Raw genomic sequence first — 72,089 nt, forward strand, 5'->3', positions numbered from 1 at the left:
CATGCGTTTTCTGGGGAGACCATGCAGCGCCCCCTACCTGTAACAGGGGTCACTGCATCACAATACTTATAGAATTTAGTTTTTTGGGGAGTGAGCAATGAACCCCCAGTGCTAATTGAGGTGTATAAGAGATTGGTAACTCAGATGAGAGTTTTCCAAAACTTTGTTTTTTTTATTGATTGTGACAATTAATCACTTCTGCTATTGAGTGGACACAGATGTGGATGAAGTATAGCCTAAGGACTGCAAGCACGGACTATAATGTGACCATGCAGTTTAGCAGCTGAAGTACACCTATTGTCTATGGTTTAACCCCTTTACCCCCAAGGATGGTTTGCACGTTAATGACCAGTCCAATTTTTACAATTCTGACCACTGTCCCTTTATGAGGTTATAACTCTGGAACGCTTCAACGGATCCCGGTAATTCTGACACTGCTTTCTCGTGACATATTGTGCTTCATGATAGTGGTAAAATTTATTTGATATGACTTGTGTTTATTTGTGCAAAAACTGAAATTTGGCGAAAATTTTGTAAATTTCGCTATTTTCCAACTTTGAATTGTCATGCCCTTAAATCACACAAATATGTCACACAAAATACTTAATAAGTAACATTTCCCACATGTCTACTTTACATCAGCACAATTTTGGAACCAAATTTTTTTTTTGTCAGGAAGTTATAAGGGTTAAAATTGACCATCCATTTCTAATTTTTACAACACCATTTCTTTTTTAGGGACCACATCACATTTGAAGGCACTTTGAGGGGTCTATATGATAGAAAATACCCAAAAGTGACACCATTCTAAAAACTGCACCCATCAAGGTGCTCAAAATCACATTCAAGAAGTTTACTAACCCTTCAGGTACTTCACAGGAATTTTTGGAATGTTTAAAAAAATTAACAATTACCTTTTTTTCACAAAAAATGTACTTCAGATCCAATTTGTTTTATTTTACCAAGGGTAACAGGAAAAATTGGACCCCAAAAGTTGTTGTACAATTTGTTCTGAGTACGCCGATACCCCATATGTGGGAGTAAACCACTGTTTGGACGCATGGCAGAGCTCGGAAGGGAAGGAGCGCCATTTGACTTTTCTTGTTCAAATAATTTTTATTATAACTTTGAAATTTAATATTAGCATGTGGAAATAATCATATAGTCAGCTCGCAAGGGAATAGGGGTAAGGAGAGGGAGGGGGGTAGGGGGGATGGGTTTGGGGAAAGGTAACCTGTGATCATACTTATTCAAATAATTTTATTATATCTTTGAAATTTAATATTAGCATGTGGGGTCAGCTCACAAGGGAATAGGGGAAGGAGAGGGAGGTAGGGGAGGGTGATTTTGGGGAAAGGTAAGAACAACATTGTGGACACGCTGTGCATTTTAAACAAAATTTGATAATGATTAACAATTTTTTAACAGATTAACATATAGTAACATATAATAGCATGTAATAATAGCATATAGTATTAGCATATAATAAATCGTAATACCCTCACAGGTATGTAGAAGCCATCATCTTTCCTTTTAATGCGATAGGTTGGAGTTTACCTCGACCCATTTCTTCCATTTCCTATCATGTTTCGTATAGTAATTATTTGCTATTGCGAAGTTTTCTTCGTATGTCTTGTGTAAGTTAATTTGGTCTATAATTTCAGTAAAAGCCGGTAAAATCGGATTCTTCCAATGGAAAGCTATGATTTGTTTGACCACAAGGCAGATATGGATGATAAGAGATCTCACATTTGTGTCTATTTTTTCCCAGTTCAGGGACAACAAGGCCATTGCAGGGGTAACTATAATATTACCTGTTAATAATTTGTTAATTAATTTTATGGCTTGCCTCCATAAGGGTTTTACCCGGGGGCATGACCAAAACACATGTAGCAAACTTCCACGCTCTCCACATTCTCTCCAGCAGAATGGAGATCCTCCTGACGGCAGATGAGAAAGGCGAGCCGGAGTATAGTACCATCTTGTTATTATTTTATAGTAGGCCTCTTTCAGTATCATGCAGATGTTTGATGCATAAGTAAAGTGGATTGCATTTTCCCACTGTTCTGGAGTGAACGTTACATTCAGATCCCCTTCCCATTTTATCATATGAGCTAACTTATTAAATTGTGTGTCATTGTTAAACCACCGATATATTTGCTTGTTACTCCAAAATAAATTGTGTGTGGATTTTTTTAGTAAATTAATAGTTGCTTCAGATATTTTTGGTTTGTTTGTAATGAATTTTTGAGCTTGGTCCTTTAGTACCATGTAAGGGAAAAAGGCTGAGGAGGGTATTTTAAATTTTTGTTTAATAGAGCTGAAGGTGAGAAATTTAACCCCATCATGGATATCATTTAATTTTTGAATCCCATTGTCTCTCCATATGGGGGAGGGGTTAATATTTTGGGAAAGCATGATTATCTCTATAGGGGTATTTTGGAGGAGGATTTTCCTGTTGGAGCCTCTCTTTTGTTTGGACAATTTATTCCAGGCATATATAATGGGAGAAAAGATAGGATGATGGGCGTAGAAATGTTCAGCTTTCAGCTCAGAATCCTGAACTGTTACACACCTCTTAGGGTAGATAAATTACGGCAGCCAGAAGAGTTTAACCCAATATTAAAACATAACCTTTACTTGTAAATTTAAAATGGACAAACTAAATACACATAACAAAAAAAAGTGCTCATGACGAAAACTGTGCTCTAGTAAAAAACTGGTATGGTCTCACCAATTGCAGACGGGAGGATCCCCACAATAGTTATGCAGGGTCCAGGGAGGGTCCACGATAGCAAACTGAGGTAGGGGACGTGGGGACCTTTTCCCTAAACCCCTGTCGTGCCCCAGCAATAGCTCCTGTCCTTACAAGGACAGGCCCAAGTAAGCCTAGCTATGGACACCCCCAACTTCAAAATATCTCAAAAACGCCTCCCTACGCGTTTCCTCTCCAATCCCGGAGATTCATCAGGGGAGTTTTCAATGGCCAACAGGCCCAGATATAGGCTCAAATGTCCATAAAAGTTGGGCACCAGCAGTGGCTAAGTGCTCCCAGAAATGAGTGATCCTCTGTGAGCATGTGTCACAATATGTGAGTCATTCGTATATGGCCCCCACCACCTACATAAGTACCCGGTCCCGCCTCCCGGCGTGTGATGTAATCACTGCCAGCCCCGGCTCATCTGTCATTACCAAAGTCCTCAGACAGGCCCCATGTTGCGTTCCTCCACTGGAACGCACGCCGAAGGATATCCAGCCCTCAGAAAACACCGCGAGTACGAAACCGGAAGTATCGGCGCCATCTTGAAAACGTCATTTCCGGTTCGCCGTTGTTACTGTGGTGCGCTCCACTGATGGAACGCAAACAGAGTGCCGGTACCCTCAGTGCAGCGCGCTCACTGATGACGCGCTTAGTCAGTTCCAAGTGCTGCTATGATGATGCGCACATAAGTAGCGTTTCATGCCCAGAGCATCCCTCGTAATAAAACAAAGGGGATGGACACACACCCCTGTCCCTGATCCTATTCACGCAGCATTGTCCCCAACATAAGAAGGGGAGGGGAAAACTTGCTTGTGGCTGGAAGTGTCCATGCCACACATAAACTCATAGATCCACAGATGATACCCCTGTGGCTGGAAGTGTCCACACCACATATAGACAGTGTATTCAATATCATCATGAGTTAGAAACTGGATTTGAGAAGGGGGGAGGAGACATATGATGGTGGAAACTGATATTGGAAGAAAATTCACAGCAGTTAGATAGAAAAGGGGACCCTATGTATATGAGACTGATCAAGTCTCCTTGTCCATACATAAAAACACACTCCTCATTTTCGGAAGATACATCAGTGGTATTACCCCTACTGAAACCGAAAATATAGTGAAGAGGAGAGTAACGGGACAGGATATTGACCCCGTACCCAAAATAGTAAAGCAATAACGTTTTGTTTAATTTGGCTGATTCTCAGTGGCAGGACAAAATAACAGACCAAAGCTAGTAAAGCTAAGAAATATGGGAGAGGAAGAGGGGAACGGAAACCCCTATTTGGAGATGGAAACAGGCTTATAGGAAGCAGCTAAAACTCAGTTGATCATTGAGTCCATGGGGATGACAGGTATCCAACAAGAAGATCCATCTTGCTTCTCTCTGCAAAAGGATCCTATCAAAATCTCCTCCCCTATCTGGTAGAGTAACCTTGTCAATTCCCATGAATCTCATGACTTTAACATTGCCACCATGATTGACGTTAACATGTCTGGCAATGGGGGTATCTCGTTGATTTCTGATATCCCCCAGGTGTTCTCCCACCCGTCTCCTGAGTTCTCTGATAGTCTTGCCGATATACGTAATACCACAAATACAGCTGGCTCTGTAGATAACTCCTTTTGATTTACAATTAATAAATTCCTTTATAGTGTATGTACGCTGCGTGTGAGTGTTACAGAATTATTTGCCCACCTGTATAAATTCACATGCCACACAAGTACTACATCTATAGCATCCTCTTGGCCTTTTGGGTAGCCAGGTGTCTCTTACAGGTGTACTCAGATGACTATGTACTAGTCGGTCACCTAACGTTTTACATTTTCTGTATGTGATCTGTGGCCGTTCTCCTACAGCCTCTCTGAGATCATCATCCATAGCAAGAATGCTCCAGTATTTTTTGAGTATAGCCCTAACAGAAGGGGCTTCGTTATCAAAGGCACAAATCATTCTGATAGTTCTTAAATCGTCCCCCTCTCTTTCTCGTGGTGTCAGTAAGGTATTTCTGACCTTCCCCCTCGCAAATTGGTATGCCTCCCTCAGCACCCGGTCAGGGTACCCCCTCGCAAGAAATCTATGCCTCAGATCTTTGGCTTTTAGTTTGAAGTCAGTATCATTAGAACAATTTCGTCTCAAGCGTAGATACTGCCCCTTTGGGATACTTTTTTTGAGTGGGTAGGGATGATGGCTATCCCATCTCAGCATGGAATTCGTGGAGGTAGGTTTCCTAAAGATGGTTGTCTCGAGGAAGTCACTACCAATCGACTTTGAGATTGTGATATCCAAGAATGGTAAACTCCTCTCTTCCATTTCTGAGGTAAACCTAAGGCCCACGTTGTTAGTATTTAGAGACGACATGAACCTCTGAAAAGTCTCTCTGGTACCCTTCCACAAGACGAAAATGTCGTCTATATAACGAACCCATAGGTCAATATAGACGGTAAATTCCTCATTAGTCTCTGAGAAGACGATACTGTCCTCCCACCAGCCCAGGAACAGATTTGCGTAACTTGGCGCACAGGGACTCCCCATAGCGGTGCCCCTGAGCTGGTGGAGGATCCTGCCGTCAAAGCAGAAATAGTTATTGTTGAGAACAAAATCAAGAAGATTTAACACAAAGTCATTATGGGGGGCAAACTGTGTACCTCTCATTCCCAGAAAGTGCCTCACTCCTTGCATACCACAGGAGTGCGGAATTGAGGAATATAATGACTCTACGTCGATACTTGCCAAAAAGGTCCCTGATTCCAGGGAAATACCTTCCAATCTCCGAAGTATGTCCATAGTATCCCTAATGTATGACGGGAGGGAGATGACAAAGGGTCTCAGTATCTGATCAATGTAGGTTCCCACATTTTGACAAATACTACCTACCCCAGAGACAATAGGTCTCCCCTTCAGAGGTACTGTGCCCTTGTGGATCTTTGGCAGAGCGTAGAAGGTAGCCATGACCGGGTGCCGAGGGAGGAGGAAAAAATATTCCTCCTGACTGATAAGGTTGTCCATTTTAGCCCTTGCCAGTATCCCCTCCAGATTCCTAACACAACATACCGTTGGATTCTGCATTACTCGAGTATACGTGGTCTGATCATTAAGCAGGGCCAAGCACATATTTTTATATTTATCAACATCCATGACTACCACATTTCCCCCTTTATCCGAGGGTTTAAATATGACAGTTTTATCCATTTCTAAGTCATGGAGTGCTGTAACCTGTTCCCTGCTAAGATTGTATCTGGACTGTACCTGAGTAAGTTGTTTAATGTCCCTTGTGGCAAGATTGAGAAAGACATCAATTGCTGAGATATCACCCCCTACCGGTGCCATCTTTCTACTAGGATTTCTTAACTGGGTAAATGGACCACATCCTCTATCAGTTTGTGGGATGTTCTCCAGGTCTGCTAGCAGTCTGACATCCTGTATCATATCTATGGGGATTCCCAAGTCAGCAGCAGTCTTTCTATCCTTTTGTTTATACAATTTATGCCACCTTAGTTTTCTGACAAAAAGATTTAGGTCTTTAATCATATCGAACAATGCAAAATCAGTGGTAGGTATGAAGGAGAGTCCTTTAGATAGGACCGACATTTCTACTGGGTTTAGATTCCTTCTTGATAAATTGATAACCTGTAGATCTACTCCCTGCTGAAGGTATTGCGGCTCCTTAGTTGGTAGGGGCGATCTAAAAAACCAGGTCTAGGGGTTGTGGGCTGAAATCTTCCTCCTTGCTGATAACCCCTGTTCCTGCCCCTTTGTCGCCCTCTAGAGGGACCACTTCTTATTTCCGTATCAGACAGATCCGTCTCTGTGGAGGAGAGATCTATATCCCTATCCCCTCTTTCCTGGCGTTCTCCCACCACCTGATATATCTTGTTATCTTTAAAATCCTGTAGATCCCTTAGATACTGCTTGTGTTTCCTTTCTTTTAAATTATACTGGAATTTTTCAATAGTGTTTTGTAACTGGCTTTCTTTACTAGCAAAATCACTCTCAGTACTAAATTTCTTTGTGATGTCTATTTGTTCTTTAAGTTTTGTGTTTAGTCTCTCAAGATTGGCTTTTTCTTCATTCACCAAAATCTGCATTAGATTCAAGGAGCTGCGCGTTGCTTCCTTTTCCCACAGATTCATCAGTTGTGGTGTTCTACAGCGTGTGGCTGGTAGTAAAGAAATGCGCAGACCCCTGGGAACAATGCCATTTGTTAAATAGTTTTCCAAACTCTGTAGTTCCCACCACGACACTATTTGCTCTTTATAAATTCTAGTAAGGTCCTTGAAAACTGTATTATAAGTTGGAGTATACTTTTTTTGTGCAAAAGTTTTTTCAGAAAAAATATCTTTTGCTTCCGTAAGCCATAGGTCTGTATCCGGACCCGCCGACAGGAAACCAGCCATACCAAAAACCGTGTATATAAATGTTCAGCTTTCAGCTCAGAATCCTGAACTGTTACACATCTCTTAGGGTAGATAAATTACGGCAGCCAGAAGAGTTTAACCCAATATTAAAACATAACCTTTACTTGTAAATTTAAAATGGACAAACTAAATACACATAACAAAAAAAAGTGCTCATGGCGAAAACTGTGCTCTAGTAAAAAACTGGTATGGTCTCACCAATTGCAGACGGGAGGATCCCCACAATAGTTATGCAGGGTCCAGGGAGGGTCCACGATAGCAAACTGAGGTAGGGGACGTGGGGACCTTTTCCCTAAATCCCTGTCGTGCCCCAGCAATAGCTCCTGTCCTTACAAGGACAGGCCCAAGTAAGCCTAGCTATGGACACCCCCAACTTCAAAATATCTCAAAAACGCCTCCCTACGCGTTTCCTCTCCAATCCCGGAGATTCATCAGGGGAGTTTTCAATGGCCAACAGGCCCAGATATAGGCTCAAATGTCCATAAAAGTTGTGTGTGGGGTTTTTTAGTAAATTAATAGTTGCTTCAGATATTTTTGGTTTGTTTGTAATGAATTTTTGAGCTTGGTCCTTTAGTACCATGTAAGGGAAAAAGGCTGAGGAGGGTATTTTAAATTTTTGTTTAATAGAGCTGAAGGTGAGAAATTTAACCCCATCATGGATATCATTTAATTTTTGAATCCCATTGTCTCTCCATATGGGGGAGGGGTTAATATTTTGGGAAAGCATGATTATCTCTATAGGGGTATTTTGGAGGAGGATTTTCCTGTTGGAGCCTCTCTTTTGTTTGGACAATTTATTCCAGGCATATATAATGGGAGAAAAGATAGGATGATGGGCGTAGGCCTTATAAGGTCTGTTGAGAATATGGTCAAAAACCAATTCTTTGGGAGATTTCCTATGGTTAAGTTCAATTTCAAGGTCAAGCCAATTCGGAGGATCTTCTTTCATGAACCAATACTGACTTTGTTTTATTAAATTCGATAGATATAAAGCTGTAATGTTTGGTAAGCCTATGCCCCCAAATTCCTTGCATTTATATAGAATCTTTGTGGAAATGCAGGCCCTTTTTTTATTCCAAATAAACGTATTTATTGTTGATTGGAAGCTAGTCAGGTAGGAAGTGTTGATTTTTAGGGGAAGTGTTCTCAGTATATAAGAGATTTTTGGGACAATAAAAATTTTAGTTGCCAATACTCTGCCCCACCATGAGAGGTCTTTAGTACCGAGAAAACCCAGGTCTTTGTTTATATTTTCCAAGAGTTTGTTCAAGTTTTTCTTCATTAATGTGTCTAAGTTTTTTGAAATGATTGTACCTAGATAGTCTAGGTCTCCTTCCGACCAACTGAATGAAACTATATCTTTTATTTTCTTTGTTTCTAATTCCGTCAAGTAAAATGGCAATATTTTGGATTTATTTTCGTTTATCTTAAAAAAGGTAATAGTTGAAAAAAATTGAAGAGTTTTTTGTAGCTCCGAAACTGATTCATAGGGGTCCGTCAGGGTAAACATCATGTCGTCGGCAAAGAGCCCTATCTTTTAATGGCGTGTTCGCGTTTGTAGACCTTTTATGGAATTATTTTGCCTAATTGATTGCGCCAGTGGTTCCATTGATAAAATAAAAAGCAGCGGAGATAAAGGGCACCCTTGTCGTGTACCATTTGAAATGTTAAATGGTGTAGAGGAGTAATTGTTTGCATAAATTTTGGCTGTTGGTTTTGAATAGAGTGCCATTACGCTGTTGATATATTTGTCATTAAACCCAAATTTTTTAAGTACTGATGTTAAATAAAGCCAATTTAATCGGTCAAAAGCCTTTTCGGCATCTAGAGTAATAATTACAGATGGCACTTTAGAGGAATGAATCAATTTAATTGAGTTGATAAGTCTTCTAGTACCATCTGGCGCTTGACGACCTGTTATAAAACCCATTTGGTCCCCCTAAATCAATAACGGCAAATAGGATTTGAGCCTATTTGCAATTAGCTTGGAGTAAATTTTCAGATCTGTATTGATTAAGGAAATTGGCCTGTAATTATTAACAAGGGTTAAGTCCGAATTGTGTTTGGGAATTAAAATAATTGTCGATTCTAACATTTCTGCTGGGAATTTACCTGAGGAACTAGCTATATTAAAAAGGTTTTGTAGATGTGGGGAGAGTAATTTGGTGAAGGTTTTATAATATTCGTTTCCGAAACCATCTGGGCCTGGCAATTTAAAGTCCTTGAGTTGAAGAATGGTTCTTTCTATTTCTTCTAGGGAAAAAGGGGAGGTTAGGTTTTCTAAATCATCAAGGGTCAATTTTGGAAGGCTAATTGAGGTCAAGAATTTTTCAATGTCAGAAATATTGGGAAGTGGGGTGGAGGGTTGGGAATGTAAATTATACAATTTGCTGTAATAATCTGCGAAGGAGTTGGCTATATCTTGGGGATGAGATATCGTTGTACCATTTTTTGTTTGTATTTTGGTGATCCTGTTTGCTTGTCTTATTTTTTTCATTCTATTAATCATGTAACGCGTTGGTTTATTAATTGAGGAATATTGCTTCATTTTGGAAATTTTGACCATGGTGTGATATGATGAAAATATGATTTTCTTAAGCTCCTGCCTGAGGTTCAGTAGCTCTATTTTAATTTGAGTAGACGGGGGGTTTAAACTTAGTTGTTCGCTTTCTTTGTGTTTTATTTTATTTTGAATGTCTTCAATCTGAATTCTAAGCAACCTTTTCCTTTTTGCAGAGATTTGGATCATGATACCCCTCAGGACTGCCTTATGGGCACATCAATGGGTGAAAGATGATGTTTCAGTAGGTGAGTTCTCTGTGAAATAATATGTTAGTGATTTTTCTAATATTGATCTATGGTCAGGGTGGTGTAGTAGGTTAGCGTCACATTTCCATAGTGGATTTTTATTAACCGTGTGGCCAATTTGGATTTCTGCTGAAACTGGGGAGTGGTCCGAGAAAGTTTTCCTTTCTATTGTGATTCTATAGATTTTAGGGAGCGTAAAAATATCCGATAAGATTAAATCGATTCGTGACGCTGATTGATGAGGGTCAGAGAAATGGGTGTATTCAATTGAAGTGGTGTTTAGACACCGAAAGATGTCAAATAATTCATTTTGATATATCCAATTGTCTAAAGTATGTGGTCGGTATCTATTTGGGGTGGAGGAATCCATATTTGCATTTGGTACCAAATTAAAGTCTCCCAACCAAATCATGGCACCTCTCTTGATTGACATTACTTTTTTATTTACTTTGTTCAGGAAACCTATTTGACCTGTGTTGGGGGCGTAAATATTGATGATTGTGCAAATCTGGTTATTCAAGGAACAAACAAGAATATGAAACCTCCCTTTAGCATCTTTGATCTCCTCTAGAAATTCAAATGAGATAGTTCCTTTAACGATTGTGACCACACCGACTTTCTTTTTTGTGTTGTCCGACTTGTAAATATGTGGGAAATTTTTATGCGAAAATTTTGGGTTGTCTGAGTGTTTAAATTTGGATTCCTGTAAACAAATTATATCGGCATGGCTTTTGGATAGTTCTCTCCAAAGGGTGTGTCTTTTGTGTGGACTATTTAAGCCTCTAACATTGTAAGATAATATCTTTAAACTCATTGTGTAGCAGCAAACCTGTGAGGATTAAGAAATCTATATTCGTTAAGTAAGAGTAAGAACAATAAACAATAAACTATAATGTCCACTTGAAGTGGTCCACTACGGTGAACCTGACTTCACCTGTTGGGGGAAAAGTTCGTGTTACTAGCTCCCAAGCGACACCTTCTTGGTTGTTGAACTTATACCCATGTAACATTAGCAAGAATGACCAAAGATAGGTATTAGCTTCTTATCGGGATAGTTTCCCATTTAAGTAAACAATAAACTTGATCAAAAACTCTTCATGTTTTACCATCAGAGTCAAGGCGATCCTTATGTCGTGGTTGAAGAGGAATACTGATGGAGTGCAAGAAGTCTCTGCCTTCTTTTGGAGAATTAACGATAAAGTTGCCTTTGTAGTTGACTATTAACTTGAGTGGGAATCCCCACTTATAGGAGATCTCATTGTCCCTGAGAGGTATGGTAATGCTTTGAAAAGTTTTCCTCCCTTCAATCGTTTCTTTGGAGAGGTCAGCATATATTTTTAGTTTTTCAAATGGCTCAGGGAAATGTTTATTTTCTCTAAAGTAATTTTGGATTCTTTATTTTGTTTTGAAGAAGTGCACTCTCATGAGTGTGTCTCTGGGTATTTCTTTAGGGATGGTGGGCGGTTTTCGCAGCCTATGTATTCTGTCAATTTCTAGCTCTTGCTCCGTTAGGGAGGGAATAATTTTCCTGAATAATTTTTTGGTAAATTCCTCTAGTTTGTTTGGGCCTATGGTCTCGGGGATGCCCCTAATTTTAATATTGTTTCTGCGATTTCGATCTTCTAAATCCGCTACCTTGAGCTTCAGCTTGTGCAACTCTTTTGTGATGTCTTTGTTTATGTTAGAGGTTAGATCTGGACTCTCTTCTATTTTTTTAATTCTGTCCTCAAACCTCTCCATCCTTTTGCTGAGGAGGGATAATGAGTCTTCTAGTAATTTATTTTGTTTATCAAATTTTTCATTCATACTATTTTCGAATTTGTCCATTTTCCCTGTCAATTTTGATATAAGAATCCCCACAGAATTCAGGTCAAATCCCTGGGTATCGTCTATGTTTGGGTTACTTATTTTTTGCTTGGATTTAGCTGGGCTCAAGTTAGGAGAGGTTTCTGAGACCTTGTCAGATGAGTCCTGTGGAGTAGTGTATTTTTCGGTTATAACCTCTGGAATTTTCCTCTTTAAAGAGGTAGATGAATCCATCTCTATAGTAGTAGTGGGGGAGGATTGTTTTACTTCATTGCGGTTAGAGAGTTTTTCGTGGTCTGATTCTTCCTCATCTTTTAGTGGGGACCTGGACCTATTGGGACTTGTTTTAGTTATCAAGTCTTTTGATGTATTTCGCCCTACCCCTTTAAATTTTTGGGCTTTTTGAGAATTTGATGAGGCCATGTTTGAGAATTGGGGTTTGGACAAGGATTTACTCATAATTATCCCCGTTCCGTGCTCTAGAGTTCAGATAGTAGTAACTAAGACAGTCACAGAATAGGGTAGGAGGGTTGCCCACACTCTAAATCTCCCAGTAAAGTTGGAGTTATATAGAATGATTTATATGTTGTCGTGGAAGAATTTCAGGGAGGATTAGTCAGAATTCTCTACTGGTAACTTTTAAGTAAGAGACAAAGGGTTGCTTATTAGAATAACCCTAAGAATATAGTTAGGAGAGAGAAGGTACTATATAGGCAGGCAGTAGTTATGACTATGCAGAGATACAGAGGGGTGTGTAAACTAATACTATTCACCTGGGTGTCACGCTCACGCCCTGACTGGAAAGGCGTGAGCTCGGGGGGTTTGTGGCCCACTGTGCCACAAACCAGACTACCCTGGAAGGGGCATGACTATGACAGCTGCCTGGGTTTTCACTGGAGCCTCTGATGGTGAGGTCAGGCTTGTGCAGCAGGCAGCTGCCAGGTGCTACTCCAGGGTGGTGTCTGGCTGTGGCTGCTGATCCCACTTGGGAGACAGGAATACCAGGATTGGTGCGGGCATCAGGCAGGACTGGCAGAAGAGCACGGCTGAAACTCAGATGAGTAGGCTGGCACGGCTGAGACAGGGCTGGCAGAGACACAGCAGAGATCACAGGGCTGGCAGAGACACGGCAGAGAACACAGGGCTGGCAGAGACACGGCAGAGAACACAGGGCTGGCAGAGACACGGCAGAGAACACAGGGCTGGCAGAGACACAGCAGAGAACACAGGACTGGCAGGAACACAGGACTGGCAGGGATGGCAGGAAACACAGGACTGGAAGGCACGGCAGGAACAGTAGGATTGGCAGGAACACGGGATTGGCAGGAACACTGGATTGGCAGGCACGGCAGAGAACACAGGACTGGTTGATGTGGTGTAAGAAGGAACAGGTAGGGACCTGTTCACACTAAAGGTGCAGGTACGGATATGTAGTGAGGAGGAACAGGTAGGGGCCTGTTCACACAGGTGGTGCGGGAACGGATATGAAATATGAAGGAACAGGAAGGACCTGTTCACACAGGAGATGTAGGTATGGAAATAAACCAGAAGGAAGGGAGAATGAAGGAACAGGTTGAGACCTGTTCACACAGGAAGAGAACCGCAAGGCTGCGGATAGGAAAGGTAGAGCAGCAAGAGATAGCACAGCAATAAAAGCAAAGCAGAGCAGAACCACAAGGAATGTGGAGAAGAGTTGCAGCAAGAGATTCTTACAGCAACGGGAGCGGAGCAGAGATGAACGGAGCAGAACCGCAAGGAATGCGGAGAGGAGCTGCAGAAAGAGATTCTTACAGCAACGGGAGCGGAGCAGAGATGAATGGAGCAGAACCGCAAGGAATGCGGAGAGGAGCTGCAGAAAGAGATTCTTACAGCAACGGGAGCGAAGCAGAGAAGAACGGAGCAGAACCGCAGGAGTGCGGATCAGAGGTAAAAGCCACAAAGGTACAGAGCAGGCAGAGCTGCAAGAGTGCAGAGCATAAGCAGACTGAGAACACAAGGAAAGACACAGCAGGGAAGGAAGCCACAGACAAGGAGACGGAGATAAGGGTACCGTCACACAGTGCCATTTTCATCGCTACGACGGTACGATTCATGACGTTCTAGCGATATCGTTACGATATCGCAGTGTCTGACACGCAGCAGCGATCAGGGACCCTGCTGAGAATCGTACGTCGTAGCAGATCGTTTGGAACTTTCTTTCGTCGCTTGATCACCCGCTGACATCGCTGGATCGTTGTGTGTGACACCGATCCAGCAATGTGTTCGCTTGTAACCAGGGTAAACATCGGGTAACTAAGCGCAGGGCCGCGCTTAGTAACCCGATGTTTACCCTGGTTACCAGCGTAAACGTAAAAAAAACAAACAGTACATACTCACATTCCGGTGTCTGTCCCCCGGCGTTCTGCTTCTCTGCACTGTGAGCGCCTGCCGGCCGGAAAGCGAGCACAGCGGTGCGGATAATCATACGACGCTGCGACGTCACGGATCGTGCCGTCGTAGCGATGAAAATGGCATTGTGTGACGGTACCCTAAGACTAAGTACAGACAAGGCCATGGAACAAGACACAAGGACAAAGACACAGGGACCAGGATATTCTGCCTCCTGGAGGGCGGACAACAAGAACAAGGCAAAAACACAGAGTAGAGCCTCCAGCGAGGGAGTAACATAGAGCAAGGCCTGGCAAACTCAGCAGCTAGACACTAACTGAGCAAACACATTACACAGGCCCAGAACACTGGGTGGAGCTGCACTATATACTGGAGGCCTCTTGGTAATTGGTCAGGAACAGATTAGACAGATGCACCTGATTGCTATAAGAACCAGAGAGTTCAGGCGCCGCCCCCCTATACACAAAGCCATGAAGCTTGCAGAGAGCAGAGACACAGAACATGGAGCTGGCATAAAACAGAAACCACATCATGGCCTGGAGCAGTGGGTAAGATAGTGTGAGAGATGTGAGGCCATTCCGTGATGCCAGCAGAGTTGTTACAGTGGGGTTGATTCTGCCAGAGAAATTAGGTTATAGCTCTTTTGCATTAAAAGCCCTTCAGGCTCCTAACTAGTCGTCAGCAGGATTAGTTGTGTTGTAGTCTCTTCTTCTTGCTAGTGGATCTGGCAGGGTCTTCAGAGCCAACGGCGTTCCAGACCGTCGGACTCCGTTAATCTCTCTACCCCCTGTGATGCAGCATCCAGCATAAGCTGGAACTCACCACCTCCAGAAATGGCGCTGAAGCAGTCCGGCCGGCTGTCTGAGTCCTCAGCTTGTGTTGCCGCATTGTCGTCTTCCGGTGCAGGGACTTTCCCAGCCAGGAGCTGGAACTTACCGCCGATTAGATTTGCAGCTGATCGGGTCCAGCTTGAGTTGTCCGGCGCAGCTTTAACAGGAGCCGGTCGTGCGTGTCGCCTGGTCCGCTGCTGACCACCAATAAAATGGCGTCTTCTGTTTTCTCCTATGATGCGAAGTCCAGGGGAGTGTCGGAGGTGGCGTGAAGCGCTGTCCGTCACTTCACCGGATCCTCCCCGAATCCTTAATTGTTCTTTTTCTGCCTCCGCCTTTCAGTCCGGGGAGGCTTGGTGCTGTATAGAGATGGGCAGGGCGGTAAATACTCCTATTGTGTCAGATGACGATTTTCTAAGATGGCACCCGGAGAGCTGGTACTTCTCTAATTAGCCGGGCCGGTGTCGGGGTGAAGGTAATAAACACTGTAACCCGTTAATTCCAGGGGTTCCTCTGTTGTCAGGTGGGTTGTCACAGTACTGGGTGGACAAGCTGAGGAATCACAGTCAATTTAACGGGGAGAAAACTGGCAGGAAAAATGGCTGAGGATTCCTGTCACAAAGATTGACAGGCCTCAAAATGCTGACAGGGATTTCTCTCAGAAGAGACAATTAAGTCACAAATTTAGGCTCTCTGTTATCCTAGAGAGATACTGGGAACATATCCTCGATTATTTTTATCAAAGGATGCTGTTTTTCCACGGTTTGAGTTGATTTCAGACGATGTCACTCAGGAGCTTAGGCACCGCACACCTTACACCATTGCTGCCTAGGCCACGCCCCCGCCATTTGACTTTTCAATACAAAATTGGGTGGAATTGAGATCAAACGCCATGGAGAGCCCCTGATGTGCCTAAACAGTGGAAGCCCCCCACAAGTGACACCGTTTTGGAAAGTAGAACCCCTATGTAACTTATCTAGATGTGTGGTGAGCACACACCACCCATAAGCGCGGACGATCGGCTATGACGTACTTTCCCGTCCATGATCAGGCGGCCCAGCAAACTTGGACGGGATAGTACGTCGGATGTCAGAAAGATGTCAAAAAATGCAGAGTTCTACTATCCCAGCAAAGGGAATTAAATTTCTGAGATGTCATGCATTTGTTGCTTATTTTTTCCTTGTAGATTTAAAATCTGCAGCATGTCAGTTGTTTTAGTATTTTGGCAGTGGTTTAAAATAATAAAAATAATAAAAATAAAAACGCACTCAAAAAGGCATTTTTTTCATGAAGCATTTTCCTCCCAAGAGATGTGTTTAATTCAGAAATGTCTGCAACAAATACATAACGTGAGCACATACCCTAATAAATATAATTTCCTATCTCCAGTCTATATTAAATAAGTGTCCTGGTATGTGGTATCCTCTGAGATTAGTATAGAATTTATTTATTGAAGTCTCTTTTCCTTCCAGTAGGGTGCAGTGTTGCTCTCTGTACAGTTGTGAAATCGTATTCTTAACGATATTGCTGGATGTGATTTTAGTATTTTATATATCTTGGAAATCCATATTAATATCTTAATAAATCCCTGTACTGTGTTATCTCACAATAGATTTCTTGCTGAGTGCATTTGTAATGTTCTTGGATATTTGTGAAAATCATAGCGCAAATGGTTTAAATAATTTGGAAACTAATATTACAAGGAAAAAGATCTTATAATAAACCTGTATTGCATTTTCCACTGTACAGATTAACTTCTTGCAGCGTTTCGACAATACTATTTGTTTCAATGGGGATGTAGTAGGCCTTTTTTCTGCAGCATTTCAGAGACACACATACCTTGTTAGGGCTAGTGGAATGCACCAAATAATATAAAAGGAGATATGAGGTGTGTTCGAAGCCCGGGGTCCACCGTGCAGAGATGGAACCTGCTGCTGAGTAATGGCGGATGAATACTTGCTCACACGTGGGTTAGACCTCACCCAGTGCGAATGGCAGCGAACTCTGTTGCTTCACAGTCGCTTAAATGAACTCTGTGCCCTGTTAATAGTGACAGGGTGCAGCTGGTGGATGCTGGGGGGATCCCTATGATTCACCCCCTCTCTGCTGGTGATTGGACTCGCTCTGACCCTCGGTAGCTTTTGAGCCCGCGCCTGAGGACACCCTGAGTCAGATGCTGAGTCCAAGCAGGAGTTCCCACCCTACACTGACCGGTTGTCAGGAATTATTAAAGATTTACTGCACAGAGTGCGTACAGTGCCGCTCTGGCGGATGCCATTAACCACTCTAACTAGGGCCAGGAAAGCACGCTGGTTGCGCATGGCACCGCACTGGCAGTGGCTGCTAATTGACGCAGTAATTCGTGTCTAGTGCTCGATGGCACAATCTGGTGCTAGATAGCTCAATCACCCAATTACTTTCAACAACACTAGGGATGGGAATGATTAAGGACCTTTCACCAGTTTCAGTCATACATCCACCCACACACACGCGATTTAAGTTCTATACTAGCGCATGGCCGAGCGGCCATGAGAGCCTTTTATAGATGTAGCCTTCCGGGACCTTCCTAGTGGTCCAATCAGAGCCGCTACAGGACCTGAGCATGTGACCTCTGACCTCCAATGAGAGGTCGTCCCACGGGCATGCTCAGTAGATGAAAAGCAGGACTTAGTCCCTGGAACGTCTGCTCGCCGCTGATCAATGCTGGTTACAAAGGCTGAACCTGGGGCAGCAGCCATAACCAGCCGCATAGTATCAGGTTGAGCCAGACGCTGGGACCGACGTCTCTGCTGAGCAGACTCCACCACGGCTGGGGAAGAATGGGAGACCGCAGAGGACATGGTTCAAGATTCCCCCAGTGCAGCAGCGGGAACTCGACACCTAACATTACCCCCCTCCATGGGCCTCGCTACGGTCAAAGGCAGCAATGAGCTGAGGAGCCCGAAAGTGCTCAATAGGCTCCCATGTCCTGTCCTCTGGGCCATGAACCTTCCAGTCCACCAGATAATACGTTTTGTAATGTACCACCTTACACCCAACAATAGCATTCACCTTGTAATCATCCGTGGATGAGCCCGATGTCCTAGCAGATGACTCAGAAAACCGGGACATGTGAACGGGTTTTAGGTGATACACATGAAAGGTGTCGGTGATACCTAGGCGTGGAGGAAGGGCCAACCGATAGACCACAGGGTTAACTTGTTCCAGGACCTTGAAGGGACCAATGTAGCGAGGCACAAACTTAGTGGACTCAACTCGCAGCCTGATGTTATGGGCGGAGAGCCACACTAAGTCGCCAGGAGCAAAGGTCGCAGCGGCGCGCTGATGTGCATAGGCGGAAACCCTCATTCTCTCCTTGGAGGCCCGGATGGCGTCCTGTGTGCAGTCCCAAATGTCATGTGCCTCCACCGCCCATTCTGCCACCATAGAATCGGTAGACGACACGGGCATGGGCACAGGGACACGCGGATGCTGGCCATAGTTAAGGAGGAATGGAGTCTGACCAGTGGAGTCGGCTATGGCTTTGTTCAGTGCAAACTCTGCCCACGGTAGCAAGGATGCCCAGTCATCCTGCCTGGCCGAAACAAAATGTCGCAGGTATGTGACCAGAGTCTGGTTGGCCCTCTCTACCAACCCATTCGTCTCGGGATGATACGCTGAAGAGAGATTCAGCTCAATGCTGAGTAGACGACAGAGCTCTCTCCAGAACCGACATGCAAACTGCGGAACCCGATCACTGACAATTTTGTCTGGCATACTGTGTAGGCAGAAAACATGCTTAATAAACAACCCCGCCAAGGCCCGTGCAGAAGGTAGCCGTGAAAGAGGCACCAAGTACACCATTTTGGAAAAATGGTCGGTGACTACCCAGATAACGGTAAGCCCACCACAAAGTCCATCCCGACCATTTCCCAGGGCCTACCTGCCACAGGCAGGGGGTAAAGAAGCCCAGCAGGCCGTTGCCAAGGAGACCGATTCTTGGCACAGGACCACACACACCCGAATGTAGTCTTTGACATCACGGGATATATGTGGTCACCAGTACGTCCTCGCCAGGAGCTCAGATGTCCTCTTGGTCCTAAAATGTCCACCCACCCTGGAGGAGTGGGCCCAAGAGAGAACCTCCGGTTGCAAATTAGGTGGAACAAAAGTCTTGCCTGGAGGCACAGACTCTAGCGAAAGCGGGGCCACAGTTCTCAGGCTCTCTGAAGGGATAATAAGCCAAGGCTCCTCCTCCTCTAATGACACTAAGGAGCGGGAGATTGCGTCGGCATAAGTGTTCTTCTCCCCGGAGAGAAAATGGAGGGTGAAGTGGAACCGGGAGAAGAACAGGGACCATCTGGCCTGGCGAGAGTTTAGCCACTGGGCGATTTGTAAATATACCAAATTTTTGTGGTCGGTGAATACTTGGAAGGGATAGCGAGCCCCCTCCAGGAGGTGTCTCCAGGGTCGGACTGGCCCACCGGAGAACCGGAGGATTCTCCAGTGGGCCCAGGCACTGACACCTGCTGGCATATTGGCCAGCAGCTGCCTAGGGCCCCCCACTGCTCCAGGGGCCCCCCAGCCAGTGAGTGTCGCTAATAGCGGCACACCCAGCTGCTATGGGGCCCCTGAGTCAAGGGGGGCCCTCCTGGTGCCAGAGAGCAGCAGATGGACAGGAGCCTGTCCCCGCTGCTAAAGAGAAATGAATATTCACGCTTCCCCATGCCCCCATGGGTGTGGAGAGGCGTGAATACCATTTCACTTCAATGGTGGGCAGCATTAGCCGCAGGCTAAGGCTAATACTGCCCGCCGCTGCTCCTGAATGGGGAGCCCCGGAAGTGGGCCCCTAAAGGGCTGCGATCCTTGACTGCGATCCCTGCAGCTTGGGACCAGAGTGGAGCTGCAGGGATCAACGCCGTCCTTCCTGCCCAGCATTTCCTGTCTGAATCAGCACAGCTGGATGACGTCATCAATCAGCCTGGCTGTTTCAGAGAAAGTTGCTGGGATGTGCAGCGGCTGCTGGGAATGTGCGGAGAGGTGAGGGGGTGCTGTGTGTGTGTGCCTGCGTGTATGTGAGGCTGTGTGTGTGATTGTGTGTGCATCTCTGCCTGCCTGTGTGTGTGTCCCTGCCTTCCCCTGATGAAGCCCTATCGGTGAGGGTGATACGCGTGGGGCCGCGCTTCCTTGATCCATCTACCTTCGTGCTTGGGTACTTTGCTCGCTGCATGTGCTTATACTTGGGGTAAACCAGCCACTTGGGCTCGTGGTATTTTAGGGGCTATCTTTTCAGTTTTTCATGGTTATATGATCAATGTTTATCATGACTTAAGGCTCTTGGCACAAATATCCTGGGAATGTATTCCTGTTCTTTATTTAACTGTGCACTTCATATGTCATCATTAGCCCCATGAGCCATTATCTAGAGTAATATAAGCTACTTTGGGTCTGGTATTGTACCATTCTCTACATATACTTAAATTTGGGGTAATCCAGCCTCTGGGCTCATGAAATTTTAGGGGCTATATGTACATTTTTGCATTTCCTATCATCAATGCCTATCATGATTTGATTGTACCCCTGTTTTCTACATATTTGTACATTTGATATGTTACTATCAGCCCCATGAGCCAGTATTTGTATGAGTAAAAGCTCTTGAATCAGGCATTACACCATTATTGAGCTGTTATATGCTTATTACCGCCTATGGACAAGGTTTATGTGTTGGTTTTCTGTTTTTAAATATGTTTTAAAGCTGTGTGGTGTGCTAATAGAAACCTTTTTTCATATATGGTATATTGTAACTTATATATTCATGTGGTGTGCATTATTGAAGTGGTGCTTTTCTTCCCTTTGTGCAATTCTGGTATTTACCGCTTTTTTGCACCCCTAAGTCGTATCTGTTATGCTATGATAGTGCGTCTGTTTTTTCATTTTTTTCTGTTTCTATAATCCTGTGTCCCTGCCTCCATGTGTGCAGCTGTGTGTGTGAGGGGAGGCAATGATGATGATGGTGCAGGAGGCATTGATGATGGTGCTGGAGGCAATGATGATTGTGCTGGAGGCAATGATGATGGTGCTGGAGGCAATGATGATGGTGGGGGCAATGATAAAGGTGCTGGAGGCAATGATGATGGTGGTGGGGCAATGATGATGATGGTGGTGGTGGCAATGATGATGATGGTGCTGGAGGCAATGATGATGGTGGTGGGGGCAATAATCATGATGGTGGTGGAGGTAATAATGATAATGGTGGTGGGGGCAATGATGATGATGGTGCTGGAGGCAATGATGATGGTGGTGGAGGCAATGATGATGGTGCTGGAGGCAATGGTGATGATGATGGTGGTGGGGGAAGCAATGCTGATGATGGTGCTGGAGGCAATGATGATGGTGGTGGGATCAATGATGATGATGGTGGTGGGGGCAATGATGATGGTGGTGGGGCAATGATGATAGTGGTGGGGCAATGATGATGATGGTGGCGGGGGCAATGATGATAGTGGTGGGGCAATGATGATGATGGTGGTGAGGGAAGCAATGCTGATGATGGTGCTGGAGGCAATGATGATGGTGGTGGGAGTAATGATGATGATGGTGGTGGGGGCAATGATGATGATGGTGCCGGAGGCAATGATGATGGTGGTGAAGGCAATGATGATGGTGGTGGGGCAATGATGATGATGGTGGTGGTGTGGGAAGCAATGATGATGATGGTGCTGGAGGCAATGATGATGGTGGTGGGGGCAATGATGATGGTGGTGGGGGCAATGATGATGGTGGTTGGGGCAATGATGGTGGTGGAGGCAATGATGGTGGTGAGGGAAGCAATGATGATGGTGGTGGGGGAGGCAATGATGATGGTGGAGGGGGAGGCAATGATTATGGTGGTGGTGGGGGAGGCAATGATGATGGTGGTGGGGAAGAAAGCAATGATGGTTGTGGTGTAAAGGACAAAGATGGTAGTGGCGGAAAGGACAATGGTGGTGGGGGAGGAGGCAATGATGGAGGTGGTAATGAGTACAATGGTGGAGGGGGAGAACAATGATGATGGTGGAGGGTGCTGCATTATACCCTATGAGGGGGCTACATTATAATTCTGTGGGGGGCTGCATTATTCTCTGAGGGGGCTACATCATACTGTGATAGAAATATATATATCATGTAGATCTCACTTGCATGTATACTCCTTTAATCATATATACTCACATAAAAGCAAATATATATCTATATACTCAGCTAGTTTATAATCAATTGCTCAACTTGACCACATGAGGTAGGCCAGATGGATCCTTGGTACTTTCCAGACACCATAAAATAGGAACTTAGGCCAGATGTCCTAGATGCAGAAAGCTACACTTTAGTTGCTTAATCAGCATTCATATGTGCATTAATCACAAAATTCCATATATATTTAGATAACCAATAACAGAGGAGCTAGACAATATGGTAATTAGCTAACCACCCCTAAGCACTCCTTTCTATATGCAATTATAAAACTATGTATGTACAATAAATCATCAGTATTGGTGGAATTATTGTCACAATGTTGTGCAGTCTCATTCCTCGAGCGCTCAAAATACTCAGTCTTATTGGGAACGGCCGCAGCACACACAGGGATAGATTTATCCAAACCAAATTTCCATAACAATACTATATGAGAGGAGCTGCATTATGCCCTATGAGGGGCTACAGTATATTCTATGGGGGGCTGCCTTATGAGGGGTTGGCATTATACTCTGAGGGGGCTACATTATATTCTGTGGAGGGGCTGCATTATATTATATGTGGGGGCTGCATTATTCTCTCAGGTGGCTACATCATACTATATGAGGGGAGTTGCATTATGCCCTATGAGGAGGCTACAGTATATTCTATAGGGGGCTGCCTTAAGAGGGGGTTGCATTATACTCTGAGGGGCTACATTATATTCTGTGGAAGGGCTGCATTATGCCATATGAGGGAGTTACATTATATTCTATGGGGGGCTGCATTTTACCTTATGAGGGGGTTGCATTATATTTTGTGGGGTGCTGTGTTATACCCTATGAGGGAGGCTGCATTATATTCCATGATGGAGGCTACATTATATTCTATGAGGGAGCTGCATTATATTCTATGGGGGCTGCATTATAGTCTGTGGGAGGCTACATTATATTCTATGAGTGGGGCTACTTTATATTCTATGAGGGGGGCTACTTTATATTCTATGAGGGGGCTACCCCAACCACCTGCTGCATAATTAAGATGTGTACTACCTTAAATTATGTCCTGATGTTAGCCTGTTTTACTACACAATTGATGGTCTTGAATTTATTTCTATGTAGCTACGTAGTGGGCCCCAAGAATGATTTTCTCTGGGGGGCCCAAGGTGCTCCTGTCCGACGCTGGGTGTCTCCACTCCGAAAAGGCCAACTTAATGGCTAGTAACTCCCTGTCCCCGATGTAATAATTCCTCTCCGCCGGTGAGAAGGTCTTGGAGAAGAAAAAGCAAGGATGCTTCCGACCTTGAGCATCCTTCTGGAAGAAGACTACTCCAGCACCAACAGAAGAGGCATCCACCTCCATGATAAATGTTTATCAACATTGGGGCGATGTAAAATGGGAGCGCTAGCGAAGTGTGACTTGATAGAGAGAAAAGCCTTGGAGACCTCCTTTGACCACAATTTGGGATTAGCTCCCGTCTTGGTGAGGGCAACCAGGGGAGCTACCAAGGTTGAGAAGTGGAGAATGAACTGGCGATAACAGTTGATGAACCCCATAAAGCCCTGCACCGCTTTGAGAGAATGGGGTTCCTGCCAGTCCATCACAGCCTGTAGCTTGGCAGGATCCATGGCCAACCCTGGGCAGAGATGATATAGCCCAAGAAAGGTAAGGACTCCTGCTCAAACACACACTTCTCCAACTTGGCATAGAGGGAGTTTGCCCGTAAGAGGTCGAAGACTTTGCAAACATCTCTCCGGTGGGAGTCTATATCTGGAGAGTGGATGAGAATATCATCCAGATAGACTACGACCAAGGTGGTGAGCATTTCCCAGAATATATCTTTCACATAGTCTTGGAAAACGGCAGGAGCATTACAGAGCCCGAAGGGCATCACCAGGTATTCATAGTGCCCGTCCCTGATAATAAATGCCATCTTCCATTCGTCCCCCTCACGGATGCGAATCAGGTTGTAAGCACCCTGCAGATCAAGCTTAGTAAATACCCTCGCCCCCGCAACCTATCGAAGAGCTCAGATATAAGTGGCAGAGGGTACTTATTCTTAACGGCTATGGCATTAAGACCCCTGTAGTCTATGCAGGGAAGTAATTTTCCGTTCTTCTGCACGAAGAAGAACAAAGGCCCCGGCGGGTGACACTAACTACCTAATGAATCCTCTTGAAAAATTATCCTCGATGTACTGAGACATTGCCTCCGTCTCCGGGAGAGATAATGGGTAGACTTGACCCCGGGGAGGCTCAGCACCAGGCAAAAGGTCAATAGGACAGTCATAGGGGCAGTGAGGCGGAAGGGTCTCTCCGCAGCCCTAGGGCCAATAGTGCTTGGGGAGAGAGGAAAGATCTGCGGGTACCTCAGTAGTAGCAACCTAACCCACTCCCTCTGACATCTACCCTCACAAGATTCACTCCATCCCCAAATTCTGCCTGTGGACCACTCAATATGATGGAAGTGGTACCGTAGCCAAGGTATCCCTAACAGGACCTCATCAATTCCCTCGAGAATGACAAGTAAAGAGATAATCTCCTGATGGGATGGCGACATAGAAATAGTAAATGGGATTGTCTGGTGTGTTATCTGTGAGGGCAGTGTCGACCCATTCACCACTTGTACTGTCACTGGTTTGGCGAGCATCACCAGGGGTATTGCATGCCAATGGGCGAAGGCAGAAGACATGAAGTTGCCCTCTGCCCCACAATTCACGCAAAGCTCTACCGTATGAGTGGATGGGCCTATGGTAATTGTCCCCTTGAGGGACAATTTGGAGGATAACGTCGCCATGTCTAGTGTACCTCCTCCTACAACCACTAGATGCTGATGTTTTCCCGACCGCTGGGGACATTTTCTGGCATAATGTCTCAACTGCTGGCAGACAGGACAGACCTTGAGTGTACGAGCAGTCCGGGACTTAGACCCCGCTCGTGTCACCTCCATGGTCTCATGTGGCTCAGATGCCTGGACCGGAGATTTCAGAGGTTTGGTGAAGTTGGGAGCCAGCCGAAACCTCTGCCTTCACTGGGCTCGCTCCAACCTTCGCTCGTTAAAACGAAGGTCGATGCGGGTAGATACTGCTATTAGCTCCTCCAGTGTGGCAGAAATCTCCCTAGTGGCCAAGGCGTCTTTCACATGGTCAGCTAGTCCCATCCAGAATACAGGGATGAGGACTTTGTCTGGCCACTCCGGCTCAGACGCCAAAGTTCGGAAGTGGATAGCAAAATGACTGACCATGGATGAACCCTGTGTCAATGCCAGCAGTTGGAGCGCTGTATCATGGGTGACATGAGGTCCCAAAAAGACCTGTTTCAGAGTGCTCAAGAACCGCAGAGCACTCTGCACCACATGATCGTCGCTCTCCCACAGCGGCCGTAGCCCACTCCACTCCAACGCCCTGTCTGACAGGAGGGATATAATAAATCCCACCTTAGCTTACTCGGTGGGAAAACGTACAATCAGGAGCTCAAGATATATAGCACACTGCTTCACGAATCCGTGACACAGCTTACTGTCACCAGCAAACTTGTCTGGCAACGGGAGATGGGATAATGTCGGAGCAGGGGTGGCAGTGGACAAACTAGCTGCAGCCATGCTAGCAGCCCGAACAGCAACTGCGGTAACATCCACGGCACGCCAACCTGCCCTCCAGCTGCTGGATGTACTGCTGCAGTCGCTGTTCGTCCGCCATTACAAGCAAGACCCTGGCACTAGTATAATGTTGGGGCTAGTGGAATGCACCACTACACCACCATAGAGTCGCTTAAATGAACGCTTTGCCCTGTTAATAGTCACAGGGTGCAGCTGGTGGATGCTTGTGGGATCCCTATGATTCACCCCCTCTATGTTGGTGATTGGACTCGCTCTGACCCTCAATGGCTTTTGAGCCCACGCCTGAGGACGCCCTGAGTCAGATGCTGAGTCCAAGCGGGAGTTCCCACCCTACACTGACCGGTTCTTAGGACTTATTAAAGATTTACCGCACAGAGTGCGTACAGCGCCGCTCTGGCGGATGCCACTAACCACCCTAACTAGGGCCAGGAGAGTGCACTGGTTGCGCACGGCGCCGCACTGGCAGTGGCTGCTAATTGATGCAGTAATTCGTGTCTATTGCTGGATGGCACAATCTGGCGCTAGATAGCTCAATCACCCAATTACTTTCAACAACACTAGGGATGGGAATGATCAAGGACCTTTCACCAGTTTCAGTCATACATCCACACACACACGATTTCAGTTCTATACTAGCGCATGGCCGAGCGGCCATGAGAGCATTTTATAGATGAAGCCTTCTAGAACCTTCCTAGTGGTCCAATCAGAGCCACTACTGGACCTGAGCATGTGACCTCCGACCTCCAATGAGAGGTCGTCCCACGGGCATGCTCAGTAGATGAAAAGCAGGACTTAGTCCCTGAAACATCTGCTCGATGCTGATCAATGCTGGTTACAAAGGCTGAACCTGGGGCAGCAGCCATAACCAGCCGCATAGTATCCGCTTGAGCCAGACGCTGGGACCGACGTCTCTGCTGAGCAGACTTCACTGCGGCTGGGGAAGAATAGGAGACCGCAGAGGACATGGTTCGAGATTCCCCCTGTGCAGCGGTGGGAACTCGACATCTAACATACCTGACTGTGACTGTAAAGTCAGTGGCTGATGCATGCTGCCCTTTAAAGCACACTACCAGTATGACCTACAGTTACACAACACAGCGCAATTGACATTCAAATAGTCCCCAACTGTCTTCACTTAATTAATTAATCAGCACACCGATGTCCTCATCGGAGCTTAGCATAAAAAGAGTTACTCACCAAAATGTCGGACATCCTCATTAATGGTCACCTGAAACACATCGATGTCGCATATCATGTAACTGTCTACGCTGATGTTGTTTTACCCTCTGCTGAGCACTTTTGGTGAATAAAGAAAGAAGTTTGTTCACAAGTTCGTTGAGCTGGACTTCTCTTGCTTTTGATTGCTCCACGCTTAGACACAGCGTTTCCTGTGCTTCGAACACCTTACTATGTCCATTACGGTGAGCTGAACTTTTTTCTACTCTATTTTAAACTGAAACATTGCAGCGAAAGAGAGTAAGCTATAAATGCCTGCATTGTCTGATTCTTTTTGGGCAGCATAACTTCCCTGAAACAATCCCTTTCATTGGTAGTATAACACTATAATGATTGTAATTGCATAATTCATATTATGACCCTGTGTACACTCATTAATTTGTAGTCTCCTTTTTATGTACATAGACTACTATATTAGTAATTGCCCACAAGAAAAAAGGGGGGGATAGGATTTAAATTAAGGGCAAGACTTACCAAAGGTGTGCACAAAACCGAAAGAGTGGCAGTTAGCCCTACAGGATGGCAGATAGCCCCTATCTGCCATCCTGTGGGGCTAACTGCCACTCTTTCGGTTTTGTGCACACCTTTGGTAAGTCTTGCCCTTAATTTAAATCCTATCCCCCCCTTTTTTCTTGTGGGCAATTAGACTACTATATTCTATTAGGCTACACTTACCTCTTACCATATTTGCATCTAGTTAAACTTCTAGGCAGATGCATTACTATTAATGATTTACTACTGTGTGCACATTACTATTATATACATTCCTATGTGTTTGTCCTGATTGACATTTTTATGGTGTGTTTTTCAATTATCTTTAATACATTTTGTACCTTTTTACTCTTTAATTGGCTACTCCAATCTTTCTCCTATTTATTAAATCCTTTTTATGTATACTCTACAGCGTCCTCTCTTTTCTCAGTCTTAGAATGACAGGTGATATAATTCTCATGACCTCTCTGCTATGTTAATAATCACTTATCAGCATGAGTATCTGGCTGACTACAAAACAATTGTATATGACAGATGATGACTTTTCTAGCTTATTAAATACCCGTAACTCTGTTCAGCTTTTTTGCACAGTAAGCTTTCATAGCTTTTAGCCATTTATTTCTCAAATATCTGATCGAAGATATAGAGGCAACAAAATAAACTCACAAAAAAATGTATATAAAAATAAGGAATTTTAAAATTATTTTTAATGAAAAGGAGGAAAAATAACATGCACCAACAGGGGTTGGCAAATTTTAGCCTGGGGAACAAGCACGATGCACTGGCCCATGAGTGGCGTGGCCCATCCTTAGGCTTGGTTCTGATGTAGCACTTAATGCTTAAAGCACGTGTATAGCTGCCAACAATCCATTTCTTAAAAAACAACCCTTTTCTGCTGTACTGTTAAAAATTAATCACAAATTTTTTTTCTCATTGTTAATGACTGCACTCTTTTTGAAAATCATGCGGCCATTACCAATAAACAAGTAATTTGCACTTTATATCAAATTATGAAGTGAAAAAACACAGATTAATTCAGGTTCTTAGCAGTCACGTCTCAAACAATTTCTACACCAGAACCCAGCCATAACTGGCTTATGTTTACCTGTCAAATAAGGCTGTCAGTGGTAAATCATTTTTTAAGCTGAAAAGATGGTGGCTGGTGATGTTTTCATGTTCGCAAAAGCTCAATTATTTAGAGGGAAGAAAAATTAAGAATTATTGGTTCCTGATTCTATGATTCTCGTAATATGAGCATAATAATCACTTTCATCTATCTATTTGAATTTATGGTGAAGGTGATTCTGGCAGTTAAAAGGTGGTTTGGGACCAATAAATAATAATCAATAAAAAAAAGGGTGTTAGTGTTTAACTTTTAACAATTGATCCATACTTTATCTGTGTGAATTAGGAAAATAACTCTGCAGCAACAATAATACACATCAATATCACACATAAATGACAAATTTCAAACCACCTCTAAATAAATGCACGTAATGCAAATTATTTCCTTGAACATACAACATATTCAAATGTTAGTGTGTTTTTTAAACGGCAGATAGCACCATTAGAAAAGTCCTACTCAATGCTGAAATAAAATCAAAAAAACCAAACACTGAGCAAGAAGCAGCCGCCTAACAATCAGTCTTCAAGCCGAACTGTTGGATCTCTAGATGTGTCTGTTTTAGAAAATAATTGTATTTACTAAAAAATATTTTGAATCATCTATTCTTAAAATTCTACATTGCGCTGTTCCTCTGGTTTTCGCCCCTAAAAATATATGAATACATTGACAACTGGGGGGTTAAAATTGCCATCGGCAAATATATACAGTGAGTATGGAAAGTATTCAGACCCTTTAAATTTTTCACTCTTTGTTTCATTGCAGCCACAAACACAATTGAGCATCTCTGGAGAGACCTGAAAATGGCTGTCCACCAACGTTCACCATCTAACCTGATGGAGGATCTGCAAGGGACAATGGCAGAGGATCCCCAAATTCAGGTGTGAAAAACTTGTTGCATTATTCCCAAGAAGACTTATGGCTGTACTAGCTCAAAAGGTGCTTCTACTCAATACTGAGCAAAGGGTCTGAATACCTATGACCATGTGATCTTTCAGTTTTTCTTTTTTATTAAGTTTGCAAACATTTCTACATTTCTGTTTTTTTCAGTCAAGATGGGGTTCAGAGTGTACATTAATGAGAAAAAAATGAACATTTTTAAATTTACCAAATGGCTGCAATGAAACAAAGAGTGAAAAATTTAAAGTGGCCCGAATACTTTCCGTACCCGCTGTATGTCCCTACGGTGACATTGTCAGTGATGATTGGGCAGTGCGCATGTGTAAGGGGGCACATCCCAAACTGGTAAAAGCCACCTGTCAATTTATTTAGAAATATTAAGGGGAAATAAGAGAGAAATTGCGCAAAGCAGAGTTCTAAGAAAATATACTCCAGTATTGGCTTATTTTGGGGAACAAAAACATGTACAAAAGTACACATGACAGGAGATGTTGCAGGAATTTCTTTAAACATTGAGAATTGTCACACAGTTAGCAAAGATCTCATCAGAGATGAACTTTCATGAACAAATTCCAACACATCATTAAACTAAACTAGTTCCAAAAGATCTCGCTCCACAGACATGATCATAAGTACTTCAAGCAGTCTCGTCTTTATGAGTTTCAGCATGCTGAATAGTCTTTCACATGTAACTTGTGTGAAAGATAGTCAGTAAATACTTATATGCCACAGACAGATTCTCATAAGCAGCTGAACAAAGATTGTACCACAAGAGTGATCAATGACAGCAGAGGAAGCAATTTTTACATGACTTGCATTTCAATTTTCCCAAATTCTATATTTGCAGGTACACCCCATTCATCTTCATCTCCTACATCTTCTTCTGTAGGTGCAGTTGGTTTTCTGATTCATCCAAGGGTCTCGTTAACTTAGGAAAGAGGTTTGCAAAACTTCTGAGTTCACTAATAAAAGACTCTTCATTAAGTTTTTCTAATTCTGAAATTCTTGTTAAGGTGCTCTCCTTGAGTTGGTTTAGGGTCATTTTGAATATTTCCAAAAAACTGAGGATGCAAAAATGATCAATTATCAGTTGTTTATTTTCTGAAAATTTTTCTGTTATGCTTGTTAAAATTTGATCAAAAATTGGCCTGTAAACTTCCACATGAAAATGTTGTATTTCATCAGCTGCCTGCCATTCTTTTTTCTGGCAATCCTTCTCACTGTGATCTCTGTTTTCATCTTCAGGAATTAAATATGCAAATTGTCTCTTCAAAGAAGAAGAATACTTGAACTCTAGTGCCATCTATTGGAAGTAGGAATCCTAAGAGTCAATATCGAGCCTTGCGATATTAATTAGGATAAAAGCCAAATCAGAATCCCAACTTATAGGATTGGTACTTCCAATAATGTAGATACTGGGGAGCATAACAAGTGCAAAATGGTGCCTTAACTTGTTAAAAATAGTGCAAAAGCAATGGAAGAATGTTTTGCTTACCAAATGGAGTTGTAAAATTGCAACATAAAAAATGCATAAGACAGCTGCGGCAGGACACAGGTAAGAAGACGGAAGGAAAGTTTGATCAAGGAGGATAGTGTCTATATCTGCACTGCTGGATTCCAGGATATCAAGAAGTTCCAGAAAAAGTTTTATTTATACAGGTTTTAAAGTCAATGCATATGGAAGTCACACAGGATCTCTTCCTCAGGACAAAACTAATGGATGTCATGCCAGGTTTAAACAGTTTTATAAAACCACTTATACAACTGTTTAAACCTGACAAACAACCAATAGGTTTTGTCCTGAGGACGAGGTCCTGTGTGACTTCAAAACACATTGACTTTAAAACCTGTATAAACAAAACTTTTTCGGGAACTTTTCAATATCCTGGAATCTTTCACCAGCAGCGCAGTTATAGAGTTATAGACATTATCCATTTTGATCGTATTTCCAATAGGTGGCTCTAAAGTTCAAGTCCTCTTTCTCTCGGAAGAGACAATTTGCATATTTAATTTCTCCACAGCGAGAAACCTTACCCCTTAGATCCCAATCTTCAGGAATGAAGTTATATCACTACTTAATATTAGATTTTTTTTAATGTAAACTGTGCAGCACTTTCTTTAATATGTTCGAATATTGATCCCAATCTTCAGGAATGAAGTTATATCACTACTCAATATTAGATTTTTTTTTAATGTAAACTGTGCAGCACTTTCTTTAATATGTTCGAATATTATTTTCTTAAACTGGTCAATCAAATTTTCAATCATTGCCCATGCTACCATAAAGTCAAGGCTATTTTTTCTGCAAATATTTTGAAACAGGGAAATAACATAAAAAATAGGAAGAAACACGTTTGCTGTCTTGAACTCGCACAGCTTTTCATATAGTGATGTGGCTTCAGATGCATTTCTTGAATCACAGTTATGCATTTATGAAATTAAAAATAGAACCTCAATGGCATCCAGAAAAATAGATTGCTTCTCCTCAAACTGCCAATTAGGAGCTCTCTTTTTTGCCCACCATCTTATTTCTCCAATTTACTGCAATCTTAAAAGTTTTTGAAGTTGTTACGCTTAAATGTTCATTCCCTTGTGGGAATCTCCAATAAAGGATGTCATGCAATTACACATCCCCCAAAAAAGTTTTTCACCTCAAGGACATTACAACAATTGGAGGTACAGAGATTGAAGATGTGACTGTAGATGTAAACAGTATCTGTGCTCGTAAGTCTACATATTAATGCCACATATTTGCTTTACCATCCAATGACTCACCAATGATTTTATGATAGTCAAGTCCAAATACTTTGAAATTAGGCATCAACAATTAATTAAATCCTCGGCCAGATGCATCTTTAACTAGAAGAACAGAGATGAGTCATTCCAGAATTTTTTCATTTTTCACCTACAGTATCTTGAGTGGAATCAACTTGGATGTTGGTCTCCTTTCACCAATTGCAGAAATGATGCCTTGCTTTAATCAATTAACAAGTGTCAATACAACTTTATTAACCATCTTGTATGATAAAAAGTTCCACAACCAACTGCCATTTTAACAGCTTTTACTGTTTTTTTTCTGTAAATGTGTTTTTCTTTTTTCACTCTTTTAAATACATTTTTCAAGGTGATCTTTTTAATGGGACATCATAGTGGGATAAAAGTAAGATCATTTCTAAAAAAAAAAATATCATGGTTAATTGTACTATTGTTAAGGTATAGAGTGACTCATTGGTACCATGGGCATAAAATGGCAAGCATTGTGACATGACTTTGTTGTCGGGTGTCCTGGGATCAGGGCTCTTTCCTTGTCCCTAAAGCTAGGGGCACCCTAGCTCACCTGTTGTGAATTTACCTTTTGGCTCCCTCTAGTGGCTACTAGTGATTTGACTCTGGGTATGTCATTCATCCCTTGTATGCTCACCTGGGTCGTTAGGTCAGGGGTGTTGCTATATAAGCTCCCTGGACCTTCAGTTCAATGCCTGGCAACGTTGATATCAGAGCTAATCTGTAGTGCTCTTGTCTACTGATCCTGGTTCCTGCTTGATTAAGCTTAGTCTGCTTTCTTGCTTTTTGCTATTTGTTTTTGTTTGCATTTTTGTCCAGCTTGCATATTATCTGTTTCCTGACCTTGCTGGAAGCTCTGGGGTGGCTGGTGTTCTCCCCCCGGGCCGTTAGACGGTTCGGGGGTTCTTGAATCTCCAGCGTGGATTTTGATAGGGTTTTTGTTGACCATATAAGTTATCTTACTACATTCTGCTATTAGTAAAGTGGGCCTCTCTTTGCTAAAATCTAGTTCATCTCTGTGTTTGTCATTTCCTCTTACCTCACCGTTATTATTTGTGGGGGGCTACTATCCTACTTTTGGGGTCTATTCTCTGGAGGCAAGAGAGGTCTTTGTTTTCCTCTTCTAGGGGTAGTTAGTCCTCCGGCTGGCGCGAGACATCTAGCGACCAACATAGGCATGTTCCCCGGCTACTGCTAGTGTTGGCGTTAGGAGTAGATATATGGTCAACCCAGTTACCACTGCCCTATGAGCTGGATTTTTGTACGTCGCAGACTTACTTGTTTCTCTGAGACCCTCGCCATTGGGGTCATAACAGTTTGCCAGGCCAGTATTAAATGTTAAATGCATTGCAGAAGCGGGATTATAAGAAAGAAAGTTCTGAGTTTTTTTTTCTCTCTCTCATTTTTTTTTCTTTTCCCCTTTACCTCTGAGTGGCTTGTGTTTGCTGCAGACATGAATGTCCAGACCTTGATTACAAGTGTGGACCAGCTTGCTGCTCGTGTGCAGGGCATACAAGATTATGTTATCAGAAGTCCTATGTCAGAACCTAAGATACCGATTCCTGAACCGTTTTCCGGAGACCGATTTAAATTTAGAAATTTCAGGAATAATTGTAAATTGTTTTTGTCCCTGAAACCCTGTTCATCTGGAGACTCCGCTCAGCAAGTAAAAATTGTTATTTCTTTTTTACGGGGCGACCCTCAGGATTGGGCCTTCTCGCTGGCGCCAGGAGATCCGGCATTGGCTGACATTGATGCGTTTTTTCTGGCGCTCGGTTTGCTTTATGAGGAACCTAATCTTGAGATTCAGGCAGAAAAGGCCTTGCTGGCAAAGTCTCAGGGCCAGGACGAGGCTGAAGTGTATTGCCAAAAATTTCGGAAATGGTCCGTGCTGACCCAGTGGAACGAGTGTGCATTGGCTGCTAATTTTAGAAATGGCCTTTCTGAAGCCATTAAGAATGTGATGGTGGGTTTTCCCATTCCCACAGGTCTGAATGATTCTATGGCCCTGGCTATTCAAATCGACCGGCGGTTGCGGGAGCGCAAAACCGCTAATTCCCTCATGGTGTTGTCTGAACAGACACCTGATTTAATGCAATGTGATAGAATCCTGACTAGAAATGAGCGGAAAATTCATAGACGCCAGAATGGCTTGTGTTACTACTGTGGTGATTCTACACATGTTATCTCAGCATGCTCTAAACGTCTTACTAAGGTTGTTAGTCCGGTCGCCATTGGTAATTTGCAACCTAAATTTATTCTATCTGTAACTTTGATTTGCTCACTGTCATCGTATCCTGTCATGGCGTTTGTGGACTCGGGTGCTGCCCTGAGCCTTATGGATCTGTCATTTGCCAAGCGCTGCGGATTTGTTCTTGAGCCATTGGAAAATCCTATCCCTCTTAGGGGTATTGATTCTACGCCATTGGCAAAAAATAAACCGCAGTTTTGGACACAGGTTACCATGTGCATGACTCCCGAACATCGGGAGGTAATACGTTTTCTTGTTCTGCATAAAATGCATGATTTGGTTGTTTTGGGGTTGCCATGGTTACAGACCCATAATCCAGTCTTGGACTGGAAGGCTATGTCAGTGTCAAGTTGGGGCTGCCATGGAATTCATGAAGATTCCCTGCCCTTGTCTATTGCTTCTTCTACGCCTTCGGAAGTTCCGGCGTATTTGTCTGATTATCAGGATGTCTTCAGCGAGTCTAAGTCCAGTGCACTGCCTCCTCATAGGGAATGTGACTGTGCAATAGATTTGATTCCTGGCAGTAAGTTTCCTAAGGGGAGACTGTTTAATCTGTCGGTACCTGAACATACCGCGATGCGTTCATATATCAAGGAGTCTCTTGAGAAGGGGCATATCCGTCCTTCTTCTTCCCCTCTTGGTGCGGGATTCTTTTTTGTGGCCAAAAAGGACGGATCTTTGAGGCCTTGTATTGACTATCGGCTTTTAAATAAGATCACTGTCAAATTTCAGTATCCTTTGCCGCTGTTGTCAGATTTGTTTGCCCGGATTAAAGGTGCCAAGTGGTTCACCAAGATAGACCTTCGTGGTGCGTACAACCTTGTGCGCATTAGGCAGGGCGATGAATGGAAAACCGCATTCAATACGCCCGAAGGTCATTTTGAGTACTTGGTGATGCCATTCGGTCTCTCTAATGCACCTTCAGTTTTTCAGTCCTTCATGCATGACATTTTCCGGAAGTATCTGGATAAATTTTTGATTGTTTATCTGGATGATATTCTGGTTTTTTCTGATGATTGGGACTCGCATGTGGAGCAGGTCAGGATGGTTTTTGAGATTCTGCGTGAAAATTCTTTGTTTGTAAAAGGCTCAAAGTGTCTCTTTGGTGTACAGAAGGTTCCCTTTTTGGGGTTCATTTTTTCCCCTTCTGCTGTGGAGATGGATCCAGTCAAGGTCCGAGCTATTCATGATTGGACTCAACCCTCGTCAGTTAAGAGTCTTCAGAAGTTCTTGGGTTTTGCTAACTTCTACCGTCGTTTTATCGCAAATTTCTCTAGTGTTGTTAAACCGCTGACGGATATGACCAAGAAAGGCTCTGATGTAGCTAACTGGGCTCCTGCTGCCGTGGAGGCTTTCCAGGAGTTAAAACGCCGGTTTACTTCGGCGCCTGTTTTGTGCCAGCCTGACATCTCACTTCCTTTTCAGGTTGAGGTGGATGCTTCGGAGATTGGGGCAGGGGCCGTTTTGTCACAGAGAGGCCCTGGTTGTTCTACTATGAGACCTTGTGCCTTTTTCTCTAGGAAGTTTTCGCCGGCAGAGCGAAATTATGATGTGGGCAATCGGGAGTTGTTGGCCATGAAGTGGGCATTTGAGGAGTGGCGTCATTGGCTCGAGGGTGCTAAGCATCGTGTGGTGGTCTTGACTGATCACAAAAATCTGATGTATCTCGAGTCTGCTAAACGCCTGAATCCTAGACAGGCCCGCTGGTCATTGTTTTTCTCCCGTTTTGACTTTGTGGTCTCGTATTTGCCAGGGTCTAAGAATGTGAAAGCCGACGCTCTGTCTAGGAGCTTTGTGCCTGATGCTCCTGGAGTCGCTGAACCTGTGGGTATTCTTAAGGAAGGAGTTATCGTGTCTGCTATTTCTCCAGATCTGCGACGTGTGTTGCAGAGATTTCAGGCTGGTAGGCCTGACTCTTGTCCACCTGACAGATTGTTTGTGCCTGCTAGATGGACCAGCAGAGTCATTTCCGAGGTTCATTCCTCGGTGTTGGCAGGGCACCCGGGAATTTTTGGCACCAGAGATCTGGTGGCCAGGTCCTTTTGGTGGCCTTCCTTGTCAAGGGATGTGCGGTTATTTGTACAGTCCTGTGGTACTTGTGCTCGAGCTAAGCCTTGCTGCTCTCGTGCCAGCGGGTTGCTCTTGCCCTTGCCTGTCCTGAAGAGACCTTGGACACACATCTCTATGGATTTCATTTCTGATCTTCCGGTGTCTCAGGGCATGTCTGTCATCTGGGTGATATGTGATCGTTTCTCCAAGATGGTCCATTTGGTTCCTTTGCCTAAGCTGCCCTCTTCTTCTGATCTGGTTCCTGTGTTCTTCCAGAACGTGGTTCATTTGCACGGCATTCCTGAGAATATTGTGTCGGACAGAGGATCCCAGTTTGTTTCCAGGTTCTGGCGATCCTTTTGTGGTAGGATGGGCATTGAGTTGTCGTTTTCATCCGCTTTCCATCCCCAGACTAACGGACAAACGGAGCGAACTAATCAGACTCTGGAGGCTTATTTGAGGTGTTTTGTCTCTTCTGATCAGGATGATTGGGTGACCTTCTTGCCGTTGGCTGAATTTGCCCTTAATAATCGGGCTAGTTCCGCCACCTTGGTTTCGCCATTTTTCTGTAACTCTGGTTTCCATCCTCGTTTTTCCTCGGGACATGTGGAGCCTTCTGACTGTCCTGGGGTGGGTTCCGTGGTGGATAGGTTGCAGCGGATCTGGGGGCATGTGGTGGACAACTTGAAGTTGTCACAGGAGAAGGCTCAGCGTTTTGCCAACCGCCGCCGCGGTGTGGGTCCCTGACTTCGCGTTGGGGATTTGGTATGGCTGTCTTCTCGATTTGTTCCTATGAAGGTCTCCTCTCCCAAATTTAAGCCTCGCTTCATTGGTCCTTACAAGATATTGGAAATCATTAATCCTGTATCCTTTCGCTTGGATCTTCCGGTGTCGTTTGCCATCCACAACGTATTTCATAGGTCCTTGTTGCGGCGGTACGTTGTGCCTGTGGTTCCTTCTGCTGAGCCTCCTGCTCCGGTGTTGGTTGAGGGCGAGTTGGAGTACGTGGTGGAGAAGATCTTAGATTCTCGTCTCTCCAGGCGGAGGCTTCAGTACCTGGTCAAGTGGAAGGGATATGGTCAGGAGGATAATTCCTGGGTGGTCGCCTCTGATGTGCATGCGGCCGATTTAGTTCGTGCCTTTCACGCCGCTCATCCTGATCGCCCTGGTGGTCTTGGTGAGGGTTCGGTGACCCCTCACTAAGGGGGGGGTACTGTTGTGAATTTACCTTTTGGCTCCCTCTAGTGGCTACTAGTGATTTGACTCTGGGTATGTCATTCATCCCTTGTATGCTCACCTGGGTCGTTAGGTCAGGGGTGTTGCTATATAAGCTCCCTGGACCTTCAGTTCAATGCCTGGCAACGTTGATATCAGAGCTAATCTGTAGTGCTCTTGTCTACTGATCCTGGTTCCTGCTTGATTAAGCTTAGTCTGCTTTCTTGCTTTTTGCTATTTGTTTTTGTTTGCATTTTTGTCCAGCTTGCATATTATCTGTTTCCTGACCTTGCTGGAAGCTCTGGGGTGGCTGGTGTTCTCCCCCCGGGCCGTTAGACGGTTCGGGGGTTCTTGAATCTCCAGCGTGGATTTTGATAGGGTTTTTGTTGACCATATAAGTTATCTTACTACATTCTGCTATTAGTAAAGTGGGCCTCTCTTTGCTAAAATCTAGTTCATCTCTGTGTTTGTCATTTCCTCTTACCTCACCGTTATTATTTGTGGGGGGCTACTATCCTACTTTTGGGGTCTATTCTTTTGAGGTCTTTGTTTTCCTCTTCTAGGGGTAGTTAGTCCTCCGGCTGGCGCGAGACATCTAGCGACCAACGTAGGCATGTTCCCCGGCTACTGCTAGTGTTGGCGTTAGGAGTAGATATATGGTCAACCCAGTTACCACTGCCCTATGAGCTGGATTTTTGTACGTCGCAGACTTACTTGTTTCTCTGAGACCCTCGCCATTGGGGTCATAACACTCACCCTGTTCCCTGGATTATTTATGGTGGGCCATGTACCTTGCTTTAGCTCATGAATCTTCCCTCAGTCTATACCCTTCCAACACCCAGGGAAGAGGGGCATAATAGCGTAATACACCAACCAGACTAACAAGGTAACACAAACAGGGATAAAGGAAAATGCCAAACATACAAATATACTCACACAGACACAGTCACAGATAAATACAGCAAATGCCTTGCTCAATAACAACCACCAACAACTTCCAGCCATGCAGCAAAAGCTAACTCTGACAATAAGTTCTAGCCAGGGCCAAGATTACATAGGAGATGGGAGTGGCTAACAGTGCATAGCTGAGCCTAAACGCAGGAAAGCTTCCAGGAGCTCTCACCTGAGCAGATTAACCTGCACCATTTAATATGAAGGTGAAGTCCTTCTAAACAGTGCAGGAATAGGAAAAATAAGATACTGCGGTCTTCTGGCTTCTCTCTGCCATGGTAAACCTGTGAAAAAGCCCCCCTTCTATGAGGGACCTCCGGGACCTCAGAACCAGATTTAACAGGGTGTGTCACGTGAAAAAACTGGATAAGAATGGCCACATGGATGTCACATGCTAACCCACATCCTCTCTTCAGGACCGTATCCCTTGCAGTGTACCAGATACTGAAGAGAGCGACGAGCTAAATGAGATTCAATTATCTTAGCCATCTGAAATTCCAAATTTCCATCCTCAATGACTGGAAAGGGCAGTAACTGATGGTACAGAGGATGCAACATATTTTTTAAGCGGAGATCAATGAAGCACATTATGGATCTTAAAAGTAGGCTACAAAGCAAGGCGGAATGCTACAGGATTGACGCGGTCACAATCTTTTAAGGACCGATGAACCTGCTACTTAACTTAATGTTCCTTGAGGAGAACCACACCAAGTAACCAACACACAGGTCAGGTCAGGACCCACCAAACGTCTCCGATCAGCCACACTCTGATATGTGGACCCCATCTTCCTCAAATTATCAAGAACCCCTTGCCACATAGATGTAATTGATGATGAAAAACATTTTTTTCCGATATTCCCAAACCAATTCCTATTTAATAAAGATGGGCGAACCTGAATAGTAAAGTTCGGCATCCGTACTGAACACCTACTGCTCGGGCATGGACACAGAACACAGACTTCACCAGAAAGTCTTTGTTACTGTTTGGGTTCAGCCATCCAAACACCGGGTGTTTGTTGTCACAAGTGGGAAGAGCCGAGCAAAACGCCAAAATTGGCTCATCTAATAGATGCCCCTTTTCTGGGTGAATGTGGGCCATTGTTTTTAGGCTATGAGGCCAATATCAATGGCCCCTTACCAGCCTGAGAATACTAGCCGCCAGCTGTCTGCTTTAGAAAGGCTGGTTGTGTAAAATTAGCGGGACCCCACGTTGTTTTTTTAAATTATTTATTTAATTTAAAAAAACTGTGGGGATCCAGTTATTCTTGATAATCAGCCTTTCTAAGGCTGACAGCTGAGGGTTACCTGTCAGGTTATCAAAAATACAGCGGAACCCACGCCATTTTTTTAATAAAGAGCACAGGTGCCAGCTGAATACTCCGCCGCCTCCTGCTCTTGCTGTTATTAGCAGCAGCAGGCGTAGGCTGATGGGACCAGTAGTCCCATCAACCGACCCCAGTGACTGGAGGTAAACTTTTTACCTCCGATCACAGCTGCGGGCTCACGCTGTCATTTGACAGCATGGGAACTGTGGCTTTCTGACTGGTGGTAATAATTGTACTGCCAATCAGAAGCAGTGTTTGCTGCTCTGTCATGCAAATTACAGAGTTGCAAACACTGGATGTTCACCCCCCCCATTCAAGTGAATGGCATTTGGGTCCTGGTACTGTTCTGGTGCCCGAACCATAACTTTTTTTTAACTCCCATCTCTACTATTAGATTAGCTGAACTGAGGATGAAACCCGTGTGCCCCAAAAAATGGCGATTTACCAGTAGACTCATGACAATGATTACTAGAGGTAGTAGGTAACCCAATCCTCCTGATTCTCAGACACAAAATGCCTAAGATAAGTCTCAAGAATCTGGTTAACCCTTTCAGTTTGCCCACTAGACTGTGCTTGAAATGATGATGAGAATGACAGATTTCCAAATGAGTGCTATACACCCCTCAAAATTTGAAAATAAATTGTACCCCCCGGTCTAAAACCATATCGATAAGGATCCCATGTAATAATACAACCTTTCTGATGAAAATTTTCACCAAGGTGTTGGCGTTAGGTAAAGCGGGTAGCACAATAAAATGTGACATTTTACTGAATTTGTCACACCACATCAAAAATTACAGTATTACCTGCATATACAGTTAGATCATTGACAAATTGGACCAATAAATGAGTCCAAGGTCTAATGGGAATCACAAACCAGAGCATTTTTACCGAGATCCCCAGGGGGTCCTTTTCAGGTCTAAAAACGTGTGAAAATGATGGAAACACTGCTCAAATGACACGGGAACATCATGGGGATCGCACTTCGGACTCATAGGTCACAGCTGTAATCAATGTTGTCTGAGTTTAATGCCATTTTTACAAGTGCACCAAAAAACATACAAAAACGAAAGCTAAATGGACTTTGCTGGGAAATATGTTAAGGAACATCTTTTCCAGGGTAAGGAATTATATAAAGCAAAATAATTAACCTCAACCAAAAATGTTCCTCCACCACTTGGGCTATGTTCACACGCAGTGTTTTTTTTCATGCGTTTTTCAACTTTAGCATTGCTGTCAACCAATACAAATGCATTCACTGTCATTGTAAAATGTAACAACCCAAGCTCTTAAAAGGACATTAAAGAGTGGGTCTCCTATACTGTTATTGCCTATGCAGTGAGTGGCTGGGCTGCCAAAAATTATGATGCACTCCAATACCCCTTTCACGAAAGGTACAGGAGGGCCTCATGAAAAAATGTTGCATTGAATGCAAGGCCTGCCACACCCCAAAGTTGCATGCACCCCAATAACCATTTCTGCAGACGTACTTGAGGGCCTCATGACAAAATTGTTCCCATTAGATGAAAGAGTGTCTCCCTTACTGTTTTCTAATGCATTGAATGCAAGGCCTGGCCTGCCCCAAAGTTACATACACCCCAGTAAGCCTTTCAGCAGATGTACTTTACTGCCTCATGACAAAATTGTTCCCATTAGAAGAAAGTGTTTCTCCCATACTGTTTGCTTGTGCATTGAATGCAAGGCCTGTCCTGCACCAATGTTACATGCACCCCAAGGACTGTTTCAGCAGACGTACTTTACCGCCTCATGACAAAATTGTTCCCATTAGAAGAAAGTGTGTGTCCCATACTGTTTTCTTATGCATTGAATGCAAGGCCTGGCCTGTCCCAAAGTTGCATACACCCCAATAAGCCTTTCAGCAGACATATTTTACTGCCTCATGACAAAATTGTTCCCATTAGAAGAAAGTGTGTTTCCGATACTGTTTTCTTATGCATTGAATGCAAGGCCTGCCCTGCACCAACATTACATGCACCCGAATAACCGTTTCAGCAGACATACTTTACTGCTTCATGACAAAATTGTTCCCATTAGAAGAAAGTACTGTATCTCTCCCATACTGTTTTCTTATGCACTGAATACAAGGCCTGGCCTGCACCAATGTTACATGCACTCCAAGGACTGTTTCAGCAGACGTACTTTACAGCCTCTTGACAAAATTGTTCCCATTAGAAGAAAGTGTGTGTCCCATACTGTTTTCTTATGCATTAAATGCAAGGCCTGGCCTGTCCCAAAGTTGCATGCACCCCAATAAGCCTTTCAGCAGACGTATTTTACTGCTTCATGACAAAATTGCTCCCATTAGAAGAAAGTGTTTCTCCCATACTGTTTGCTTATGCATTGAATGCAAGACCTGCCCTGCTGTCACGGGAGTACTGGGTAGACTAAGGCTGGTTACCTGGGCCCCTGCGATATCCCTCAGGCTAGGGAAACCCTGTCTGTCCCTTTCCCAGAAGTTACACTAAAGGTGTGCATGTTTGGGCTGCCAGGCCTGACCCTGTCTCCTGTTTCATCCCTAAGCTGAAACCACCACCCGCCACCCAGTGAAGAGACCAAACACCAATCCCCACAGAAAGCACAGTCAGGGAAAACAGAAAAACACACCACGCCGCAGACACACAGGAATACACTATAATGTGCACAGGGCAAAACAAATACAAATATAGGAAGGAGGAATATGACAAAGGATAATACACCACCAGCTACGATATTCCTACAACAAGACCACCGCTCCAGACCGGAATCACTAGGCACAAAGCACAAGCTATAATCGGCAACGCCCAAAGTCCAGCACGACTATTTAAAGGCCGTGGGCGTGACCCAGCCTCCAACCAAATAACCAGCTAGATTAACCCTGAGCAAGCTGGATAAAGTCTAGCAGACGCCACTGAGCGTGTAGTGGACGTAAGTGGAATTACCACTGTCTGTCGGATGCCCTAGTGTGAACAGCGTCCGACATGACACCTGCACCAACATTACATGGACCCCAAGGACTGTTTCAGCAGATGTACTTTACCGCCTCATGATAAAAATTGTTCCCATTAGAAGAAAGTGTGTGTCCCATACTGTTTGCTTATGCAGTGAATGCAAGGCCTGGCCTGTCCCAAAGTTGCATGCACCCCAATAAGCCTTTCAGCAGACGTACTTTACCATCTCATAACAAAATTGTTCTCATTAGAAGAAAGTGTGTCTGTCATACTGTTTTCTTATGCATTGAATGCAAGGCCTGCCCTGCACCAATGTTACATGCACCCCAATAAGTCTTTCAGCAGATATACTTTACCGCCTCATGACAAAATTGTTCCCATTAGAAGAAAGTGTGTCTCCCATACTGTTTTCTTATGCATTGAATGCAAGGCCTGGCCTGTCCCAAAGTTGCATGCACCTCAATAAGCCTTTCAGCTGACGTACTTTACCGCCTCATGACAAAATTGTTCCCAATAGAAGAGAGTTTGTGTCCCATACTGTTTGCTTATGAATTGAATGCAAGGCCTGGCCTGTCCCAAAGTTACATGCTCCCCAATAAGCCTTTCAGCAGACGTACTTCACCGCCTCATGACAAAATTGTTCCCATTAGAAGAAAGTGTGTGTCCCATAATGTTTTCTTATGCATTGAATGCAAGGCCTGCCCTGCAGCAAAGTTACATGCACCTCAATAACCCTTTCAGCAGACGTACTTTACCGCCTCATGACAAAAATGTTCCCATTAGAAAAAGGTGTGTCTTCCATACTGTTTGCTTATGCATTGAATGCAAGGCCTGCTCTGCATCAAAGTTACATGAACCCCAATAAGGCTTTCAGCAGACGTACATTACCACCTCATGGCAAAATAGTTTCCATTGGAAGAAAGTGTGTCTCCCATACTGTTTGCTTATGCATTGAATGCAAGGCCTGTCCTGCACCAATGTTACATGCACTCCAATTACCCTTTGAAACTACGTTTTGGATGGCCATATGAAACAAAAGTTGACTTTTTTTTTTTACTGCCATAAATTTTGTCCATGAAGTGAATGCAAGGCCTGGCCGTAATTTGCATGCACCACAATCCCCCTTGGAAGAAACGTGGAGGAGGGTCTCATAAAAAAAATTGTCACTTTTAAAAGGAGCGCTTCACCTATACTTGGAATGCCCAAGTAATGGGGGTACACCTTTGTTTATTACTATTTACGGGCATCATAAACATCATTTCCAAAAAGTAGAGTGACTTGCATCACGGAATCCGTTCAACCTCGTTTTCTAGTGGTGGTGCCTGAAGAGACGTGGAGAATGTCCTCATTTGTCTCTATTCCCAATTGTCTCTATTCCCAATTTAAACGAGCGGGTCTCCTACATTTTGAATGCCCATACACTAAGTCTATGGGCTGACAAACATTTCCCCCTGGGTGGTACAAAATTTTTATTTTTGGTAAATATTTATGGGCATCATAACAACACCCTTGCCCAAAAATTGAGTGACTGTTACATCACGGAATACCTTCATCCTCGTGTTCTAGTGGTGGTGCCTGAAGAGACGTGGAGGATGTCCTCATATGTCTCTATTCCCAATTTAAAGGAGCGGGTCTCCTACATTTTGAATGCCTATACACTAAGTGTAAGGGCTGACAAACATTTCCCCCTGGTGTAGTAAAAAAATTTTTGGTTTCAAAAATTGAGTGACTATTACATCATGGAATACATTCACCCTGGTGTTATAGTGGTTGTGGGTGAAGAAGATGAGGATAAGGAGGAGGATAACACCAAATAGACAAAATCAGGAAGCATATACCCATGTGTGGTTGTGAAGAGATGCATGAGAATACACCTCCCCAAAAAACACAATGTATTTGAGGTTATGTTTCGCTGTTTTCATTCGGTGGTGTACAGAAGTCTTGCCCAATCCAGCCCTTGTTCATTTTTATAAGAGCCTGCCTGTCAGCATTTTCAGTTGACAGGCGGATGCGCTTATCAGTTATTATTCATCCAGCAGCACTAAAAACCCGCTCTGACAGAACACTAGCAGCAGGGCAGGCCAGGACCTCCAAGGCGTAGAGAGCCAGTTCATGCCACGTGTCCAGCTTGGATACCCAATAATTGAAAGCCACAGAGGAATCTGATCATCTCCCCTTTGAGAAAGCCATCACGCGAAATGCGCATCAGGGGTTGTGGGAAGGTCATCTTGCAGTCCTGACTTACCATGGGTGAGCATTGATTTTGGTGCACTAACATGTGCTGATCTGACTTGGTGGTGCTTTGTTTATTGTGACACTTGTGGGATTACTGCATGATTGAGAACTTTTACACCTGGTATTTTTGATTGTTTATATAGCTACATTTTTCGTGCTTTCCCAGGTCATAGAGTAGACTTGTGACCTTCCCTGTGTGTACCTGCTTTTGTTTCCTCCTTTTTTTTCTTTTTCTCTATTATGTTGTATGTGATTTTTGTATATTTAATACAAATTATTTTTTATTCATTTACTTCTTTTAGTGTTGCTGGTACTACTTTCTTTGGTATACAACAGGACCTCCAAGGCGTAGAGAGCCAGTTCATGCCATGTGTCCAGCTTGGATACCCAATAATTAAAAGGCACAGAGGAATCACGGAGGACGTCTGTATGATCAGCCAGGTATTCCCTCAGCATCTTCCCAAACATTGCACTTCTTGTGACAGCACCCCTTGCCTCTGTGCAGGCGTGATGGGAGGGTCAGAGAAAACTGTCCAAGAACTTTGCCATTGTTCCCCTGCCTGTGTTGGATTGCACTTCTGTCTCTCTCACCTGTACTCCTTGGTTGTACAACAAACTCTGATGTCTACTGCCAGGGTTCTCAGATGGGAATTCCGCTGGCTCTCTTGTACTGCACCATTTTAGTACACCTGTTTGACTCTGGAAGAAGAGATTGAAAATTCTCCTTTTAGCTTGGGTCTAGAAGTGTCACCAGCCAGTAATGAGTGTCACTGAAAATTTTAATAATGCGAGGGTCACGGGAAACGCGGCGCAACTTAAAGTCAGCCATGCGTGACACACTGCTAACAGGCAAGATTTCTGTGTCCTCACTAACAGGACAACTGACCATGCTGTCCTCCTCCTCCTCCCTGTCCTCAGGCCATCCACACTGAATAGATGGTATGACAGTTGTGCTTGTAGTAACGTCTATAGCGCATGAAAGTAGCTCCTGTTCTTCCTCCTCCTTATTGCCTACCAATCCATGTAGGGAAGACATGAGGCTGGGTTGTGTGTAATCACCCTGTATGGTTCCTTCCTCCATGTCCTCGTGCTCCACCTGCAATGCATCCTTTTTAATTGTGAGCAGAGAGGTTTTCAGAATGCAGAGAAGCGGAATGTGAAAATTATGGCGTCATCACCGCTCAACATCTTGGTGCAGTTCTCAAAGTTTTGGAGGATCGTACATATATCTGACATCCATGTCCATTCCTGAGGTATTATGTGTGGAGTCTGAACTGAATACTGACAGCATTGTTGATGCTGGTAGTCAACAACTGCCCTCACATATCCTTTCCAACATATGCAGAATAAAGTTCCAGTTGGTGAGCCAGAAGATGCAAACGCTGCTGAAGCACGGCAAGGGCGGCTGAAGCTGTAGCTGACTTTCTAAAATGGGCAGACAGGCGGCGTACTTTCACTAGCAGATCCGGCAGCTCCGGGTACCTTTTACGAAAACGTTGAATGATGAGGTTAAGCACATGGGCAAGGCAAGGTACAGGTGTGTGCTCACCTTGCCTCAGAGCAGCCACCAGGTTCCTGCCATTGTCACACATGACCATGCCTGGCTGTAGTTTCAGCAGTGTCAGCCAAAAATCTGACTGCTCTTTCAGCGCTGTCCACAACTCTTCAGCATTGAGCGGTTTGTCACCTAAGCAGATTAGCTTCAGCACAGCCTGTTGCCGCTTGGCTGAGGCAGTGCTTCCCGCTTTTGACTGATATGCTCATTTCAGAGGTGGAGGCTGAAGAGGAGGAGTAGAATGTGCAGGAGTTGTATACTGTTGGGGCAACCCTGATTGATGTAGGGCCCGCAGTACTCAGCTTCTGGAGGATGTGTTCCACCCAGAGGTCCAACTGAGTCCTGGCTCCCACTACGTTAACCCTGTGTGGCATCAGTGAGATGTACTGTCCTTACCCACAAGCACTTGTCCACATGTCCACGGTTAGGTGGACTTTCCCAGTAACAGCATTGTTGAGGGCACGGATTATGTTGTGGGACACGTGATGTTGTAATGCCAGTACAGCACACCGGGAGGAATAATGGTGAGTGGGGACGAGTACCTTGGGACGGCGGCCGCCATTGGTTTGCAGAAAGCTTCCGTCTCAACAAGCCTAAAAGGCAACATTTCAAGTGCAAGCAGATGGAAATGTGATAATTTAGTACTGTGGCCTGTGCGGCGTTGGCTGCTAATTTCTGCTTGTGTTCCAATGACTGGGGTATAGACAACTGAAGGCTGTGCTGAGACAAGGACGTGGACAGGCTTGATGATTGTGCTAGTTGACTGTGGGCACCAACAGCTGCAGGGCACGAGGCATCTTTGCATGCACCGTGTGTTAGGAGTCGAGTTCCCGCCGCTGCACAGGGGGAATCTCGAACCATGTCTGCTGCGGTCTCTCATTCTGCATCAGCCGCAGTAGAGCCTGCTCAGTGGAGACGTCGGTCCCAGCTCAGCTCAGTCTGATTCTGTGCAAAGGGTTACTTCTGCCTTTCCAGGCTCTGCCATTATAGCCTGTACTGATCAGCGGCGAGCAGACGTATCTGGGACTAAGTCCTGCTTTTTCCCTTCTGAGCATGCCCAAAGGAAGACCTCACATGCTCAGGTACTGCAGCAGCTCCTATTTGTCCTCTAGGAAGGTCCTGAAGTTGCTCAGTTACTGTAGCAGTTCTCATGAACTTGCTGCAGCTATAAAAGGTTTGCATGGCTGCACGGCCATGCGCTTGTATACTCTTGTTTAAGTGTGTGTTGTGAGTGAAAGTCGCTCTTTAAACATCCCCTCACTTGTGTTTGAATGCTCGCGTAAGGAGGATGATTGTAATCTAGCGCCCGACTTCTTATCAACACAAGTACACAAACAGCATCTATTGCTCTGACCACCAGTGCGGCGTCATGCGCTATCACCGCGCTTTCCAAACCCAAGTCTGGGTTGTTAGTGGCGTCCCCTAGTGCGGCACAGCATGCACTCTCTTGCTACTATATTATTTTTTCTGTTACGTGCGGTACTGTGGCCCTGTGACCCAACAGGGTTCGCTTCTTTCACACAGGGTGAAGCTAACCCGTGTGTGTATCCTTATTGTACCGCCATATAGTCCGTCATTGCTTACCAGCAGGTTCCATCTCTGCACGGTGGACCACGGGCTGCGAACGCACCTTATTCCTTTTCTCTAATTATTTGGTGCGTTCCGCTAGCCCTAACACTGTGGACTGGGGATTGGCTTGTACGTAAAACAGTGGAAAAAACAGTGGTGTCACCTGCAGACAGTGTTCCAGGAGCCTGGGGTTAAGCCCACAAAGTCAGGTGCTTTGCTGCCACGTGCCTGATCATGCTGGCTGTGGTCAGGCTGGTAGTTTTGCTACCCCTGCTGATGCAGGCAAGGCAGGAGATTCAAATGGCCTGTTTGGGGTTGTTGTCAGAGCCTTTAAAAAATAACCAGACTCGGGAAGATCTAACAGTTGGACTGGCAACTTCCGTCATGTTGGTGTTACGGGGAACGGATGCACACCTTTTGCCTCTGGCCACCACACTGCTTCTTCCTGCCTGTTGGGGTGCTATGCCTCCTTCCCCATGTGTGCTGCTGTACTCGCTCTGCATGTCCTCCTACCAGGTTTGGTCAGTTACTATGTCATCCACCACCTCGTCTTCTACATCCGAATCCTCCTCCTCCAGACTTTGTGGCAATTGTGTCTCATAATCGTCCACCTCTTGTGACACTTTCCCATCATCGCCTTCGTGTGACCATGGCTGCTCAAATCTTTGGGCATCACTACATGTGATCTCATCTGGCTCCACTTCAACTTGACCGGCCAAGATTCCGGAATCTTTAAAGGGAAAAGTGAACAACTCTTCAGAGTGTCCAAGTGTGGGAACAGTTGTCTCAGGGCACTCGGCATAGTGGGAGGAAGGAAGATCAGGGTGAGCAATATGCAGTCCAGACTCACGGTTACTCAGACTTGACCGTGTGGAAGACGTGGTGGTGGTGGTAAAGTGACTGGTAGAATTATCCCCTATCCAACCAACAACCGTTTCACACTGCTCTGGCTTCAATAGTGGTGTGCTGCGGTACTCTAAAAACTGGGACAGGAAGGTCAAGTGAGAAGATGTGGGTCTTTGTTTTGGCCCACTTTCACCTTGGCCACGGCCTCATCCTCTGCATGCACCATCAGCATCATGTCCCCTTCCCTTGCCTTGCCTATTTTAAATGGATTACATAAATATTTTAAAAGTTCAATACAAATGGATTAATTTTGAGAAAACTTATATGTGATTAGTGTGCCAAAAAACACTTTTAATTCAATTGAATGTTGATATTTCTTTTATTTTGTTTTTAACAAATTTTATTAATACCTAGGGTAAGACACCAAAACCAGTTCACAGGAGCACTCACTCAAATGCAACAATTTTTAACCCCCAGATAGAGGAAGCATCTGACAGAGAAACCACGATGTTCAATATGTGGCCTTTTTTTTATTTTTTGAAAAGAAAATTACTGTCACGAAGTAGGCTAACAGAACGCCAAAAAAGTGGAATGTATGCCTGAAAAGCAAGTTTTAGTAGCCCACAGATAGACAGGGCGTCTGACTGAGAAAACAGACTGTTTCAATATGTGGCCTGGAGTTGTTTTAAAAAATTTTAACCACAAAATACTGTGTAGACCAAGGGTAGCAGACAGACAAAAAAGTTGAATGTATGCCTGAAAAGCAAGTATTTGGAGACCACAGATAGACCTGGCATCTGACGGAGATAACAGACTGTTTCAGTATGTGACCTGGAGTTTTTTAAAAAAATTTAACCCCAAAATACTGTATAGACCAAGGGTAGCAGACAGACGACAATGTGGAATGTATGCCTCAAAAGCAAGTATTTGTAGACCACAGATAGACAGGGCATATGACGGAGATAACAGACTGTTTCAGTATGTGGCCTGGAGTTTTTAAAAAAATTTTTAATCCCAAAATACTGTATAGACCAACGGTAGAAGACAGACAAAAAGTGGAATGTATGCCTGAAAAGAAAGTATTTGTAGACCACAGAGAGACCGGGCGTCTGACGGAGATAACAGACTAATCAAAATGTGGTTTTGATTTTTTGGGGCCACCAAAATTGTGTCAATAAGTAGGCTATGACACACAAAAAAAAATTGGAGTACTAAAATTGTAACATATTTAGCGCAATGACATGTGATGAGTGTGGCGTACAAATCACTTTCATAAATATAAGAACTGTAGCTAAATATTTTTGGGCCATCTAAAGATTTTTTGGTCAGCAAAATGGTGTCCAAAAATGTTGTAAGACACTCCAAAAAATACTATAGTACGAAAAAAAAACAAACAGAATTTTCTGCGCACTCACATCTGATGCCTGGGACAAAAAAACACGTTTTCAAATTGTTAGATTTTCACGCTCTTGTATTAAATTCACCTAGCTGTAGTCTGCAGTGTGACCAAAGAAATAAATGTAGAAAAAAGAAGGCTGTGGATTGCTTTGTAATAAAATTAGCAGGTATAAGGTGCAAAAAAATATCCTAGCCATGGATACCTGCAACTAGGTATATATAAAATAAGCAGCAGCAGCAGACAGTAATGGAGCCTTTTGGTGTATGCAGTGAGATCTATATACTCACATACAGTGTCTGCATGCCTTGCACTGATGTGGATATGCACACATAGACTCCCCTGCCTACCTAGCACTGCAATCTATATACAATAGAGCCCTAAAAAGGACTGTTGGTTTATCAGGATTTGTGGATTGAACAATAGTAGACCCACACTACCTAATAAAAGAACGAATCTGACCCTATCGCAGCAGCAGCTCTCCCTACACGAGCTGAGTCCGGAGCAGAATGTGCCGAGCAGGGCGGCATCAGGTCTCTTATAGACTTGATGATGCTGTGCGGCCAGCCAATCACTGTAATACCACAACAAAGATGGCAGCGGTATTACAGTGCATGGCAGACAAGCCCTGCGTGTTCATTGGCGCTCTAAAAAGAGCCAAAATTTAAAGGGGGAGACCCGAGCTCCTGTCGAATAATCGCGAAAATGCTCGGTGCTCGCCGAGTACACCGAACACCGTGATACTCGGGCGAGTACCGATTAGTGGCAAGCATGCTCGCTCATCACTATATGAGACGTTTAAAAATGCGCACAGACACTGCAGGCGGTTACTTACTCCCAGACATCCTGATGTACCCCTGACCACCAAAAATGCTGAGTAAGAAGATCTGTAGTGGCTTTATTACCGGGATGTTTTGCCAAGGCCGAGTCATGATGTTCCCTAAGAATTCTCAGATGGACAGTCACAGGTGCAAACAGTTTACCTAATGGGCAGGCATCAGGGGTTTGAAAAGTATTCATAGCCCTATAAATTTTTCAATCTTTGTTTCATTGCAGCCATTTGGTAAATTCAAAAAAGTTCATTTTTTTCTCATTAATGTAAACTCTGCACCCCATCTTGACTGAAAACAAACATAAATGCAGTAAATTTTGCAAATTTATTAAAAAAGAAAAACTGAAATATCGCATGGTCATAATTATTCAGACCCTTTGCTCAGTATTAAGTAGAAGCACCCTTTTGATCTAGTACAGCCATGAGTCTTCCTGGCAATGATGCAACAAGTTTTTCACACCTGGATTTGGGGATCCTCTGCCATTCTTCCTTGCAGATCCTCTACAGTTCCATCTCCAGCTGTAGACACAATAACCAACCCTTTTTGTAGTATAAGAACCAGTTCACAATTATCTATACCCCCAAGAAAGCAAGGAGATATGTGTTATGATCCTTAGTGGTTGAGGATCACAAATTACTCCAGCTAAGTAACAAACATAGGACAAGCTCTAGGGAGGTGGCAAACTGGACTGACCGCAAATCTGAACCTATCCAAACAAACTAGAAGTAGCCGGTGAACGTGCCTAAAAATCCTAGACGTCTCGAGCCAGCCTGAGGAACTAACTACCCCTAGAGAGAAAGAAAGACCTCTCTTGCCTCCAGAGAAATAATCCCCAAAGATATAGAAGCCCCCAACAGATAATAACGGTGAGGTAAGAGGAAGGCACATACACAGGGGTGAAAGCAGATTCAGCAAATGAGGCCCACTAATACTAGATAGCAGAAAATAGAAAAGAGAATCTATGCGGTCAGTAAAAAACCCTTACAAAATATCCACTCTGAGATTTCAAGAACCCCCACACCAACTAACGGTGTGGGGGGAGAAACTCAGTCCCCTAGAGCAACCAGCAAGCGAGGAAATCACATTTTAGCGAGCTGGACAAGAAACATAATGAACACTGATAATCAAAAAATGATCAAACAAAAACTTAGCTTGTCTTGGAGAGACTGGGAGCAAGGTAGACACAAGGAATCTGAAGAGCACTGAATACATTGATAGCAGGCAAGGAACTGAGTCTCCAGGTGAGCTAAATAGGAAACCAACCAAGGATAACGAACCAGCTGATGCAGCCAACCTGCAGAAAGACAACACTACACAGTACCGCTTGTGACCACTAGAGGGAGCCCAAAAATAGAATTCACAACAGTACCCCCCCCTTGAGGAGGGGTCACCAAACCCTCATCAAGACCCCCAGGGCGATCAGGATGAGCCGCGTGGAAGGCACGAACCAAATCGGCCGCATGAACATCAGAGGCGACAACCCAGGAATTATCCTCCTGACCATAGCCCTTCCACTTAACCAAATACTGAAGCCTCCGTCTAGAGATACGAGAATCCAAAATCTTCACCACGTACTCCAATTCGCCCTCGACCAGCACCGGAGCAGGAGGCTCAACAGAAGGAACCACAGGTACCACATACCTCCGCAACAAAGACCTATGGAACACATTATGAATGGCAAACGATGCTGGGAGATCCAAACGAAAAGACACCGGGTTAAGGATTTCCAAGATCTTATAAGGACCGATGAAGCGAGGCTTGAATTTAGGAGAGGAGACCTTCATAGGAACATACCGAGAAGACAGCCACACCAAATCCCCAACACGAAGTCGGGGACCCACACCGCAGCGGCGGTTGGCAAAGCGCTGAGCCTTCTCCTGTGACAATCTCAAATTGTCCACCACATGGTTCCAAATCTGCTGCAACCTATCCACCACAGAATCCACCCCAGGACAGTCAGAAGACTCAACCTGACCCGAGGAAAAACGAGGATGGAAACCAGAATTGCAGAAAAAAGGCAAAACCAAAGTAGCAGAACTAGCCCGATTATTAAGGGCAAACTCGGCCAATGGCAAAAAAGTCACCCAATCATCCTGATCAGCAGAAACAAAACATCTCAAATAAGTTTCCAACGTCTGATTAGTTCGCTCGGTTTGGCCATTAGTCTGAGGATGGAAGGCCGACGAAAAAGACAAATCAATGCCCATCTTAGCACAAAAAGTCCGCCAAAACCTGGACACAAACTGGGATCCTCTATCAGACACAATATTTTCAGGAATGCCGTGCAAGCGAACCACATTCTGAAAAAATAGAGGAACCAAATCGGAGGAAGAAGGCAACTTAGGCAAGGGCACCAAATGGACCATCTTGGAAAAACGATCACACACCATCCAGATGACAGACATTTTCTGAGATACTGGAAGATCCGAAATGAAATCCATGGAAATGTGCGTCCAAGGCCTTTTCGGAACAGGCACAGGCAAAAGCAAACCGCTGGCACGAGAACAGCAAGGCTTAGCCCGAGCACAAATCCCACAAGACTTCACAAAGGAACGCACATCCCGCGACAAGGAAGGCCACCAGAAGGACCTAGCCACCAAATCTCTGGTACCAAAAATCCCAGGATGACCCGCCAACACCGAAGAATGAACCTCGGAAATAACTCTGCTGGTCCATCTATCCGGGACAAACAGTCTCTCTGGTGGACAACGGTCAGGTCTATCCGCCTGAAATTTCTGCAGCACTCGTCGCAAATCTGGGGAAATGGTAGACAAAATCACTCCCTCTCTGAGAATACCAGCCGGCTCAGAAACTCCCGGAGACTCAGGCACAAAACTCCTAGAAAGTGCATCAGCTTTCACGTTCTTCGAACCAGGCAGCTATGAGACCACGAAGTTGAAACGGGAGAAAAACAACGACCAACGAGCCTGTCTAGGATTCAGGCGCTTGGCAGATTCAAGGTAAATCAGATTTTTGTGATCAGTCAAGACCACCACACGATGTTTAGATCCTTCGAGCCAATGTCGCCACTCCTCAAATGCCCACTTCATAGCCAACAACTCCCGATTACCAACATCATAATTCCGCTCGGCAGGCAAAAACTTTCTTGAAAAGAAAGCACATGGCTTCATCACAGAGCCATCAGAGCTTCTCTGCGACAAAACAGCCCCTGCTCCAATCTCAGAAACATCAACCTCGACCTGGAAGGGGAGAGAGACATCTGGCTGACATAAGACTGGAGCTGAAGAAAACCGGTGCTTCAGCTCCCGAAAGGCCTCCACGGCCGCAGGAGACCAATTAGTCACATCAGAACCCTTCTTGGTCAAATCCGTCAAAGGTTTAACCACGCTAGAAAAATTAGCGATGAAACGACGGTAAAAATTAGCAAAACCCAAGAACTTCTGAAGACTCTTAACAGACGTGGGCTGAGTCCAGTCATGAATAGCCTGGACCTTGACTGGGTCCATCTCCACAGTATAAGGAGAAAAAATAAAACCCAAAAAGGAGACCTTCTGTACTCCGAAGAGGCATTTTGAGCCCTTCACAAATAAAGCATTAGCACGCAGGACCTGAAACACCATCCTGACCTGCTTCACATGGGACTCCCAATCATCAGAAAAGACCAAAATGTCATCCAGATAAACAATCATAAATTTATCCAGATATTCTCGGAAGATGTCATGCATGAAGGACTGAAACACAGAAGGAGCATTAGAGAGTCCAAAAGGCATCACCAAGTACTCAAAATGGCCTTCGGGCGTATTAAATGCTGTTTTCCATTCATCTCCCTGCTTAATGCGCACAAGGTTATACGCACCACGGAGATCTATCTTGGTGAACCAACTGGCACCCTTAATCCGAGCAAACAAATCAGACAATAGTGGCAAAGGATACTGAAATTTGACTGTGATTTTATTCAGAAGACGATAATCTATACAAGGTCTCAAAGAACCGTCCTTCTTGGCCACAAAAAAAAATCCTGCACCAAGAGGGGAAGAGGATAGGCGAATATGTCCCTTCTCCATAGACTCCTTTATATAACTCCGCATCGCGGCATGCTCTGGTATAGACAAATTAAAAAGTCGTCCCTTAGGAAATTTACTACCAGGAATTAAATTTATAGCACAGTCACAATCCCTATGAGGAGGCAGGGCACAGGACCTGGGCTCATCAAATACATCCTGGTAGTCAGACAAAAACTCAGGGACCTCAGAAGGAGTAGAAGAAGCAATAGACACCAACGGAGTATCGCCATGAATTCCCTGACAACCCCAACTTGACACAGACATAGCTTTCCAATCTAAAACTGGATTATGAGCTTGCAGCCATGGCAGACCCAAAACGACAACATCATGCAAATTATGCAGAACAAGAAAGCGAATCACCTCCTGATGTACGGGAGTCATGCACATGGTCATTTGCGTCCAATACTGAGGCTTATTCTCAGCCAATGGCGTAGCGTCAATTCCCCTCAGAGGAATAGGAAATTCCAAAGGCTCCAGGACAAAACCACAGCGCCTGGCAAACGACAAATCCATCAGATTCAGGGCAGCACCCGAATCCACAAAAGCCATAACCGGGTAGGACGACAAAGAACAAATCAAAGTAACAGACAAAATAAATTTAGGCTGTATAGTACCAATGGTGACAGGTTTAGCGATTTTTAGTTTTTTTAAGCGTTTAGAGCATGCTGAGATAACATGAGTAGAATCACCACAGTAAAAGCACAACCCATTTTGACGTCTATGACTTTGCCGCTCAATTCTGGTCAGAGTTCGGTCACATTGCATAGACTCAGGTCTCTGTTCGGAAAATACCACCAAAGGATGAGCAGATTTGCGCTCCCGCAAACGCCAATCAACCTGAATGGCTAAAGCCATAGAATCACTCAGACTTGCAGGGGTGGGAAACCCCACCATAACATTCTTAACGGCCTCAGAAAGACCTTCTCTGAAATTTGCAGCCAGGGCACGCTCATTCCATTGAGTAAGCACCGACCATTTCCGAAATTTTTGACAATACACCTCTGCTTCATCCTGACCCTGAGAGATAGCCAGCAACGCTTTTTCTGCCTGATTCTCAAGATTAGGCTCCTCATAAAGCAGTCCAAGAGCCAGAAAAAATGCATCTACATTAAGCAATGCAGGATCTCCTGGCGCCAGAGAGAAAGCCCAATCTTGAGGGTCGCCACGCAACAAGGAGATAACAATTTTAACTTGCTGAGCGGAATCACTAGAGGAACGAGGTCTCAGAGATAGAAATAACTTACAATTATTCTTAAAATTTAGAAACCTAGATCTATCTCCAGAAAACAACTCAGGAATGGGTATCTTTGGTTCTGACATATGGCTATGAATAACAAAATCCTAAATACTCTGCACCCGTGCAGCAAGATGATCCACACTAGAAGTCAGAGTCTGAACATTCATGTCTGCAGCTGAGCTCAAAACCACCCAGAGTTCAAGGGGATGAAAGAAGCTAAACAGACTGCAGCAAAGGAAAAGCGGGAGGAAAAAAAAAATGTACTCAGGTCTTCTTTTTATCCCACTTCTGCGATGCATTAAACACTTTTTGGCCTGCTATACTGTTATGATCCTTAGTGGTTGAGGATCACAAATTACTCCAGCTAAGTAACAAACATAGGACAAGCTCTAGGGAGGTGGCAAACTGGACTGACCGCAAATCTGAACCTATCCAAACACACTAGAAGTAGCCGGTGAACGTGCCTAAAAATCCTAGACGTCTCGAGCCAGCCTGAGGAACTAACTACCCCTAGAGAGAAAGAAAGACCTCTCTTGCCTCCAGAGAAATAATCCCCAAAGATATAGAAGCCCCCAACAGATAATAACGGTGAGGTAAGAGGAAGGCACATACACAGGGGTGAAAGCAGATTCAGCAAATGAGGCCCACTAATACTAGATAGCACAAAATAGAAAAGAGAATCTATGCGGTCAGTAAAAAACCCTTACAAAATATCCACTCTGAGATTTCAAGAACCCCCACACCAACTAACGGTGTGGGGGGAGAAACTCAGTCCCCTAGAGCAACTAGCAAGCGAGGAAATCACAATTTTAGCGAGCTGGACAAGAAACATAATGAACACTGATAATCAAAAAATGATCAAACAAAAACTTAGCTTGTCTTGGAGAGACTGGGAGCAAGGTAGACACAAGGAATCTGAAGAGCACTGAATACATTGATAGCAGGCAAGGAACTGAGTCTCCAGGTGAGCTAAATAGGAAACCAACCAAGGATAACGAACCAGCTGATGCAGCCAACCTGCAGAAAGACAACACTACACAGTACCGCTTGTGACCACTAGAGGGAGCCCAAAAATAGAATTCACAACAGATATGGTACCTGCCTTAATGTTTATTTTCCTCGACCTATATGTAGCAAAAAAGTTAAACCTGGTGAAGAACAATTCCCATCTTGCCTGTCGAGGTCGCAGAGTTGAGATATATCTTATGATCCATAATTACCATAACTGGATGAACTGCCCCCTCCAGAAAATGACGCCACTGTTCAAAAGCACACTCGATTGCCAAGAGTTCCCTATCAATAATGTCTTAATTTCTCTCTGCAGATGACAGGTTTTTTTAATAAAAGTATGCACGTGGACACAATTTACCAAGAGACCCTCCCTGCGAGAATACATCCCCCACCCCTACTTTTGATGCGTCAGTATTTCCTTAGTATTGCCCAGGTGATAATTGCATCACCTGCCCAGGCAATAATTCCATCACCTGTGCAATACTAAGGAAATCCTGAAAACATGACCTGTTGGTGGCTCTTGAGGACTGGAGTTGGGGAACACTGCTCTAGTACATAACAGTCAATACCTTCTGAGTGCATGGCCTCTACCTGTAGATGTAGCCCTAGGACGACTTGAGTAAAATACTCCTGTTTCAAGGGTGCGGAGTTGATAGAGATTATGGGTATAGGCCTGGACAGTATATGTGGTTTGAGACCCTGGACCTGGCTGAACCTTGCGTCGATCAAGTTAAACCCTGCCACACTGTCAAGAAAGGCAGAAGTAACCACCTTATTTTTGCCCAGATAGATTTCAGCAGGCAGAAAAAATTGTTTCCTATCCACGGAGGAGATATGTATACCCGAGTTGCTAACCTCCCCGCAACCTCCTCAGTTTTCTGGCAGCTGCTTACAAAGATATATGGAAGGACATGCACCCACAAAATGGCCCCTTCTATTACAGTAAAAACATACCTCCTTTTTTGCCTAACCACTGACTGTTTTCCAGAACGAGTTGCCCCACCCAACTGCATAGGTTCCTCAGATAACTCAGACCAGGTTTCCCTTGGCCCCGGACCTCTGGCACATTGGGGTGTCTCTTTATGTCTCTGGTGAAGACGGCGATCCACCCTGATAGCCAGAGACAAGGGAAACTGGAGTCTCATACATGGCTAAGGCATCCTTCTCCTTTACTAATAACCCTTCACAGAACTGGCTATAGAGTGCAGGGTCATTCCACTTAGTGTCGTGGACCACTTTGAAACTCAGGGCAATACTCCTCTGCCAGTCGATCTCCCTGCCAAAGCTGACATAGTGTGGACATAGCCATGAACATGCGGTCGGGGTCATCGTATATATTCCCCAGCACCAGAAAAAAATCATCCACCGTCAGGAGCAACTGGGAATCAGACAGGAGAGAGTGATTATAATCCCCACTTGTTGCTCCTTATTTCCTAAGAAACAAGGATGTAACCTGCAGTATAGTTTACAGACCTTTCTGAAAACAACAAACTTGTCACCCCAAAGAACCTGTCAGGCTAAGCGATCTTGGACTCAACTGTTTCCTGGGAGTCATGGTCCTTAAACCTGATGCATTAGGGTGCTGCAAAATCCACCTGAGGAAGGTAGCAGTAGTGCGTAGTGGTTCAATAAAAGGTTTGTTCACCACCAATCTATTGCAGTATGCTCTATAGCCATAGCGCTCCTTAAATTGACCACATTTATTAAAAAAAGGGTGCTGCAAAGTGAGCAGTGATAGTATCCATAATGGTTCAAAAAACGGTTTTGGTCAGAGCTAATGTCACGACTCTGTTGTCGGGTGTCCCGGAACCAGGGGCTCCTCAGTCCCTAATGCTAGGGGCGCCCTATCTCGTCCTGTTTCCCTGATTACATCTGATGGTGAAGATGTCGGGGCCACGTACATTGCCTTGGCTCCTGAATCCACCCTCAGTCTGTACCCTTCCACCACCCAGGGTAGAGGGGATCAGTAATGTACCATAACACACCAACCAGACTAACAAGGTAAGATGAATAGGGATAAAGGAAAATATCCACCATACTCCCTGGTGTACTTATACTGAGACACAGAAAACAGAAGAATGCATTGGGGAATGGGGGAAGAGGTTAAGCCAAAGTAGGAGAAGAAAGGGAATTATCACACACTCAAAACCTAGCAACAGTCATAGATAAATCCACCAAATGCCTTCTCAAATAACAACCACCAACAACATCCAGCCGTGCAGCAAAAGCTATCTCTGACAATGATTGCTAGCCAGGCCCTAGATTATATAGGAGATGGGAGTGACTAACAGTGCACAGCTGAGAGCCTTAACGCAGGAAAGCTTCCAGGAGCTCTCACCTGAGCAGATTAGCCCCTACACTGCTAGAAGAAACCTGCACTGTTTATTATGAAGGTGAAGTGCTTCTAAACATTGCAGGAGATGCTGCTGTCTTCTGGCTCCTCTCTGTCGCGGTAAACTTGTGACACCTTGTTTTCCTATCAAATTTACCATTTCAAAAATGTGTTTCATGATTTCGATGTTCTGAAGTACCTCTTTCTGTCATTTTGAAGCTTGATCTTTGTTTATTAATATGTTAGTGCTTTTGGTTTTCTTTGCAATGAGGTATGCATTATGTAGCATCACAATGACTGTTTAATTATTTATGTTTTGCACCAGTTTGATAGGAGTGTCTGAAATGTGAACAGCCACCCATAGAAGGCGAAACAGCATTTGAAAAACCAATGCCTATGCTGCAGAAAAATGCTTCAATTTTTCGATTTAGCACCTTTCAGGTTTCCATTTTGTTTCCCCTGATGATAGAAATCTGCCTCCTTGAATGGAAAGTTGTCACAATGCAAGATACTTAGTTGATAATGATGTTGTTCAACAAATTCATTTTTTTTCTGCAATAGAACTTGATTAAGACAGCACAACTTCATAGCAAATTTCTTGCTCTGGAAGGCTCACTTCCAGACGGAAGCAGGTTTTGCTCAAGAATATCCCTGTGCTTAGCACTATCCATCTACCTCTCAACTCAACCATGTTTTTTAAAAACATCCCTACAGCATGATGCTGCCATCACCATTTTTCACTGTGGGGATGGTGTTCTCGTAATAATGAACTGTGCTGTTTTGATGACAAACATAACGTTTACCTTAGAGGCAAAAAGTTATATTTGGCCGCTTCTCACCACAGCAACTTCCTCCATAAAGGTGCTTCTCACAAAATTAGAATATCATAAAAAATTCAATTTATTTCAGTTCTTCAATACAAAAAGTGAAACTCATATATTATATAGAGTCATTACAAACAGAGTGATCTATTTCAAGTGTTTATTTCCGTTAATGTTGATGATAATGGCTTACAGCCAATGAAAACCCAAAAGTCATTATCTCAGTAAATTAAAATACTTTATAACACCAGCTTGAAAAAATGATTTTAAAATTCCAAATGTTTGTCTACTGAAATACTTGGTCGGGTCTCCATTTGCATCAAATACTGTATCAATGCGGCATGGCATGGAGCCGATCAGCTTGTGGCACTGCTGAGGTGTTATTGAAGCCCAGGTTGCTTTGATAGCAGCAGCCTTCAGCATGTCTGCATTGTTGGGTCTGGTGTCTCTAATCTTCCTCTTGCCAAAACTCCATAGATTCTCTATAGCCACAGTATACAACAGAAAATTCCAGTGAATCTTTCCGACTTGGCAATTTAAAACCACTTTATTCTTTCATCTTTAAAATAATCCATATGGCAGAAGTCCTTAATATACACAGGGGGATCAAAAAAAGGGCACACTGATGCTTTATCAAACACAGTGATGCAGTTGTTGCAGTTGTTTTAAACCAGGTATTGGTACTTTTGGCAGTGTGGACAGGTGCCAAGTCCTGCTGGAGAATTAAATTTCCATCTCCAAAAAGCTTGTCGGCAGAGTGAAGCATGAAGTGCTCTAAAATTTCCCTTGTAGACGACTGCGCTAACTTTGGTCTTGATAAAACACAGTGGTCCTACACCAGCAGATGACACGGCTCCCCAAACCATCACTGATTGTGGAAACTTCACACTAGACCTCAAGCAGCTTGGATTGTGTGCCTCTCCACTCTTCCTCCAGACTCTGGGACCTTGATTTCCAAATGAAATACAAAATGTATTTTTATCTGAAAACAACACCTTAGACCACTGAGCAACAGTGCATTTTTTTTCTAATTGGCCCAGGTAAGATAATAATAATCTTTAATAATCTTTATTTTTATATAGCGCTAACATATTGCGCAGCGCTTTACAGGTTGCACACATTATCATCGCTGTCCCCTTGGGGTTCACAATCTAAATTCCCTATCAGTATGTCTTTGGAATGTGGGAGGAAACCAGAGAACCCGGAGGAAACCCACGCAAACACGGAGAGAACATACAAACTCTTTGCAGATGTTGTCCTGGGTGGGATTAGTACCCAGGACTCCAGCGCTGCAAGGCTGCACTGCTAACCACTGCGCCACCGATGCTTCTGATGTTGTCTATTGGTCATGAGTGACTTCACACAAGGAATGCGACACTTGTAGCCCAAGTCCTGGATATGTATGTGTGTGGTGGCTCTTGAGGTAATGACTCCAGCAGCAGTCCAATCCTTGTGAATCTTCCCCAAATTTTTGAATGGCCTTTTCTTAACAATCCTTCCAAGGCTGTGGTTATCCTTCTTGCTTGTGCACCTTTTACTACCGCACTTTTTCCCTCCACTCGACATTCCATTAATATGCTTGGATACAGCACTCTGTAAACAGCCAGCTTCTTTAGCAATGGCCTTTTGTGGCTTTCCCTCCTTGTGAAGTGTGTCAATAACAGCCTTCTGAACATCTGTCAAGTCATCAGCTCATAAAACTGCGATCGGGAATAAGTCTATAGCACCTCCCACAATCTGAAAATCTCCGGGGTCTCAGCTACCGGGGGTAGCTATGACCCTGGAGAAAACAAACAATCAGGACCGGTTATTCCAGTCCTCGTTCACATGATTGTCATTATTCAATGAATAACAGCAATCAGACAAAAAAGTGTGTCCGTTATAAAAATAATTTCTCTCTTTTCTGACATGTCAGAGGAGAGGGAAGTGATGTCCCCAAGCCCCCCTCAATATCTCCCCATCCCCAAAGCCCTCCTGCTCTGTGCTCTGTCCCACGTTGCTTCTCTTCCTCTTCATGCCAAAAATGACTGGTGAATGTGCAGAGCGCCCACCGAGATCTGCTGGCTTGCACCCGGCAACAGCCGGTAATTTTCCTATTGTTCCAGACTAGACCCTATCACAGTGATCAAAAGCCCAATAATAAGTAAATCATCCTTGCATCATCGCCTTAGTCAGACTTTGTTTTTTTTTTATAATTTTTCTTTAATCCTTTGCTGTTAAGGTTAGGGTTGGGCTTAGTCTTAGGGCTGGGCTTAAGAGAAGGCAAACATATTCCAGGTCCAGAACTTCTTTAAAAGTTAATATTTAATTAACTACAATTAAAAATAAGTCATAAGAGACCAGAAAAATATATCAGCCACTAAGGAGGAGATGATGTTACAGGCAAATGCTTTGCAATAATTAAGGATTTTTTTTTTCAGAGCTGGATTGATGCTTTAAGTATAAGTTCCCTGCCCCTGGTATTATACTTAACCTCCAGCATTTTCATGAGTTTTCAGCGTTGCTCCGATCCCACAACGCCATCTAGTTACCGCAACTTCTGACTAGCCGGAAGTCAAGAGTTACATCACAAGCACTCAATGCAAGTTTATGAGAGCCAGAATAATGCCAGAACGTGGCTCCCGTAGCTCTGCATTGATTTGTGACCTTGGGCTCATTCCATGGAACACTGGAGTAGCCAACAGGTTACAAATGCCAGAGACCAACATTAGCAACACTGGAAACAAATGAAGACTTACTTACAGTGACACGTAAAAGTTTGGGCACCCCTGGTCAAAATTTTACAGCCTTTAGATCAGAGGTGTCAAACTGCATTCCTCGAGGGCCGCCAACAGGTCATGTTTTCAGGATTTCCTTAGCATTCCACAAGGTGCTGTAATCATTCTGTGCAGGTGATTAAATTATCACCTGTGCAATACAAGGAAATCCTGATAACATGACCTGTTGGTGGCCCTCGAGGAATGCAGTTTGACACCTCTGCTTTAGATGCTGTGATACTTTCAAAAGGGGGTGCTACTAGGTACTAACCATGCAGGGTGCCCAAACCTTTGCATTGGCCCATTTTCCTTTCCATAAATTTTAATAAGTATAAGATGAAAATATTTTTTTTTTAATTGCCTAAAATACAAAGTAAATGTGTCATATTTAATTTTAGACCTTTTAGAGATCATTTCATCTTCAACTTGCTTAACTGTTCACAATAACAAAAATTCTGACTAGGGGTGCCGAAGCTTTTACATGCCACTACCTGAGATAATGATCCAGGCAACACCAGAAGGTGATTCTGGGATGACTTGGTTCTTTGGCTGGGTTCACACAAGCAATCCTAACAGAGTAAAAATAAAAATTACATTTTGCTGGGTGTCAGTCACTGATTAAAACACTAAAATATTTGAAAAAATACATGTCAAGGCACACAGATTATATAGACAAGAGCAGTGATCAATTAGCTGCTAATGCCAGAGAGTACCCTGGAGTGGTACCTGGCAGCTACCTGCCGCACAAGCCTGACCTCACCATCAGAGGCTCCAGTGAACACCAGGTAGCTACATAGTCATGCCCCTGCAATCTAAGCCTGGTTCGTAGCTCAGTGGGTCCACTATCCACTAGTGGGCCATGCCTACTGTACTGTGATTGGTAATTATGACTATAAGTTGGTGGCTCCCAGGAGAAATAAAGTTCATTTTCTCCCAGTAATTGGACTTTCAGTACTGCAGCCGGGCACCTTCCTAACATTTTTAACCCAGCAGATCAGTTCCATTTCTGCAGGTTAATAGCGTTATTGGACATAGCAGGTTTAAGTAATGGGCAGCATCAGAACACAGCCCATCCACATCTGACCCTTAAAAATGTTGTCCTGTCTAAATCCACAAGTCTGCAGTCACTCCATGTGTCACTCTATGTGACTGGAGACTTGTGAAACCTCACATCACATGCACTGTACGCTGTGAGAATTCTCCGGTGGCGGGAGCGGCAGTCATGTTGCCGCGAGGATGCGATATGCCAGAATTTGACTGGAGGAGCGCGGCCTCACTCAAAACAAGTGTATTGAGCGAGGTTCCTTCCATCTAGTTGGATTATGGCCCGGAGTAAGCATATTGCATCCTTGCATCCACATGACCAACGTTCCTGGCTCTGACACTGATGAATCCTTACAGCGCATAATGCTGCACTTTATAAATGTACTGATATGGTGGACTTACAGCCCAGGAATAATAATCTAAATACCGCCTAACAAACAATAGCGCCTGCCTCCTCATCAGCAATCCTCTCAGGAGGGGAGAGGCATGTCACGTACAGCATGTTATGTGAGCACACCTCAAGACTCTGATGTAGCCGAGGCTGAGTTAATGGTACATTGCCCAGTCCGGAAGCAGGGTGCGTTAATAACACTGTCTGTACCGTTGGAGCCCACACGTTTCTGTCGGAACATTAGATGAATGCTGAATCCTGTGGTCAGTGTTATGAATGCAACACTTGGACCTCAATGCTGTTTGAATTAGCCAAACTTCAAACCCAAGCTCTGAAGAGTGACAGAAGCGCACACAAGATACTGTCTGGTAAGGGATAGGTATAATCAATCGTTCTAGTCTCCCATGGAGACTATTGAAGCTTGCAAAAAGTAAAAAAAAAATGTTTTTCAAAATATAAAAAAAAAAATATAAAAGTTCAAATCACCCCCAATAAAAAAAAATCAAATATACACTTATTTGGTATCGCCAAATTGCCCAATCAATCTAAAAAAAGAAAAGGATTAACCTGATCACTAAACGGCATAACCAGAAAAAAAAAAAAAACGGCAGAATTACGGTTTTTTGGTCGCCATTACATTGCAGTAAAATGCAATAACGGCTGATCAAAAGATCGTATCTACATGAAAATGGTATCAATAAAAACGTCAGCACGCAAAAATTAAACCGAGATCACGAAAAAAGGAGACGCTACAGGTCTCGGAAAATGGCGCCATTTTTTCTTTTTACAAATTTTGTATTTTTTTTTTCACCAGTTAAATAATACATAACCTATACATGTTTGGTGTCTGTGAACTAGTAATGACCTTGAGAATCATAGTGGCAGGTCAGTTTTAGCATTTAGTGAATATGGTAAAAAAAAATAAAAAAAAGAAAGAAACGGTGGAACTGCCCATTTTTTGCAATTTAACCACACTTGGATTTTGTTCCCATTTTCCAGTACACGATATGTTAAAACCGATCTTTTAGTTCAAAAATACAACTCGTCCTGCAAAATACAAGCCCTTCCGTGGCCATATTGACAGAAAAATAAAAAAGTTATGGCTCTGGGAAGAAGGGAGGAAAAAACAGAAATTGAAAAACTGAAATACCCCTGGTTATTAAGGGGTTAAAATAATATGCACATATATCTTACGTGCTTGATATTTGATATAGCTGTTCTTATATATATATATATATATATATATATATATATATATATATATATATATATATATATATATATTTTTTTTTTTTAATTCTATTACGTAAATTCTATTACGTCTATGGCCATGATGGCAGCAGTGTAAGCTGTTCTGAATGATGTGGTGACTATTTACTCACACATTTGGCACTTCCTTTTTAAGATTCACCATTTATAGTAATGTAAAAATCAACAAAACTGTTTGACAAGTCTAAAAATAGGTATAAAGATAAATAATTCAGTTCCGCAAATGTATACAAAATGACATCATGATTTACAAAGCATGAAAGACGGGAAACAAATACATACATGTTCATTCTGCAATTACATATTTATTTATAGTGAAACAAATATTTTATATCGTATGCAGTGTTTATTTAATATGTATATGTTGCAAAATCAGGAAATTATTATTTAGATATTGGTTAGTAAGATCAAAGAAATCTCACATAGGCTTAGAGATTATATCTACTAAACTATTAATCTTAAATAGATAATGCTAAACAAGATATCTATAGAACCAGTAGTGTGTGTTTAGCTAACTGGAGCATCGACTTATGGGAGAAGAGTGATTGCAAGATGCCAGCCTGAAAGGGGATGTAGCCTCACCAAAACATCAAGTGGTAGATTACAGTAACATAATATGATGCCCAGAAATCAAAACCTTAGTAATGCTGGTCAACATTTTATTTTAGTTTATCTTAGACCTTTTTTCTCACATAGCATCTTTTACAACTGTTTTACTTTTTTTTAAGTTCTACGGAGAAGACTATGGGAGGAAAAAACATCATACCGAGAGCATGCTCAGTTTACTAAGAAGATGTAATAAATCTACAAAAAACTGTACATGAACCATATGCAAATTGTCTCTTCAGAGAGGAAGAGGACTTGAACTCTATAGTGCCACCTGTTGGAAGTAGCGATCCTACAAGTCACAATCAACCCTTTAACGAGTCGTGCAATATGACTTAGGATAAATAGTCAAATCAGTATCTCAATTCGTAGACACGGTGTTTCGGGCTGTCGGGCTGTCAAGGTAAGGAGGCTTATTCGCTGTGCAATGCTCCTGTAGGAAATTTAATATGCAAATTGCCTCTAAAGAGAAAAAGAGGACTTAAACTCTATAGCGCCACCTGTTGGAAGTAGCGATCCTACAAGTCACAATCAACCCTTTAACGAGTCGTGCAATATAATTTAGGATAAATAGCCAAATCAGTATCTCAATTCGTAGACACAGTGTTCCGGGCTATTGGCCCTCGTTAGTGCAAAGCATGAAAACTGATTTGGCTAGGTGAGAGACTCTGGACTGAGGTCTAAGGGGTAACGTTTCTCCTTGTGGAGAGTGACATACCAGCATGTCCATATATGGACCTTAATTTGCTTTTGACTTTTAAAATATGACCGTCTGTAAAAGGGCAGTTTTTTCTAGGAATTTGACTAATTGTTTGCTCACATCTGCGTGTATAAAGTAGCTGAGATTCTTAGCCAGAAAAGGTGGAGAGTATCTGGCGAGTGCCATGCATTTTATTTCTCAGCTAGGATTCGTATGCCATTTGAGTTTTATGGAAGTGTGTGTTTTTTCCTGACCTACAGTAGCATCCGTATGACATGTGTATGCAATCCGTAAGCTTTCTGACACTGGACAGCACAGTAGAATCTCTTGATAGTGTTGAGATTTCTTTGTACCCTGCACAGATTCTAGACACCCTGTGCTAGATGCAGCAAGGCAGCCCCAGAACATAACAGAGCCTCCTCCATGTTTCACAGTAAGGACAGTGTTCTTTTCTTGATATGCTTCATTTTTCCATCTGTGAGCTGATGTGCCCTGTCAAAATGTTCCATTTTTGTCTCATCTGTCCATAGGACATTCTGCAAGAAGCTTTGTGGCTTGTCAACATGTAGTTTGGCAAATTCCAGTCTGGCTTTTTTACGATTTTTTTTCAACAAAGGTGTCCTCCTTGGCCATCTCCCATGAAGTCCACTTTTGCTCATACAACGACAGATGGTGCGATCTGACACTGATGTTCCTTAAGTTTGAAGTTCACCTTTAATCTGTTTAGAAGTTTTTCTGGGCTCTTTTGTTACCATTCGTATTATCCATCTCTTTGATTTGTCATCAATTTTTCTCCTGCGGGAGGTTGGCTACAGTCCGATGAATCTTAAATTTCTGAATAATATGTGCAACTGTAGTCACAGGAGCATCAAGCTGCTCGGAGATGGTCTTATAACTTTTACCTTTAACATGTTTGTCTATCATTTTCTTTCGAATCTCCTGAGACAACTCTTTCCTTCGCTTCCTCTGGTCCGTGTTGAATTTGTTACACACCAGTCACCAAACAGCACAGTGAGTATCTGTAGCCCTATTTACAGGCCCACTCACTGATTCCAAGATTGTAGACACATGTGATGCTAGTTAGTTTACACACCTTGAATGATTTAACATGTTCCTTTTATCACATTGTTTTCAGGGGTTCCATCATTTCTGTCCAGGACTATTTCATGAGGTTTTGTTTTTTTTTAAATTCTGTGGAAGCATGGTTGAAAAGCAATGTCTGACTTTCATTTTTTTCATTTTCATAGAACTTTTATTTATTATTACTTTTGTCAGATTCAAGCTATTTCTGTGACCATAGTGGCTTTTTCTGTCATTAAACGAAGCGTACCAACAATTTTGACCATGTGTGTGTAGCACCAGCGCCCTTGTATAGTGTCGGTCCCCTTCCCCTGCAGGGATGCGGCTGTACTCTCTGCTCCCGGTCTGCTCCCCGGTACCCATCTGTTACCTCAGGACCGGCGCTTCGGCACAATCCCCAGTAGGGACGCCGATCCTCTGAAGCCTTTGTCCCAAGTCCCGCGCTTTCTTCCTCTGCTGCTTCTTACTGGAGTGCACGGCCTACAGGTCTCCAGGCACGGCTCTGGTGTCTGAGGTTCGCATAGTCACGCCCCTTTCGAAGCCCCCTAGACAGTGGTCCCGTAGTTCCACGATATGTTCAATAAACGAATGTACACTTCAATTTCTGTGCCTCCGTTTTCATTCGTTGCAATGTGTACATCGCACAATGCTCCTTAGCAGAAACAACTACCACATTGCAAAACAAAATGCCTCCTCAGCATCTGTAAATAATTAGTACATTCCCACTGCTCCCCCATAAATAGCCACAGCTCCACATCCCCTATGTACTTGCTCCCCATACAATATATATGTTGTTGCGGATTTGATGTGTTGATCAATGTAGCACAAAATTATCCCTGCAGCTTTTAAATAATTGTCACAATGCAGAAAAAATATTCTATATTCTATTCTAATATACAGAAATAAATATTCCTCAGCAAAGTCAAATATCACAGTGCAGCCCTAAATACCTCCACCGTGAAAAACAGAGTACCTTCCCAGCAGCGGCAAATGTTCCCAGTATATTTATTTGTTTTCAGTGTGAGATTATTTTACTTTGCAGGCAGAACCCATCGTCATATTTCACAAGGAAAAAATAAAACACATGTTGTGCTATCTTTTTACTGCAAAAGTTCACATCTTGGCATTGGCCAGATGAACCCCAGCATTAGTCTATGCCATTAGTGCCCACCATGTGACTGATTCGGCACTGCACTGTAGTTTTATCCAATATTTTATCTGATCACACTTGACCAAATGTTATACCATGGGGCAGTGAAGACCTGCGATTATTTCCTCATGCCGATTTGGCATGAGAAAACATTTTCAGCATGCTGCGGGAACACCTGTAATCGGATTCTGCGCACCCATACAGGTCTATGAATGTGTGTAAAACATCGGACTGCAGTCGGATGTCATCTACTCCACTTGTTTTTTAACACCCTCACACCTCACACATACAGTACTTTTTGCTTCTACAATGATACAGGAGCAGACACTGACAGCTTGGGGCCGCTATGCAAGAAATGTGTTTGGGCCTCCCTCCCGGTATGGTGACAAAACTACAGATACAGTGGGGGAAATAAATATTTGATACACTGCCAATTTTTCTAATTTTCTCACCTATGAATGGAGAAGTATGTAATAATCGTAGGTACACTTCAGCTGTGAGAGACAGAATCTAAAAATAAAAATCAGAAAATCACATTGTATGATTTTTCCAAAATTAATTAGCATTTTATTGCATGAAGTAAGTATTTGCTACAGTAGAAAAACAGACCTTAATATTTGGTACAGAAACCTTTGTTTGCAATTACAGAGGTCAAACGTTTCCTGTAGTTCGTAACCAAGTTTGCACACACTGCAACAGAGATTTTGGCCCACTCCTCCTTACAGATATTCTCCAAATCTTTCAGATTTTGGGGCTGTTGCTGGGCAACATTGAGTTTCAGCTCCCTCCAAAGTATTTCTTTTTGGTTCAGATCTGTAGACTGACTAGGCCACTCCAGGACATTGAAATGCTTCTCCTTAGATGCCCTGGCTGTGTGTTTCAGGTCATTGTCATGAACCATCTTCAATGCTCATACTGAAGGAAGAAGGTTGTTGGCCAAAATCTTGCGATATAGGACTCGATCCATCCTCCTTTCAATACGGTGCACTTGTCCTGTCCCCTTTGCAGAAAAGTATCCCTGAAGTATGAAGTTTCCCCCACCATGCTTTACGGTTGGGACAGTGTTCTTGGAATTGTACTCATCTTTCTTATTCCTCAAAACACGATGAGTGGAGTTGATACATAAAAAGTTCTATTTTGGTCTCATCCGACCACATGATCTTCTCAAAGGGGTCCTCTGGATCATCCAAAGGGTTATTGGCAAACTTCAAATGGGCCTGGACATGTGCTGGCGTGAGCAGGGGGACCTAGTGTGTCCTGCAGGATTTTAATCCATGATGGCGTAGTGTATTACTAACGGTAATGTTTGAGATTGTGGTCCCAGCTCTCTTCAGACCATTGATCAGGTCCTCCTGGGTAGTACTGGGCTGATTCCTGACCTTTCTCAAAATCATCCTTACCCCATGAGGCGAGACCTTGCATGGAGCCCCAGACCGAGGAAGATTGACAGTCATTTTGTGTTTCTTACATTTTCTAGTAACTATACATAATTAGTCCATAAATATATAGCATAACACATTCAAAATTACTAGGTAACACAAGACCTCTCTAAGAAACTCATATAGATAGGCCACAAGAATGTATAGTTAAAAAATACAAACTTTATTTCAAACAAAAGAGAAAAGGTATCTCAATTATAAATATAAACACATGAATGTAATGTTAATGATGCCTCCAATCTAACATAGGTCCTGGTGAAAAAAATCCATACAGTATCTAAATCTCATACAGTATAAACATATCATTCGATATGCCACCTAGTGGCTATTAATATAGATGCATCAGTATGATAACGGCAGCTATACAGACAGGTTAAAGTGCATAGTGCCTATGTTTTTTATATATATATAACCGTGGCTTATTTTTTATTTTATTTTATAACGATACCACACATGATTAGAAAAAAATCTATGGTGTACCCATACATATAATTAGCCACTGATATGCCTCAGATACTCCAAAGCCATATACCGATATCAAACTTATTGGACTGATCTGCTCAGCCTCCCTGTAATAAAGTGCAAATGTGCTGACAGGAGGTACTATAGAGGAACCTGTGTCTGAGATCTAGCAATAGTATTGTAGCTTAGCAGACCAAAGTCCTCTGCATGCGGTATAAAGGCTCCCTGTAATAGAGTGCAA

Source organism: Ranitomeya variabilis, chromosome 2, assembly GCF_051348905.1.
Source record: "Ranitomeya variabilis isolate aRanVar5 chromosome 2, aRanVar5.hap1, whole genome shotgun sequence".
Lineage (NCBI taxonomy): Eukaryota > Metazoa > Chordata > Amphibia > Anura > Dendrobatidae > Ranitomeya > Ranitomeya variabilis.